This window comes from Elephantulus edwardii, unplaced genomic scaffold (genome assembly GCF_000299155.1).
Source record: "Elephantulus edwardii isolate Elephantulus edwardi_28Jun2011 unplaced genomic scaffold, EleEdw1.0 scaffold00121, whole genome shotgun sequence".
Lineage (NCBI taxonomy): Eukaryota > Metazoa > Chordata > Mammalia > Macroscelidea > Macroscelididae > Elephantulus > Elephantulus edwardii.
The window spans coordinates 534,975-601,417 of NW_006399871.1; the positions used below are offsets into that span (position 1 = coordinate 534,975).

Here is a 66,443-nt window from a genome sequence, read left to right on the forward strand (position 1 = left end):
CCCTGGCCCATGTTTTCCACCTCTGTGGTCCTGGCTGGCCAGTAAGTACTTAGGTAGACCCATGTATATATAACTTCGATGTAGCTAAGGGTCTCTCCCTCTCTCCCAGGAATCATGCCAGGCCATCAAGGAATATGTGGATGCCACTCTGGGGCCTTTCATCCTGAACACGACCAATGCGGCTCTCCTCTGCAGTCATGCCCTGTGCTCAGGCCATGGTCGATGTGTCCGCCGCTCCAGTCACCCTGAGGCTCTCCTCATCCTCAACCCAGCTAGTTTCTCCATCCAGCACAAACCTGGGAGTGGGCCCCTGACCCTGCAGGGTGTCCTGTCACTTGAGGATCGGGCTCAGATGGCTGTGGAGTTCACATGTAACTGTTACCGTGGTTGGTATGGAGCATGGTGTGAGCAGCAGGTTAAGGTGACTAGTCACTTATAAGAACACACATATTAGCCATCTAATAATGCACTCCAGACCTGGCTAGAGCTTTCTAAGGATAGACACACTCACATAAGGCATGCTCATAGTCACACATGCACCCACCCATTCACCAGCATGGGTCACCCAGCACATGAGTGCATGCCCATAGGCCAGGATAGTAATCATATGGGGTTAGAGCTACAGACAGACAGTGTCCACTCCATGTCCACAGGCATTGACCCTGCAGGGTCATAGCCATCTCCTTCAGAGACACCAAACCAGTCTTTACACTGCCGTCACCACAAAAGCTAACATTCACTGAGCATCCATCTTCTTTATCTCAAGCTTTGTGCTGAGTATTTAGTGCTGATGAGCTTATCAAATCCTTAAACTTTTAGGAAACTGAGGCACATACAGGGAGAAAAGTACTTTGCCCCAATCGCAGAAATCAAGAGAAGCTCAAATTCAAACCTAGGCTCCAGAGGTGAAGCCCCCGAACCTCTACTGAGTGTCGATGATTACTGCTGTTAAGTGCCTGGAGTCTATGAAGACTCCTAGAGACTCTATGAACGGGATCTATCGTGTGCCATCCTCATCAACACCAGTCCCGTACAGTCCCTCAAGTAAAGCAGACAACTTCTTACAACTTCTAGAGTTGTTTATGAGCACCTAAAGTTTGCAGAACTCCGGGTGATCTAGTAGGTCGAGAGTTCTGCTGCTAACCCAAAGGTGGGACCCTCTCAGGCGGTTCCAATCCACCATCGACTCTGCGTAAGAAAGACAGGCAATCTTCTCCCGTGTCATTTACAGCCTCTCCAACACCCACTGGAGTGGTCAGCCATAAGTCAGTTCCAACTCCACGGCGAACACTTTGAGTTTTAATGAATTTAAAATACGCAAGAGCGGGCGCTAGACGGCAGAGGACAGTCACTATTCTTTTGGGGAGACGCTGTTTCCAGGGCAGGATTCACATTTCAGGAGGAAACCTCACCTCACCGTTTCCATGCCAGCAGGAGGAGGAAGACTTGGGGTGGAAGGTGGGTGTGGGAGCGAGAGGGCCGCGGTGCGCCCCGGGGATTCGCCCTAAAAAACCCTAGAGGGGCAGGATTTGTCTGCACCCAAAACGAGGCGGGGAGGGGCTGAGCCGGGAAGGGGATGAGACAGGAACAGGACGGACCCAGGGATGGCCTCCGTGGAGCTGAAGAGAGGCGGGACCGCAGCTCACGGAACCGGAGACGACACTTGTAAGGTAAAGGACAGGAAAGAGGTGGAGCGTCCGCTCGCCACTAACGCTGACTCAGCAGGGGCGGGGCAAAGGCGGAGCCAGGGCTTACACTGAGTCTGCGCGGAGCCAGAGTGATGGGGCGTACAACGGAGGGCGGGGTCTGCGCTCCTCGGGGCCACTCGCCACTGAGGCTGACTCAGCAGGGGCGGGGCAAAGGCGGAGCCAGGGCTTACACTGAGTCTGCGCGGAGCCAGCGTGGTGACGCGCACAACGGAGGGCGGGGTCTGCGCTCCTCGGGGCCACTCACCACTGAGGCTGACTCAGCAGGGGCGGGGCAAAGGCGGAGCCAAGGCTTACACTGAGTCTGCGCGGAGCCAGCGTGGTGACGCGCGGAACCGGGCACGGGGATAGGGGCGTGTTTGCCTCACCTGACTGAGACTCTAAAGACCTGGCGGCGACCTGCAGATCACGACAGCCGCGGTGTGCCTACTGGACCCCTGAGGGCTAAGGACGGACAGCCAGAGCGAGACCCTGAGCTGTGCAGAGCGAGGTCCTGAGCATCCCGGAGTCCGGCGTCACTATGTTAGTACCGCCCCCTCCCCGGACTCGGGCTAGCTGTCCGAGCCGTCTGTGCGATTCACAGGTGGTGATGTCACCCCGCAAGTCTCCCGCACCCCCCGTTGGTGGTTACCTTCCAGAATCCGCTGGGCCACACCCACCTACCCCACACTGTCAAACTCCCCAAGCACTCCTCCACTCCCCAGAAACTCCACTTCCCGGGACCCACTCGCAGGGAAGGGAAGACATAAGCCCTGGAGAGACTATACAGTTCCCTTCTAAGGGGCCCAGGAGCCAGTCCTGCCCTAGCCCACAGGAGGAGGGATTATTGGCACTGAAGGGGTTAAGCCCACTGGGGAAGTCTGGGTCCCTGGCCTGGGGGCGGATCCTTGGGGCTTCCTCTCTGGACTTAGGGGTACCAGCGGTTCTACAGAGGAGGCTGTGCAGGTGAGGGTCCTCAGGCCTCTGAGTGAGATGTGTGAGGGGAGGGAGATACCTGTTACTGACTAGCCTTGAATTGGCCTCAACTTCGGGGGTTGTTCCTGGGGACTGGGAGAGGGGAGCCAAGACCCATCCTTCTGGAGCAGGTAAGTGGGGGGAGGCAGTTTTCCTACACTCCCACAAGTCCTGCAGCAGAGCTTGTCTTGCCAGCAGCTGTAGAAAGAACAAGGTGGGCAAGCAGTGGGGTGTGAGCGTGGAAGGTCTGGGTCTACCAGTTCAGCGGCAGTTAGGCACCCCTGTGAATGTAGGAAGGAAGCTGTAGTTCTTATCTATGTTAGCTATGAAACTCGGGCCATTGGGGAACCTGGCCTGCAGGGCCTCACAGCCTGGAGACCACAGACTAGGCCTTGTGTTTGTTCTGGAGTCAGTGTAGCACTTAAAAGGTAGGTCAGCGTTATAAATAAGGCACAGTTGAGGAAGGGATCTCAGATTCTGTATGTTAGGCAAGGAAGACGAAGGGATCTCAGATTCTGTATGTTAGGCAAGGAAGACAGTCTTAGGAGCGAACAAGTGAGCCTGCAGGTAGGTGAGTGGAGCCCTAGGTTTGGCTCAGCATTGGGCATAGTCCAAGTGGTTAAAAAAGCCTGGGAACTGAAGAAAGCTGGAGTGCAAGGAGATAGAAGAGACAAGATCATTGGGAAAGGGGCAGCCATGTTCCCCCCTAAGGAAACACTGAGTGAGTTTAAGCAAGGAGGTCATAGCATTGAGTCTGTATAGTCCATCCATCTGATAGCTGGCCAGCTTTAGGACCAATGAAGGAGGCTGAATTCACTGTCCTCACACAGTGAAGTCATGTTATTGTGTACCATTGAGTCAGAACTGACTGACCATTCAGCATGTTTTCAGAGATAGACAATCAGACAGGAGGAGACTGCCCATATTCCTCCTGTGGAGCAGCTAGTGGACTTGAACTGTGTACCTTTGCATTGGTAGTGCAGTTCCTTACCACTAGCCAGAGTAGTCTAGGGCTAGGACTCCTAGATTCCCTTCTTTTAGCAGCTCACTGTTGCCCTCATCCTCCATCCTGGATAAGGAAGGACACCTTGAACTGTCCTCTTTCCTGCGTCAGCTTTCCAACATAAAGGGAGTGGGTCTCTTCTAGGTCACCTATACAATCAGGTGAGTGAGGACAAGGGATAACTCCCCACTCCCTACTTTAAGAATGCACTCTCCCTCCTTACACGCTTAATACTTCACTATCCCAACCCTTGCCTGCCTTCCAGGCCTGGCTCAGCATAGGCTGTTGTCCACAGGAGACTCCTTGTGGTCTGAAGAGATGCCACTGCCTGGAAACCATGGCCTTAACTCCCAGCCTGGTCCTGAGCCGCCTGCTGCCTGGCTTGGCTAAGCTTGGCTCTTACGTTTTGGCAAGAGTTAACTCTGAATCCCAGCCTATCCAAGCTGACCCTAACCCCAGATCCTGCATACTGGATGGAACTGATCCTGGGTGCCAGACCAGCTGAACTGACTTTGGACTCCACACACCAACCAGAGCCCTCTGCTAGCTGAATTGACATTTAAGTCCTAGAAGTCATCCAGAGATGACCCTCAGTCCTGGTGCAGCTGATAGGATTCCAGATCCGGTACATCAGCTAGAGGAAACCCCAGGCCCCAGCCTGGCCAGGTTGACCCTGGAACCTGTGCATTGCCGGCCTGAGCTCCTGGACGCCTGTGCTGACCTCATCAATGAGCAGTGGCCCCGAAGCCGAGCGTCCCGCCTACACTCCTTGGGCCAGTCCTCTGATGCCTTCCCTCTCTGCCTGATGCTGCTTAGTCCTGGCCTCACGCCCAAGGCAGCCCCCATCGTGGTGGGGCATGCTCGCCTGTCACGGGTGCTGGATCGTCCTGAGAGCCTCCTCGTGGAGACAGTGGTAGTGGCCCGGGCCCTGAGGGGCCGTGGCTTTGGCCGCCAACTTATGGAAGGCCTGGAGACTTTTGCCAAGGCCCGGGGCTTTTCCCGACTACACCTCACTACCCATGATCAGATGCACTTCTATGCCCACTTGGGCTACCAGCTGAGTGAGCCCGTGCAGGGCCTTGTCTTTACCAGCCGACAGCTGCCTGCCACCCTGCTCAATGCCTTCCCCAGGACCTCCTATCCCCCAAACCCCTGCAAAACCCCCAACCTGACAGCCCAAGCTGCCTCCTCAAGAGTCCCCAGGGGACCTCCATTGCCACCACCACCACCCCTGCCTGAGCCCCAGACCATCCTCCCTCCACCTCCACCCCCACCCCCACTCCCACCAGGCTCCTCTTCACCAACCCTACTGGAGACACAATATCGAGATGTGAAGGGCTGTCCCATCTTCTGGATGGAGAAGGACATCTGAGCGCAACCAGGGCAAGGCAGCATCTTTCTGGATCAGTGGATAGCCCAAGACAGTATCAGCCCCTAGTCCCTGAGACAGGTGTAGCCTGCCAGGTGGGGTCCTCAGGGCTCCAGCTCAGCCACCTGTGTGGCTGAATAAAGACTTGTTGGGTGTGTATGTGATTGTTCATTTGGTGGTTTTTACCCTCGTCTCACAACCTTGTCTCAGGACCCTGGTTCTCCCAAACCCGCCCTGGCCCTGCGGGGCTGGTGCTGGAACATCTCTTTGCCCCTCCCACCCTGCCAGGCTCAGATCACAAGAACCAAGTGGCTGTTCCTTTCCCCATTCACTCACTGAGCATTTGCTGCATGGACTGGGCACAGAGAACAGACAAGATGGATAGGATGTCAACCCCAAAGAACGGACAGAGAGCAGGCAGGATGCATGCTGGGATGGGGGAGGTACAGAGGTGGGAGCTCAGAACCCATCAGAGGCCCTCTGTACTTGTGGATCGACCCAGGAGACCTCCCCGGGGGGGCTGCTGTCATAGCCGATATCTGAGTACTAAGAGCCAGCAAGGAGGTGAGGGCTGAGTGTTCTTGGGGAAAGAAATGAGCAGAAGAGAGAAGGGGACTTCTGAGGGTGCAGAGGTAGAGGTACTGTGGTAGGGGTGGAGAACACAGGAGGCCTAGACCAGCTTGGGATCTTGTCCTGAGAGGGACTCGTCTCTTGGGGACCAGGATGTCCTCAACAACTCAAATACTCTTGAGTTTGGGCTGGGGCACTGCCCCTGCTATATGAAATATGTAACTATGAGCATGGTCTCTTAAGCTCACCTCCCTTCTTCCCTGCAGGTTTCCATCCCTGGGGTATGATCATGAAGCTAGACCTGGCCCTGGTGCTGGTGCTAGGGCTGGCCCTGTCCTTGGGGTGTGGCCAGCCTCCGCCGCAGGCCCCCAAGCGCCCCTTCTTGGTATTGTGGAACGTGCCCTCAGCACATTGTAAGGATCGCTTTGGTGTGCACCTGCCACTTGAGGCCCTGGACATCACAGCCAACTATGGCCAGCACTTCAAAGGCCAAAACATCACCATCTTCTACAAGAACCGGCTTGGCCTTTATCCCTACTTTGGGCCCAGGGGTACCATTCATCATGGGGGCATCCCCCAGCTTGTGCCCCTTGGCCACCACTTGGCACGGGCTGCCTGTCAAATCCGATACAGTCTGGGACCTAACTTTGCTGGTCTGGCTGTACTGGACTGGGAGGAGTGGTATCCACTCTGGGCTGGGAACTACGGCCGACGGCGGGCTTATCAGGCAGCCTCATGGGCTTGGGCACGGCGCGCATTCCCTCACCTGGATCCCCAGGAGCAGCTCCAAGAGGCCCGTACTGGCTTTGAGCAGGCAGCCCGTGTGCTGATAGAGGACACACTGTTGCTGGGCAGGGCACTGCAGCCCCGTGGACTGTGGGGCTTCTATCGCTTCCCAGCCTGCAGCAATAGCTGGCACAGCACGGCCTCCAACTACACCGGTCGCTGCCACACAGCCACCCTTGCCCAAAACAACCAGTTGCATTGGCTCTGGGCTGCCTCTAGTGCCCTCTTCCCCAGCATCTACCTGCCCCCCAGGCTACCACCTGCCTACTACCAGGTCTTTGTCAAACACCGCCTGGAAGAGGCCTTCCGCGTGGCTCGTATTGGGCACTTGTATCCTATGCCGGTCCTAGCCTATTCCCGCCTCACACACCGGAGCTCAGGGAGGTTCCTATCCCAGGTGAGTGAAAACTGAGGCCTAGGAGTTTGAAAGGAGCCCTGACAGGGTAGCATGTAACATATTAGGCTATTAAAGTCAGGAATTCAAAACCACAAGCCACTCTCCAGAGAGACAGGGCAAACAAACACCTCCTGTAAAGATTTACAACTTAGAAATCTAATAGAGTCATGAGTAGAAATCAACTCAGGGGCAGTAGGTAAGAGGAGGGGTCTGAATGGGCCCTGAATTAGAACAGCTGAGGAGACCTTGCCCAGGATGATTCAAAGATGAGGCTCTTTTCTCGGGCACATGATGAAGGAGGTCTAGCTCTGTCCTGGAGCATCTTGCTTCTTCAGATTGTTGGTCTAAATGGAGACATTCTCTGAGTCAGGGACGTGAGAGGCCACTTAAAAACTCAGTGCCAAGTGGTCTTACCCTAGAGGTGGGGGATCAGATAATAGTAATGAACCAAAATTTCTTAAAAGTGGAGGAACCTGGCTGAGCAACTTTCCATCTCCAGGATGACCTTGTGAAGACCATGGGTGTTAGTGCAGCCCTAGGGGCAGCTGGCGTGGTGCTCTGGGGAGACCTGAGTTTGTCCAGCTCTGAAGTGAGTATTGCTCCCTCCGGCTTCCCACACAGCCCATACTGGGGTTCCAGGACTGGGGAGAGGCTAGTGTTGGCACCATGAGCAGAGCATTGCCAAATCCCTTCCTCTCCCCTCAGGAAAAATGCTTGCATCTCCACAATTACCTAGTGGATACTTTGGGCCCCTATGTGATCAATGTGACCAGGGCTGCCATGGCCTGCAGTCATCAGCAGTGCCATGACCATGGGCGCTGTGCACGGCGAGACCCGGGACAGCTGGAGGCCTTCTTGCACCTGCAGCCGGATGGTATTCCTGGAACTTGGGAGTCCTTCAGGTGCCACTGTTACCCAGGCTGGACTGGACCTACCTGCACAGAGCCCAGGCCTGAGCCTAAGGGAGACAGCAGGAAGCCAGGAGTCAATTGCTCCTAACCTGCCATTCCCCTTGTCCTTGTGGTCACTTGTCTTGCTCCCTGGTGGGAAGATGATGGCTCATATCTGACAGTTTATTCTTTCCATGCACAAACCCCACTCCACCCCCCCCCCCATCCCTGGGGATTGGAAAGGACCAGAGAAAATGTTTCTCCCATTTAAAAAATGTGACCCTAGCCAGCATGAGCCAAGGTTCCAACTGATTAGGGCTGAGGTCATCAGAGGTCCATCCAGGGGCAAATGAACCCCAAGAAAATCTTGGTTAAGCTCTAGATTTGCTAATCTGTTTTCTATACTCTGCTTTCATCATAAACCCACTTTGCTTTTCACTGAAGTTTAGTTGTCTTCATTTTTCTACCCTCCCCCACGTCCTCTCATGGTTACCTGATTAAAGTGGTCCTGTTAGCCCTGTCTAGGCTGCACTAAAGCCAATGTCTAGTGAAGCTGGTACTTCAGGGGGGGCCGCAGGTAAGGGAGACAGAGTCCCTCCTGGAGGACAACTTCAGAGTCAACGACCAGGTACGTGTGCAGCCGGCTGATGCAGAGCATTGTGGGTGCATAATCCAGCTAGAGAGTCGTCAATTTACTAGTCCCCCGAACAGACTACGGTTCCCACAATACTTTGCGCCCCGGCGGCCGGCGGGCATCCACGCGCGCAGCCTCCTGGAAATGGTAGTTTCGGCCGCATGGATGACGAGCTGAGCCTGGTGGCCAGGAACTCGCCTTCCCGGCAACCCGTTTGGCAGGGCGGGGCGCCTAGCGAAGATGGTGGAGCGCGCGGCGTGTGCCTCCAGTCGCTTGCCCAAGTCTCAGCGCCGCGCACTGGCCGGTGTCTTGCTGGTCCGGAGTCCCCACCCGCCAGGTCCCTGACCCCGCGCCCCCCGTGTCCGGTCCTCAGTATGCCTCGCGCCCGCAAGGGAAACACGCCTCGCAAGGGCGGTCAGCGCCGTGGAGGGGGTGAGTAGGGGGCGCGAGGTTTGGGCAGAGACCCTGTGTGTGACCCCGTCGTGACTCTGAGGGTCCTGCGGTAGGTATCCCCGCCGCTTCCAGCCCACTGCCTCCTTTTGGAATGCCCTGGCTGCCTGCACGTGCCACAGGGATCTGCGGCCACGTGTGCGCCCAACTTCAGAGCGTGCTGGTGCCTGTCCGGAGCCGCTCGCCTGGCGGGTTGCAGTTCGACAGGCACTTCCTGGCTCATTTTTCCATTGCCCCTCCACTCCGGGTGCCCGCTAGAAAGGGAGGGAGCTGACCTCCATGCCAAGCCCTAGGCTTTCCCGGACTGGGCGAGGAAGTTGGCCGGAGGCCCAGGAAACCCGACCAAGAACCAAAGGAGAAGGGGAGAATCGAGGGAGAGGGAGGGTCAGTGGGAAGCCGGAGGAGTCCAGCCTAGGTGGGCCCGGAGCCCACACCCTGAAACCCTGGGCAGCCTTATCAGCATCAACCAGGAGTATGACTTTGTGTAGTAAACACATATGTTTACAGTGCAGGAACGGGACCCCTGTAGTACACAGCTTAGGGACGGCCGTTGCCCTAATGGGACTTGAGAAAGGGGACGTCTGAGTGGGTAGTGTCATAAGCCCGAATTGGTACTGGGACATGCACACCAAGTGGCCTCTGCCTCAGAGGGACTTTAGAGACTTCCCCAGGGAGGAGCTTCTGAGTCCAAGAAGGTGGAAAAGAGCACCGGATTGAGGGAGTTAAGCAAATGTCAGGCCGTTTTAGCCAGCAGAGTGATGATTGAGGAGGTGAGCAGAGACCAGTGTCGAGCTGGACTTTGTCCATCAGGTGGCATGAGTAGTATTTCCCAAGTACAGGCAAGGACTGTCAGCCTCAGCCTGGCCAGAGTCCCTACACACGAGTGCTCTGATGGAGCACATGAGCCCTGCTGATCACTCACACCCTGTGTTCACTCATCTCTAGAAGTTCACACAGTTGAGGGTTACATCACTTTCTGCCTTTCCTCCTAGGGTTGGGAAGACCTTGTGTATCACGTCAGTCAGTGTTGAAAGCCAAAGTGGACCAAAGAGAGTGTAGAGGATAGTGTACTTGAACACTAGGTCCCTGTCATCTACTAGCAGCTGGGCTGCTGCTTCTAAGCCCAGTAGATAGTGAGATTGTTGGCCCATAGAAGAAACATAGCAAGTAACTTGTGTCTCTGCTCACACCACCAAAAAGAGATGCTTTTGCACCTCTTTTGTAGTTGGAGAAACTGAATCAGACTACCCGGCTTAATAATACACCTGTTAAGATGTGGGGCCAGGATTGGAAACCTGCGTCTGTTTGACTGTAGAATCTAAGCCTCTCACCGTCACCCTGTCCACTTTGTGATCATAATCCAGGCTGGTGACTGATCTCCCTTAGGATCTACCTGCTGATACAGTCCCACTTCATGCTAGGTCAAAGGCCTTGGTGGCAGTTGCACAACTTCTTATGCCTTTTCCTGTCTCTCTGCCTCTTCCTTAAAAAAATGCTCTGATCTCAGGAGGACACTGTTCACTAAACCTGACAGGGTGTTTGTAGGCTGGGCTTGATACCAACAGATAGACCTTCATTCCTGGCTCCTGCTTCCTGGTTCCTTATGTTAGCCCTAGCTCCATTGCAGCCTGCCTCCACCTCTTATCTCCAAGAGGTGCCGTTTTCTGTCCTCTTGGGTCATGGGCCTCTGATAAGGTGCCTCTAGTCTTCCCTTATCAATAGATGCAGGCCAAGCACCCCATTTCCCCTTCCTCAGGTGCCCGGAGCAGTGCCCAGGCCGACTCAGGTTCCAGTGAGGATGAGGCAGCCAGTGAGGCCCGCAGTACTGCTAGTGACTGCCCCAGCCTCCTCAGCATCACCGCAGAGGACGGCCTTGGTGAGAGTTGGTGGAAGCAGCAAGGGCTCCGCGGGCAAGGGGTTGGCGGGCAAGGGCAGCACAGGATTGACCAGCTGGCTTTGCAGGGGGGGAAGCTGTGGATGAGCAGGCCCAGCAGGAAGACCTTGAGGATAAGCTGAAGGAATATGTGGACTGCCTCACAGACAGGAGGTAACCCCGCAAACTCCTACATCCATATCCCTGCTTAGCCTGTGACAGTCGTGGCCCAGGGAGAGCTGGCCTTCCTTTTCTGCCCCCTAGTGCCAAGACCCGGCAAGGTGCCCTAGAGAGCTTGCGCCTAGCCTTGGCATCCCGTTTGTTGCCCGACTTCTTGTTGGAGCGCCGCCTCACTCTGGCCGATGCCCTGGAAAAGTGCCTCAAGAAAGGTTGGGAGCGCATATGGGAGACCTGAACTGGTTGGGTGCTGACCCCTGACCATGGCTGCACAGGCTAACGGGAAAGCATTCTCTAGGGAAGGGTGAGGAGCAAGCCCTGGCTGCCGCCGTGCTGGGTCTGCTCTGCGTGCAGCTGGGCCCCGGACCCAAAGGTGAGGAGCTGTTCCAAAGCCTGCAGCCCCTGCTGGTGTCAGTGCTCAGCGACAGCACAGCTAGCCCTGCCGCCCGGCTCCACGTGAGTGTTCCGTGCCAGGCAGCACCCCCTCTACGCCCCATCCTTAAGCAGAGTGATGGGTTCCACTTACTTCAGGCTCTCCTACTCTGAGGGGCTCTGAGGCTCCTGACTAGGGACCCAGGTTTACCCCCTGTGTCCTGACTTAGCTCTCCTCCCAACAGTGCGCCTCTGCTCTCGGCTTGGGCTGTTATGTGGCTGCTGCTGATGTCCAGGTGAGTAACCTGGGAGGGGGCGGGTGGGGCGGATGGCACGTGCACCACTGTGCTGCCTCTGAGCCACTCCCCTATCTTCCTGTGTCCCTAGGACCTGGTCTCTTGTCTTTCTTGTTTGGAGGGTGTTTTTAGCCGGGCCTGTGCCAGTCATGGCTCGACAACCCCTGTGGCCCCCGCTAGCCTGCATGGGCTGCTTTGTGCCACCCTGCAGGCATGGGCATTGCTGCTCACCATCTGCCCCAGTGCACACATCAGCCACATCCTTGACAGGTAGGGGCACCAGAAGGGCGATGGGAAGGGTGAGGAGACACCCCACACACCACCTGCACATGAAGCTTAGCCGCCCCCTTTCCCAGGCAGCTTCCTCGACTACCCCAGCTCTTGTCCAGTGACAGTGTGAACCTGCGGATTGCTGCTGGCGAGACCATCGCTTTGCTCTTTGAGCTCGCCCGTGACCTTGAGGTGCAGGAGATGAGTGCGGACTAGTGCCTGCTGATGCCACCTGCCCCTCCCAGGCTGGATGCAGGAGACACCACAGAGAACAGGGTGGCCTTAGCTTAGTGTGGAAGGGAGGGAGTCCTAACCCAGTTGCCTGTACTAGATGCTATGGTGGGGACCCTAGGCAGGGGTGTCTGTCCGGGCAAATGCCAAGGAGCAACTTAGTGGGAGAGGGAAAAAAGAGCGTTCTTAGTGAAGGGGGTGTGGGGGCCTGTGTTGAGAGCAGAGCTCAAGCTCCTACTCAGTGTTCTCTATCACCCTCTGCCCTCTGCAGGAAGACTTTGTTTACGAGGACATGGAGACCCTCTGCAGCGCTCTGCGCACCTTAGCCACCGACAGCAACAAGTACCGTGCCAAGGCTGACCGCCGGCGCCAGCGCTCGACCTTCCGAGCTGTGCTGCACTTTGTTGAGGTGAGAGAGAATACGTGCACCTGAGTGGGAGGGCACCCCCAGAATCCCAGTCACAGCAGCCATGCTCCATCTACCCTATAGGGCGGTGAGTGTGAGGAAGAGACGGTCCGCTTTGGCCTTGAGGTGCTCTACGTGGACAGCTGGGCCCGGCGCCGGGTCTACGCAGCCTTCAAGGATGTGCTCGGTTCTGGCATGCACCATCACCTCCAGGTAGGGGAGAGGTAGCAGGGGGCCCAGAAGGGCTGCTTCTGACTAGCCAGATCTCACTGCTCTTTTCCTTTCTAGAACAATGAGCTGCTCCGTGACATCTTTGGTCTAGGCCCCGTGCTGGTGCTGGATGCCACTGCCCTAAAGGCCTGCAAGATTTCCCGCTTTGAGAAGGTTGGCATCCTTGGACACCTTTATCTTTCCTCCATTTCCCCTTCCCAGGAGACTGGGGTCAGCAGGGACCAGAGGAGGAATCCTGGAGCCCCGGGCTCCCCCTTCCCAACTTACCAGATGGTCACCCTCTGTCCCCACAGCATCTGTACAACGCTGCTGCCTTCAAAGCCCGGACTAAGGCTCGCAGCCGGGTGCGGGACAAACGGGCAGACGTCCTGTGAGGCAGGACCCGCTGAAGAGGACCCACTCTCTTGCTCATGTTTTTAACAGAAGACAGTGTGACATCTGGTCCCTGCCAGTAATTGTCGCTTTATTTTTTTAATGACAAAACCAAAAATAGACATGGGGATAGGAGGGCTGGTGTCCAAGCTGCTTAGGACCCTGGCCCTTTGCCCTGTGCTCAGCCCCATTTCCTCTTCCTGCCCTGTCTCAGCCTGGCCAGATGTGTCTGTCCTGGGGCTGTGGGTTGGGCAGCGTCGCGCTTGGGGACTGCTCCTTTATCTCCCTTCTTAGGCCTTAACCCACTTATTAGGAGGGGATATAAAACATCTAGTCAGTGAGCACAGCAGGTGGGGGCAGTGAGGCTCCCTGGGATGAATTTCTGTGCTAACTTTTTAAGATTATTTGGGATCATTAAACAGAATGCTCAGTCTTCTGTGGCCTGATTTCTGGGTGTTTCTGCTTGCCCCCCCCCAGGATGCTTCTCCTTACCTCACCTTTGCCTTTCTCCATGTGGCTTCCCCCCTCCTCTGGGCCCTGCCTGTCTTGGGAACTGAAGCTGGACCCCCCACTAGGAGGCCTGGCAGAGTCCGGTGACAAGAGTGGTGTAGATAGGCAGCTATTTCTGGACTTCTTGAACCTGCTGTATGGGGATGGCCAGAGGCTGCCGACAGGCTACAGGAGAAGTTAGGAGGCTGATACCCCCTCCCCTGACCTTGGACCACCCGAGCAGAGTCTTGGCACCAGCAAGTGGAGCTACATGTGGCCTTCAGAGAGCAGGAGAGGCTGGCAACTCTAGGGTCCAATTCTGCTCTTGGACAAAAACTTCACCAAGGAAGTAATGCATATATGGCCAGCAGCAGGAGAGGCGGGCCTAGCCAGTGGCCACTTTATTTCCCTCTCTACACAGCCCCAGGCCCCAGGTCCAGACTGCCTCAACTGGGTGCTCGGGCCTCGCTTGAGTTGAGCCTCCGCAGCTGGCTGAGGCTGGCGAGCCGGAGTTTGAGTAGCGTCTCCTCTTGCGTCCGTAATGTGTGCGCCAGGACACGCAGCGATTCACTCTGCAGTACTGCAGAGAGCAGGCAAGGGAGGTGGGTGGGCTGTCCTACCACCCTTTGCTCCACCCAGCCCCAGTGCTAAAGACTCCTGGACACCACCCTACATCCCAGCCTCCCCACCGCTGCATATCTTACTCTGTGGCCATGCCCTCCACCCACACAGAAGGGCCTTCTGATCCCACTGCCTTGCCCATGGTTGCATCCACACCCTACACCGACCATACCACTCAGGTAGACAGCCAGGACAGCAAGCGCCAGACAGGTGAATACCAGCAGTGTGAGCAGCAGCAGGAAGCCCCCCCGGCTGTGCAGAGGGCCACAGCCAGCCTGGGCACACAGTGATGGGGGCAACACCCCTAGCAGTTCATCCCACGGGCGTGTCTCTTCAGCCAGGTAGGGGTGCAGTGAGCCTGTGGGGCAGGTGGGGTGTCAGGAGGGTGGTGGGAGTAACCTCTCCTGTTCCCCAGCCTGTCTCCCACACCCCGCCCTCTCACCTCCGCTGTGCAGGTCACTGATGGATTCCACCTGATGCAGGTGCACCTCCTGCACATGGTTGGGGGCCAGTGGCGGCCTGCTTCTTGGGCTCAGCACGGGTGCCACAGTATCTGCAGGAGCAGGGCAGGACAGCCTCAGCCAACTGGTCAGTCCCTCCCTGGTCTCAGCCGGAGAGGCATGGGTTCTCAGAGATGCAAACAGTGGTGCGTGTGGCTGCGACTCAACCCAAAACTGACACAGGCCTAATCCTTGGTCTGACCCCCTTGGCTTGTTTGTGTGCACATTGCCAAAAGGTGGGCTAGCCTTGCTTCTGTTTCTGCCTGAGCCCCTCAAAGACTTTGGGGATTGCTCTACTTTCTGGTTCCTACTCAAGCTTTTCAGCCTCGTAGGACTTCAGTACATGGAATTCAGTCCTGATCCTCCGCCCAGCACAGTAGCCTCCCCACTCCTCAGCACCTTTCTGGCCTCGGTTCTGCATTCTCTAACATTAGTACGATGCTGCTGTTGTGTGCATCCATCCCACTGTTTTCACTCAGCAGCAGGGCAGGGATCCATCTTTGTAATCTGCTTCACGTACCGCTGAGGTCTCCCCACAGGCACTCTATTGAGACTGTCTGGACATTGAGGTTTCTAATTCTTTTTGCAAATAACCCCCTAGAAGGACATCTCATCATTGAATAGGAAAGTTTCCCCAATTTTCTGACAGTTATTAAAGACAAATTCCTGGAAAGAGAATACTAGATCAGAGAGCCTGGGTCTTTTTAAAACTATTATCAAATTACCTTCCAGAATGGCTGTCCAAGCAAGTACCACTGACTGCAGCCCCATTGAAATAATATATATAATCCCGTGTATATAGATAAAACTGTGCTTGCTAATTTGAGAGACGAGAAAGGTTTTTTCTTGACTGATTCAACTTCTTTCTCTGGGGACCTTGGCCCTTAAATGCGTGCCTCCTTGTATAGGACTTATCCATTCACACCCTCCGAGGTCTCTCTTTTGTCTCTGAGGTCTGTGTATTTGTGATATTATCCTTACAACCATCCCTCCCCTCCCCTAAACGGTTTCTGTTGTGATCTCTAAATATTTGATTCTATTTTCTTCTATTCCTTGACTTGGTTATTTTAATTATATTTTAGTCCCTTAAGAAGACCTTCATTTTCCCAGCTGGGAGCTAGATAACTCGGGGGGGGGGGGCGGGAAGAGGTGATCACTTTGTAATGGGAGGCAAAGGTAAAAGTGGTAGAGGAACTTTTTTGGTCTGTCAGTCAGAATGGTAACGTGACCTTCATGATTTGCCTGAAAATGTCCCCTTGAACAAGTAAAGCAGAAACAGGTGGTGTCCAAGTAGGTGGGCTGGAGGTCATATTAAATCCCGTCTTTATACTTTGCCATGGTTTTCTCACACTTACTAAATGAACATGGATTCTGCCCATGGAAAATCACAGTAAATACTATTGCTAAGACCCCCCAAAAGGAGGCAGGGGCCAGCCCCCTCCCTTCCAGTGTACAGTGCTGAGAATGGAGAATGATGTGTCAGGGGGAGTTGGCTGAGCCGGGCTTTGAGCCAGGAGCCGGCCCTGGCAGCTGTTCCTGCATCCTCTGCTTTCTGAAGCTAGATGCTCACCTGGATGCTTGCTGCTGAGCCTTGCTGAGCCTCAGTACGTCCTGCATGCAGTGCAGCGGTCAGGTAAGTGTGACTAGCAAGGTCTTGAGTACTTGCATCAGTTTACTCAAGTCTGATCTTTAGCCACTGGGGACACGGAAGCCCACGTTTTCTACTGAGTTCTCTGCCAGTTACCTCCCTCCAGGCCCAGCTTCTTCCCTAAAGGAAGAGTTGCACTGGTCAAACCACTACACACCCCATTTAGCACAACTTGTAGTTAGCTCACACCCACTGGGCAGGCAGCTCCCTTCTACCCTCCTCTATCTCCAGGCAGGGCCTGAGGTGAGGTGTTTCCAGCAGGCCTCTCCATACACACAAAGGAGGTGTTCCAGGCAGACCTCTCCATAGAGAGAGCAGGACCCTTCACTCAGGCTTGGATCAGATGCTCATGACCAGCCAAAGTGGGCCAGGAGGCAATTCTCCAGGGTTCATAGGGTCCTAGGTCTGGGATCTTGCCCTCCCCTCATATTACCCTCTCCTACCTTCTTGGACTTCCTCAGGCATGGTGGATAGCAGGCAGCCAGGGGACCAGTGACAGTGCCCAGTAGCAGAACTAGACAGGCAGCAGTGGCTCCTCTAAAAGCCAGGGGAAGGCTTGGCCACCTCCCATTCTGGGCCTAAAATAAGTCTGAGCTCAGCCTACTGGGCTATATTTAGAGGGGCTAGCTCTGAGCCCTGGAAAGGGGCAGAGTGACCTACATGGGCCAGCCTGGACTTTCTGCTCAAGGGCATGCCTCCATGAATGCATGTCTTCAGTGTCCTACTTGGGAACCCTATCACCCAAGACATGCATGAGACCCTGGGTCTCTAGACCAGCCTCCAACAACACTCTGCATAGCAGACACCAGTGTCCTTCCACTCATGTAGACCTCCTCCCAGCAAACAGGCAGAGCTCTGTGATATGAGGAATCAGGGCTCAGAATGTGCAGAACAGGCAATCCACCCACCCCTGTACAGGAATCTCTGCTAGATGCTTTGTCAACAAACAGTCATTGCCAAATTTATGACCGTAAGTGAAGGATTGCCCCAATCCAACCTCAATTTCTTTGTAGAATAACAGAGGACTAAATTACTGAGAAGCGATGACATCAGTTTGAGGACAAAAGTGCATGTGATTCAGGTCATGGTCTTTTAGTCACTTGGTATGCATCTGAAAGCTAGTCAATGACTAAGGAAGTCAGAAGAATTGATGACTTTGAATTGTGGTGTTGGAGAAGAATGTTAACTATCCTGTGGACTGCCAAAAGAATAAACAGATGCTTTAGAAAAGGGGCAGCCAGCATGCTTCTTGGAGGCAAAGATGTTGAGGGATTGTCTGACATATGCTAGGAGAGGTTTTTCCTTGGAGGACATCAAAGCAGAGGAGGACTCTCAACCAGGTGGACTGACGCAGTAACTGCAGCAATGGGCTTGAGGGTGTCAGAGATTGTGAGGATGGCACAGGAGTTCAGTTCTGTTGTTTATAGGGTTACTATGAGTCATACTCAACAGCAACAATGGTTCTGAAGGGAGCGCTTGATGGTAAGCAGTTGTTCTGCCAATCCAAAGGCAGGCAGCTTGAACTCACCAGCTGCTCCATGGGAGAAATATGGATAATCTCTGTGGATATCTTGCCTCTGAAAATCCACTAGAGGGTCAGCTATGAGTTGGTTCTGACTCAATGGCACATAACAACAGCCGTTCTTATGTGGGATCCAAGTGAAAATAAAGATGCAACCACATGTCTTGAATTACTGTGTTGCTCAAAGGCTCCTCTTCTGTACAAGTGCACCTGGGCCACAGACGTTTGTCAGGATAAAGTCATCTGCTTATCCTTGGAGCCTGAAGAGATGGTCCAGCTGTGGTCCCTTTTATTTACCCCTTTTTGCCATTCGACCCAGGCCCTTCTTTCTTCATGGGGGCAAAGTAAGCCCATCATCTCTCTTCTAAAATATCCCAGATTTCACTCCGTTGACTATATTCGTGCTCCTCAAAAAGGTCATGCTTTTTTCCACCTCAGGGCCTCTGAACTGCTGCTGCTGTTTCTTCCTGGAATGTTCTTCCTCCAGATATCCTGTGGCTGACTTAGTGGCATTCAACTCAGATCACACTCTCAGTAAGGCCTTCTGCACACGCTCTTTTCCACATCACCCAGTTTTATTTCTCACATAGCACTCGGCCCTCAAATTAGTCAGCATGTCCTGTGCGTGTTGGTAACCCCAACCAATTTAGGCTCAGACAGGACAAACTGAGGTCCTGAGCCTGCTGGGAAGGTGCTCAACCACACGCCAAGTTCTAGAACTAGTGGCTGCTCGTGTAGCCGGTCCAACATCGGCTGATAACGTGTTTATTGCGTAGCTTAGTACAGTCGGCCTGCCCCGCCCCCACCCCAGCAGCCCGGCCTGTTCACAGCTTCCTGCTCATTCATTGCCCAAGGAGGGGTCCCTCCTCCATGGTGGATGGGGACTCTTGGCTCTGGGCAGCTCCCTGGCTCTGGAGGTTTCTCCAGAGCCCCACTTCTCTACCTCTTCTCAACTGATGGACCTCCGCGCCCAGCTTGGGCCGCCCCTCATGGGGCTACATTCAAGGGTTATCTGTTAATAAATAAGCCGGTGCGGCTGCCCCTCAACCAGAGCCTGTCAGCTGGTGCTGCCTCTGCCAGGGTATGCCGTGGTGTGCCTGGTCCCAACTCGTGTCTCCCCATTCCAGGGTCTGTCCTGCCCTGTCCCACCCGTCATCTCCTGGCCTGGTCACCAGTGCGTTGCACTGCGTGGGCCCCGCTCAGCACGCGACTCCGCGGCGTAGGTGCGCCTATTGCGGCCCTTCCTGCGCAGCTCCGGGGTTGGCGGGCGAGGCGCGGGAGGCGGGCGACACATGCGCAGGGAATTTGCGCCACCGCCGCCGCCTGGCTCCACCAGCTGCAGGAAGTCCCGGTACCAGAGCTTGGGGCCCTGCGGCGCAGCGGGCACCGGGTCCTCAACACGGGCCAGCCGCTCAGCCTGCACAGCGCTCAGCACGTGCAGCGCCAGGCGGCGCAGCGGCTGCGAAAAGCCTTGCTCGACGGCGGCGCACAGGTACGCGCCCGAGTCCGCGCGCCGCAGTCCGCGCAGCAGCAACCCCTGCGCCGTGTGTTCAGCACGTCCTTCCGCTGGCACCTGCGGGAGGAACCATCGGGAGGCGGGGCAGTCAGGCCTTGGGAGAGCGCTCCTCAGCCCCAGGCAAAGGACAGGGATGCTACGGAGTATCAGAGGAGACGTGGGCAAAGGGACGAGTGAAGGCGCACACTTGCCAGGGCTTAGAGGTCTGCAGGAGTGGGCCGGACAACCTGAGGGCGGGCCAATAGGTGGATTGGGGCGGGGCTTCTTTCAGGGTGTGTGTGTGTGTGTGTGTGTGTGTGTGTGTGTGTGTGTGTGTGTAAGGAGCCCAAATTGGGTGGGATAGAGTTTTTGGATCTGAGGTGCAGTTAAGGGACCAAACTGAGAGGTGTGGATAAGGGGCCTGGTGGGGTGAGGCTCCATGTAGAGGCGAAGGGTAGGCCTGGACCTTCTTAGCCTTGTCAGACAGCTCCTGGATATGGACCTGAGGCAGAGACCTGGTGGGAAGGGGCGGGGCGAGGCTCACCAAGGCTCGGGCCTGCGCCCCTGCAGGCTGGAAGGTCCAATTAACGCGTGCCTGTAGAGAGCGGGGTTCACATTCCAAAAAGACGCTGCCACCCTCCACACCAAACACCTTCCGCTCCAGTAGTGTGGGGCGCGAGGGGTCTGGAGGAGACGGGAGTGTCAGATTAGACAGAGGGAAACAAGGCGTTTTTGGGGTGGGGCATGAAGTGGGGAAGGCAGCTCGCGCACTCACCGCCAGAGCACAGCGTGCTAGGGTCACCATTCCTTACGTCTTGCCGCCTGAACCGCCTAGAAGGAACGTTGAAGCCTCTGTGAAGGGACTGTGTTCCACCCAGGGGGTGAGGGACCCTCGGGTTCCCTCCCAGCGACTGCCCCAGCCCGCCCACCTCTTGGCACTGGTCTGGAAGCGAGTGCAGGCAGACCCATCCCAGGCACAGTAGGGGTCACGTGCCAGGCAGCATTCAGCGCACACACGGCCATGGGCAGAGCAGCGGTGCAGGGCGATCTGGGCCACTGCGCTCCTCGAGCCTATGTACAGCTGGTGCTGGGAGACAGAAGAGATTCCAGACTGGGAGGGCGGCCACAGGCCCATCTCCCACTGGTCAGAGACCCCTTCTCCAGGGGACTCATTCTCACTGAGGTCTCATTCAGGTCACAAAGTCTAGCCAGGGCTGAACCTATATAGGAACCAGAGGTTGCAAACTACCAAGGAGAATATGGGGGGGGGCGCCACTTTGGACATACAAGAGGGCCTCCCACCCCTTCACTGTATAGTCGCTTACCCGCTTGGAGGAGATCTGCATGCTGGTGACAGCAGCTGAGTCCTAAGAGGGAAGAATGGTACAAGTGACAGGGCACAGCGGGGTGAGGGGAGCTCGAGCAACGGAGGAGATAGCCTCACCTCAAATATGTGCAGCTCCTCCAGGAGCAGCCCCTCCGAGCTAGGCCGGCTGCCCTTGGGGACGGAGATTACCTTTAGCACTGTTCCAATGTCTGTAGGGAGGAGAAGGTGTGAGAAGAGGCCTCTAACCTCCACTGAGGATATGGATTGGAACAATCAGAAATGAGAAAGGTGATGGGAGCACAGCCCAGGCAAAGGGGGACTGAGAAGGGAGGAGAGCTACTGCCAGACCAAGGAGCCTGTATAGGGTCCTGGGGATGGTCGGTTGGGGACAGAGGGCTCACCTGTGCCAATGAAGAGGACGTCATAGTGTCCATCTGCAGCTGCTACTCGGTCAGCCACGATCTGGGTGAAAGTGTACCCAGCGCCCACTTGCAAGAAGAGAGGGCGACCCCCCATGGGCAGAATAGAATTGTACATGAGGGGATGGTTCCGGGCAAACTGGATGACATCATCAGGAAAGTCCTTGGTGGAACTGAAAGTGCCAAAGGTCTTGCTGGGGCACTGGGGAAGGACGAGCCGAAGTGTGAGTGTGGGAGATTGGGAGGCATCCCTCCCTCCACTGTGGCTTCAGATCTGAGAGGAGAGGCCCAGGTTTGACCCAGGGAATCTGAAGGAGAAAGCACCACCTCCCAGGAGAAGCCCGGTCAGATGACTTTTCCTGACCATAACAAAAAAGAAAACATAATTCACCAAGACACTCCCGACCCAAGACTGAAGTCTCCAGCCCTGAGGCTTTGAAGTGGATTGTGGACAGAGTTTCTAGGCGACCCACCATTCCAGGCCTTGGGTAGGGAACACGGCCCTGGTAAGACACCCACTGGTGTGTGGGCCCCTCTTTATGTGCAAAGGGTCCCAGGAAAGCCCTGCGCACGTCGTTCATGCTGTAAACACACACAGCGGAGCCCTGGAAGACGTTGCTGCAGACAAAAACAAGGGAGGAATGAGAGAGACCCTTGGGCGGCCAGCTGGCCCCTCTCTGTGTCTCCTCCTCTCCAATCCTAACCTGGAGGTGGAGAACACAGCATAGAGCAGTGGGTTCTGGCGGTCTCTCGAGGGCAGCAGGAACACGTCCTCTGTGGGGAAAGAGGGTGGTTAGGGGAAGAGGTCCCGGGGTGCGCCCCTGCCCCACTCCCCCTCCGGGCACTCACGGAGCTGGTCGAAATGGGTGTCACCCTCGACTCCGGGCACGGAGCATACCAGCCGCGCCTTCAGGAAGGTCGTCCACTTGTTGACCAGGCTGCGCTGACCGCCTACGTCGTTCTGCGAGAGAGAAGAGAAACGGTGAGGAATAGCGAGGGGTGGGACCCTGGAGGGCTAAATAAACGGCGCAGGGTCCTCCCAATATGGCCCGAGGACGCCTTACCCGGCAGATCTGACCGACGCGGGACACCGAGCGGCGTCCCAGTGCGGGAGCCGCCTCCACTGCCAATTCACGGAAGAAAAAGTAGATCTTGTCGTCGTCTGGGTTCTCGTTCTCCGGGATCCAAAAAACCTTTACGAACTTGGGCTCTGGCCGCAGCAGGAAGCATGCAGTCAGTACAGTCCTGGTCCAGCCAACTACCACCCTTCCCCCCGCTCGTGGCCCAAGCGCGTCCCCCCCTCTTCAGCGCTGATCATAGTCTTGGGGTATCACACAAGGTCAGCTGGGGGATCGAGCCCCTCTGTGCAGACTGAAAACCATAAAGCAGGTGCGCCAAGCACGGAGTGGCCACAAGAGGGCAGCAGAGACCATAGCTATATGGGAACCGGGCAATGACCCTCGGGAGACTTGGAACCTGCCCCTCACAGTTAACTCAGGACAGAGGACCAGCAACGAGGGAGATGGTTTCTCGACACTGGTGATTCCTCCTTCCTAACAAGTAGCAGATACTCCACCCCTGCCTCCATCCGGCCCCCTGGTCCTATTGGATGTAGAATAAACTACCTGGTCACCCTTAACCAACGTTCTCTTCGTGTGTTCTTGTCTCAGGGTCTTAACTGTTGTCTCAGCTCTCTGAATGCTCTTCCCTTAAGCCGGCTCACTCTCTTGCTTTGGGAATTAGATGTCTCTTCAACAGAGTGGCCTCCTTGCCACCTCCACCCAGTCTCCTTTCCTTTTCCCTCTTTGCTGTTCTCTTTTTGGCCTTAATGCCTTGGGAGTGGTCTCATCAAGCCTTCTCCAGTCTATGAAAGTCTATGAGTGGGCACCTGTCTTGTCTGCCATTTGTGTGCCCCCAGTGCCTGGCACATAGTAGGTACTCAAAGAGACCTGGCTCCGCCCACTGCTCACTCACTTCATGAGCCTTGGTTGATATCCTCCCAGTGTAGGGGGATGAGGGCCCCTTCTTTCCTGGCCCACCAGCCTCTCACCGTTGAGCCATCGGGAATCGTGTGGCTCGGTGCGGAGACTCGGCCGTCGGCCCAGGCTGCGGAAGATGGTAAAGTCCCGGCCCATGAGGTCTGCGGCCACCCCCGAGTACAGCTCCTCCCCTGTGGACAGGGCAGAGGCTGCTCAGCTGGGCTGAGGGGTACATGGGGTGGGAGGGCCTAGGCAGCTCCTGGCTTCCAGGGGAATCATAAGGCTACAAGGGAAACCTCCAGGTCTTTGGGGGTGGGGGTTGTCTTGGGACTTTATGAAGTTCTGGAATCTCTTAGGGTCCCAAGACCCTAAGAGGGTCCCTCTGTTGGGGGTCCCAGCCTTGTGGACTCACCCACCAGCACGGAGGCGCCCCGATGCCTGGGGTCATAAGGACTCTTCCCCTTGCCATCCTCTAGGCTCCGAAGGTCCAATTGAAGCATGGGATCCTGGGAGACAGGGGGAGAGTTGTTACCGGCAGACGCCCTTCTTCACCTCTTGTCCTCCTCCTCTGCCTAGAGCCGGCCTTACCTCCAGCCAGTGGCCCACCTCCACATACACACAGGCCGGGTGGAAGGCTCCTGTGCCACAGGCCAGCAAGTGGGTGTGGTTGTAGACATGAAGCAACTTCACGAAGTTCATGCACTCAGTCTACGGGCAGACATCTGCAATGAGGCCTCCTCCCCACGGAGCTCAAGTGGCAACCCCACCCCTGCCCTCTTCTGCACCAGCCCCAGCTGAGACAAGTGTAGGTCACAGGGACCAGGGATTCTTGGTGACCAGTCAAGCCCACACTTAACTACGGTGAATACCTGGGGAACCATAAGCCTGCGCAGCACCCACCCCCATGACTCAGAGGCCTCCAAGGAGAATAATGTAAGCCCCCACCCTGACTCATCACCTCGAGACCTCAGCCACCTGACCCCCCTGCCCTCGCCCTGGCCAGAACAGGCCAGCCTCTGTCTTAGCCCTGCCCGTCTATAGAGTGAGGGGCTGGCCCTCCCCAGCCCAGCCCAGCAGCCAGCACTCACACTGATGTCCTTCCCTGCCCAGTTGCACTCCTCTCGCCATTCCACGGGGGCCGGCCAGGCCAGCTATGGGGTGGAAGGAGCACAATCAGGGTCTCTCTCCTTAGGTCCCACCACCCCAGGTCCCTACAGGCAATCAAGTGGGGTCCCCAAATTCTATCCCTGGATGGCATTGAGGCTGGGGGAACCTGGCACCTTTTTGGGCCGCTTGCTGATATTGTCCAGGCTGAGGGAGGCCACATGGTTCTCAGCACCCACAAATAGCCGTCCGCGCTCCTCGTCCACCAGCAGCGTCTCGTAACAGCAGGCTCGCTCCAGCCGGAAGGTCCGGAGACCATGCTGAGCCTGGAGCTCTGCAGGGTGGGTGCATCACTGAGGACGCAGAGTCCTGCTGCAAGCCCCCCTGCCCTGCCAAGACCTGCAAGGATCGCTCTCTCACAGGCCAGGTTTGTACATGAGACCTGGCTCACATACATGTGAGTTTACACATGCGTGAGTTTACACACGCAAAGACAGGCCCACCCAGGTGCGTGTACTTAGCTGCTGGGGTGGGTGGTGCAGCCCCCAGGAAGGGGAAGCAAGTTGAGCTTGGGCATGCATCGACAAGCCAGGTCTCCGGCGGGCACACTGGGAGGCCAAGCTTGTGGAAGCCAGGGCTCTGGGGGAGGCTAGGCATGTAGGGACAGTCAGAACCCCTACCCTCAAATGAGGGGATCCTCTCTGCCACTCCACCAGTAGCCCAAGTGCAGGACAACTGCCTGCCAGTTACCATTGCACAGGAACCACCCTGCCAAGCAGCATGGAGTGAGAAAGGGGCACCAGTGGTCCCCACACCTCCACTTCTTTGTGGCTCTGTGGCAGGGACAGAGCCTGAGGGGGTAAGGGATGGATCAGAGGCACAGCCTGTTGCTATGGGGACAGGAGGGGTCTTTCTGGGAAAGCATGAGGAGAATGTGGGCAGAAAGGTTGGTGGCTGAGATCAAGACAAGGTTAACTGGAGATGACCTCAGTGTCACCACATCAGCCTGGACCCCGGGTCTTGGAGACAGACACACAAAAGGGATAACACAGCAAACACACCACATATACTCTAAGGCGTCCCTTTCCTGAGCAAGCTGAGTCCAGCCCTCCCACCTGCCAGGTGCACCTACCTTGGAAGGAGAGCCGTAGGCGTGGGGTGCTGGGGGCAGCACCCCCAAGCAGGGCCACCGAGAGCAGGGCCAAACCCGGGATCATGGCGGCAGCGGTGGCCCGCCCCATCCCGGTGGCGGCTCAAGGCTCTCAGGGTTCAGCGGGCGCGTGTGGAGGAGCCTTGAGCCGCCCTGGATTCTGCCCCGGGATCTGGAAGGGAAGGAGTCAGGCAATGAGGGCGGCAATGAGGGCGGAGGCGAGGGGGGAGTCCCCAGGGATCATATTACAGCCCCTAGGGGCACGCGGCTGGGGGGTCGCATTCCACTTCCGAGACTCCCTTAGGAGGGTGCACTGCCCGGTCACAATCAGACACACCCACACTGGGCACACCCTCCAGGTCAGAGGTCACCCCTACACTGGCAGGAGCCCGCCCCATCACGTCATGTTCTCCCTCTGTCACCCCTCCCGTATACACATGCACAAACATTAAATCCCAAACACTGCGTGCCCACTTCATCCCAGCCTAGGACTAGGGACTAGGGAGGGGGACACACACAGACATGAAGCCCATAAGAGAAGGGGCAGAACACCAACAAGAGCTGATTGGCGTGGTCATTGCAAAGGCAGCAAACACAATGAGAAAACCACCTCGTTGTAAGAGTGACAGTGACAGGAGGGGGTCCGGTCTCTGCCTCTGGGAGGACACTTCGCATCCCTAGGTCCAGAGACACACAGAGGCACCTTTGGGTTTCAGGCCGGGTGCATGTGAATGCGACTGTTTCTCTGTGTGTTTTTGTGTATTTGTATGTGCACGTGTATGTAGTGTGTGCATACATGTGTGTGTCTGTGGGGGGTAGTGTGTGCTAGGTAAACGAATACATGTGCACAAATAGGAATGCAGATTCATATGTATGATGCATGCCTATCTAGGCAGCATGTCTGTGATATGTGTATGCATGTGGGATGCATGTATGTATATATATGCCACACAGGTGTACATGCATGTATATGCAAGTCTGTAGGTATGCTGGTGAGCAAATACAGCTGCAACAGCATCAACCACTCCCTTCGACTCTGAGACATGGGTGAAACCCATTTTTTTAGAGAGAAAGACCTGGTTACCCAGGAGACCACAAGCCTGGCTCCCCCTGGGGCTGGGCAAGAGCCACAGCCTCATCCAGCCACACCAGCCCTGCGCCTGACCTCTCCCTCTCTGTGGCCCAGAGGGAGTGGAAGGGGCTGATCACACACACATAGAGATTCTGTGAGGTCAGACCAGACAGAGAGCAATCAAGTGGGAGAGCCAAGGGCCCGAGGCAGCCTCTCATCTCCGCTGAACTGCCTCTCCCTCCCCTCTCAGAAACTCCAGTCTTCCCACCTCATCCCCTCTCCTTCCTTAACCTCTCAAAAGGTTTCGGCACCTCAAAGCTCCTTTACTCTCTGAGCTGAACCCTTCCTTGGCCCCTCAGATGGTTAGAATGCCTGTCCTCCTTCTCAAAAGCTGGTGAACAGGTGCAGGGCACAGGAGCCCTGGGGTGGAGCAAAGCCTTGGGTAGGGCCACCAATCGGGTTTGGCGGCTGGGCAGGTCGTAAGGTCGTGATCCTGCCGTGTACTGGGGTCTTGTTCACCCAAAGACTCCTCACTTCCCTCACTCCCTCCACAGACACTTGCTGCCTCTTCCCATTCCAGCCTGTGAGGTCTGCTGTGCAAGAAACACCCAGCCTCCTTCCCACATACTCCAAGAACTCCGGCATTGATGCCTGCCCACCCCAGCGGCTGCCTACCCGAGGGAAGGGGAGTCACCTAGGGCCCACAGAACACCCTCCAACGGCTCCTTTAAGAAGTAGCCCCCACCCCCATCGGGCCCAGCTGCCACCGTTCCACAGGCCATAAAGTTTACGGGTAGATCAGGTGACTGGGGCAGGCAGCCCCGGACAGGCTAGAGACAGCAGAGCAGAGCGGGTACTCAGAGAGCATTGGGGAGAGATGACCCCTCCTCCCCTGCCAGGCCCCAAGGAAGGGTGGCCAGGCAGGGTCTCCAAAGAAGGATGGCCAATCAAAAGGAGGAAGAAGTAACAGAGACGCCCTCCCCACCCCACACCCCCTCCCCAGCTCTAGGTGGCTCTGCCCAGCAGGAATGAGCTCAGCCTCAGGGTTCCTCACCTGTCCCTCTGCAGCTGGGGGCAGGGGGCGTGGGGTACAGCTGCTATCACAGCTCCTAGGAGCCAGCTGCGGTGGGATTGGAGGGCTGGAGGTTGCAGAGGTGGTGGTTCTCAATTGGAGAGCTCATGTCCCCCAGGGCCTGGGCTCTAGTTCTTCCTCACCACTTAGACTAATTCTCAGTACTTCTGCCACCCAGCCCCTACTTACAGCGGTGACAGCCGCAGGGAGGGTGGGGGATGGAGACTAGGGAAGGGAGGGCTCAAGGGGCAGGCGCAGGAGGCTCAGAAAAGCTGGCTTCTGCACTGCTCTGGGGTGGGCCCCTCCAGAGATGCCTATCCCTGGCCGAAGGTGAGAGGAGCTGCCCACACCAGCACAGAGCCACAGACTCGAGGGGCCCTTATGGGAGGGAAGCTGGTGTTTTGAAGCTGGTTCTGGTGGATGCACCACATACTTCTTTGGAGGGGTTGACTTGATGAGGGCAGAGGCCCTCAGATCCACCTAGCTGAACATTGAAAGGGCTTCAACCAACCCCTTGATTTCCCCAAAATATATCCTGCTGTCACCTTCTTAGGGGTGATGGTCAGCAACCCTCAGGGGTCAGAAAGGCTATGTGGGCATCTCCAAAGAGCAGTTCTGTTGTCCGCCCCCGGGTGTCACTGAGTCAAAGAGATGCAGAAATCAAAGTTCCCTCAGCCAGGGCAGTGCTTGCCCCACCATCCCTCCTCCTCCGGAGCCACAGGACCTGGTGTTTCTGGGTTGGCACAGCTGCCTGGCTCCAGGGAGCAGGCAAAAGGCCAGCAAAAGGACCAGAGCCCTTAAGGAGGAGTGGTAGAGGGCTACACCCCTGCATGGGCAGGGGCTTGCAGGATGCGCCTCTCCTTCCTCAAGGGCTAGCTGTTTCTTGGACCTGGGCAGCTTCGCCCAGCCTCGTGCTAGCAAACAAAATTCTTCGGCTGTTTACAATTTTCCACCCAAGGAGCCAAGATCAGCAAGTGCCTTCTGAGGCTTCCACCCACCTCCGCCGTACCCCCTGCTCACCCCCCAAATGCCTCCAATTCTGCAGGTCCAGGATACCAACCTCTCTTTCATCCCTAAGTCTATACTAGCAAATGGGGGTAGGACCCCTCCATTTTTCCCAAATCCTGGGGCTCAAACCCCAGCTGGGTCTCCTCTGGTCTACCTGAGCTCCTCATACTGTTCTTCCTCCTCCTTATGTATGTCTCCTCCCCTAAGCACAGGTAGGAGGATGCCCAAGGGTAGGTGTTCAAGTTTTCCCTGTCCCTAGAAAGGTCTCTGTATCCCCAGGCCCAGACCCAGGTCCTGACACTCATGCCATGACACAACACTGCAGGAGCAAAGGTCACAGTGGGGCTAAGGATCCTGGGCCTGGGTCTCAAAAGAATGGGACAAATCTCAGATGCAGTCCCCACTCCTGCCTGCACCCTGCCCAAGGGCCACCCCAGGGCATCTTTTCCCTGAGCATCGGTGGGCAGAGGCCTGCCTGGGTTCGTGTCCTGAGGTTGCCTGTCAGTGGCACAGCCTGCCAAGACCTTGGTTTCTCTTTTTTGAAAGAATTGAGATGCTGTGCCAGGCCCCAGCTCCTGCCCCCATAGCCTTCATCACCAGATGGCCTGCTCCCCACACCCTGCCTGGACTCTGGGTGGTGCAGCTGGGTTAGAATACCCATTTGAGGGAGGCTGCGCCAGCCCTCTCAGTGCCCAGCCAGGGCTGGATGGAGCCTTTTGGCCTCGTGTACACACCTTCTTTAACCATTAAGGCTGGTGGCTCCAAAATCACATTTCCCTGCTCTGGCCACGTGGGCACCAGGACATTCTGTCCGGAGGACTTAGGCGTGTGAGGGGGTGGGGATCAGGGCCCTAGGGAGGTCCCAGTCACCCCCAGGTCTCACCTGACGTCTAACTTCCCTGGGTCTCCACTACCCACTCTGTGGATGGTAGGACATTCTGTATTTGTCAGGGCACTTCCCCCACCCAGTCCTTTGCCTGGTCTCCATGTCCCCTGGGTCCCCCTGGCCCACCTTTTTGGAAAGATCAGCCCCTCTCCTCCTTGCCTGCTCCCCTTCCCTTCTGAGGGCCATGTCAGAGCTGAGGTGGAGGGGTTGAGGGAGGGGCCACTGGGAACCCTGGGCCTCTGGCTTCGACCCTCCCCCCAACCTGCTCCGCCCCTGCCCTCCGCCTCCTGCACATTCCTCCCGGGCTGAGGTCAGCCCCTTTGGGAGGGGGGAGCCCCCACCACAGCAGCCACATCACAGCTCTTCACTCACTCCTGTTTTCTTCATTGCCCAGCAGGGTGGGGTTGAGGAGAGGGGGCTGCGGGCGAGGGCGGGGCCTCCATTTCCAGAGGCAGCCGGGGAGGTGGGGGGGGGGGGGGGGGGGTGCAGGGAAGGCTGCAAAAGGGGATTGGGGCCGTTCTCTGTGCTCATTAATATGCATTAACCCACAGGCTGAATTCCCTTCTTCTGCTGGGGAAGGGTCTCCTGCCGTGCCCGGTGAAGCTCCCAGTGCCTTCCGTAGTGGTGGAGGGAGTGGGCACCTGCCCCAGACATCAGCCCCCTCAGTAGCTCAGAGAGGGGCAGGGCTGACTCCTGACAGTGCTGCTCTGCGGACTGTCCCTCTCAGCCTTCCCTAGAAGCTGCTTCAGTGGGCACTCCTGCTGCCTCCTCAGCTCTGGGCAGCCTGGGCATCCAGGCCTACTTCCTGGGAGGCCCTTCACTCTGCCTTCTTCCATCCTGACTCAAGGTCCAACCCTGTCCCCTGCCCTAGGCTGTGTTCCTAAGGCTGTCCATCCCCACCTCTCCCCTACTCCTCACCCTGTCATCCCTAACACAGCACTGAAGCCTGGAGCTTGACTAGCATTCACACCAGCCCTCCACAGTATTCCAGCTTCCCGTTTCTGAGGTGCATCAACTCTGCCTTTTCTAGTGCTTCACTTGCGTTGTACTCTGTAGCTGGAAGGCCCTCTCCCTGCCACCTGCTGGACTTTCTCAAACCAATCTGAGTGCAAGTACAAGTCACTCTGCAGGGCTGTGGGTTCTCCCCTGTGGAGAGCAGCTAGATATCATGCCCTGGGGATTCCTGCTATCCTGCTGGGGACAGGTACACAGAATAGGAGGCAGGGAAGAGCAGGCCCTGCAGGAAGACTTTCAACCTTCTGGGGTCTATTAAGCTCGTGGAGACTGAAGGGGAAGGGAGAACTCAGGCCTCTGCTTGACCCTGCTCCAGTACCTCCCCACTTCCATTCCCAGTGAGGTTTGACAGAGAGGTGATGGGAAGGACTGTCAAACTATGGTTTTTCTCTCCACCAGAATACTTATGGCTTCTTCTCTCCTGCACAAGGAGAAACCAAGGCAGATAGGAACACTAGCTTTGCTCTCAGAAACAGTTATCCATGACCTTGACCCTTGGGCATTGGTGCTATCATGTGACTGAGGAACTGAATGGCTAGCAGGCAGGAACACATATGCTGTCACACACAATTGTATATAAACTCCATCAGGGTAAAGGCCCTCTCTGGGTGGGTAATAGGGACTGCCTTCCATTACAGGAACCTGAGGAAGTTTTGGAAGAAAGCAAGACCCCATGTCAGGAATAAGAGTCCCTAAGATCTCTTTTAGGGCAATAGAGACAGGGACTGTTTCCTATAGGCCTGGACTCAAACCTCAACACGGAGGAGTAGTAGGTACAGTCCTGGCCCTGGCCTCCCTGACCCCAGAGTTGCTAGGCCCTGACTGGCCATGCCTGACTAAGCGGCTGGAGTCAGTGTTTTCCAGTTTTGGTGGTGGACTTGGCCCTTTGGCCTGGAGGAAAAAGAATGACTCCTAGCTAGGGCCCCTGAAAGGGTTGGGGGTGGGTTTTTGTATCCTAAGAGGAATATAGGGAGGTATTCCCTTAGCCTACAGTTTCACCAATTCGTCATCATTGTGCACCTGACATCTAGTCTTTCATTCATCTACTGAAGAGGGGTCTGAACTGGGAGAGCCGGAAAAAGGGCTGCCTGCTTGGCTTCTCCCCAAAGGGCTTCTCAACACCATCCCCACTTCTGGTTTTTGTTAGAACCTGTCTCTTTTTCTCTCTCAAGCTGTTTCTGCACCCCTAAAATGAGTTGAAAATATCAAGGCTGCCACCACATCAGTAGTCTGAGCAACTCTGTAGAGTGGGCTGGCCCTCTGAGAGGCTCAGTCTCAGGGCAGTCCTCACGGAGCAGCGAGAGGTCACCCCAAACTGCAGCAAGAGGTCACTCCATCCTGAGAGCTTGAGGTTTGTTTTGGGATCAGAAGCAAGTGTCCTCTGGCTCTGCTGTCTGAAAGGTCCAGAACCTGAAAGCTGCAGCTGCCCAGGTGTAGGAAGAGGAAAGTGGCCTATTCAGATTGGAAGAGCTCTTGGGGACACAGGGCCTGGGAGCCTTCCATCCTTAGATCCCTTCACACAGCTGTCGTCAGACTAAGCATGGCTGAGTTCCAGCCCAGGATAACTCCAGGCAGTGGGGGATCCCCAGGAGCTCATGGAGTCCCTCCAGTTAGGGGTACAAGGCACCTGGGCAGTCCTTCCCTACTTGCCCCTCTGTGTGGTTGGGAATTTCCCAACCACCAAAGACAAGGCAGAATTGAGAGGCCGCCCCCGCCAGGGCTGTAACAATGGAGCCTTATGCCCTAAATCTGAGTGTGGGGGTTGGAGGGCCAAGGGCAGGTGGGGGGGGGCTAGCTGTCTGCTTTTGCACCCAGGGAAACCCTGTTTGCCAGGACCCCACCCAGATCCCCTGCCCAGCCTGGCACAAGGTGGATACTGGCCAGAGCTTTTCATGGCCCACCCAGGGAGGGTGGCAGTGGGTGCACCAGGCAGACAATGCCAAGCCCTCAATGGTCCCTCTGTGCAGTGCTCCCTCCCAGGATGGAAGGAAGGAACTATCTCGGGCTCTCGCTTCCTGCTGGGCGGGCATCAAGGCTCAGGAGCTCCCTCCAGCACATCTGGGGCTCCTAGGGGGTCCAGAGCTGAGCTGACTTAAGGCGGGGCTCTTGAGTGGGGCTCAGGATCCTGTTCTCATGCCAGTAGGCCCTCGGAGGCACGGATAGCAGGAAGGGCCCGAGGAACTGGGGCGGGCACTGGGCTGGGGGGCGTTGATCTCCTTCCGATGGTTGCCGGCCACAGCCTCTCATCTCCTGCCAACATTGGGGCTGAGGCCTCAGGGGACCAGCAGGTGTGCGGGGGCGGGGTCCCAGGTCCCTGGTCCCGGCCCCACCCCTCCGCCATCCTGCCCTCCTCGCCTCTGCGGCGCCGACCCTGGCACGCCCCCGGTGCAGGCAGCTTTGTCCAGCCGCGGGCGCAGAGCCGCCGCCGCCCCACAAAGCTGCCTTTGTGCCCCGCGGCCTCTAAGGGACCCGGTGACGTCAGCCTTCGTGACCTGCCCGGGGAGGCGACGAGCAGGCCGCTGCGCCCCCTGGCGGCCGGACATCGAGGAGCAGGCCTTGGGGCCCCTTCCCAGTCTGGAAGTATTTCACTGCGCAAACTTGCAATTATTGTTATTCCACGTCCGCTGCCCATGGATTATGAATTGTCTTTGGCATTCAGTGTCCACCCCACCAGTAACTCCGCGTTCTTAGAACCTTAGCGCTCCAGAATACTCTCTAAGGCTGAAGTGAGGCTATTAAGTCTTGACACTTATCCACCCTTCACGTCCCATAATCTCACTCCCAGCCTGGTGTCTGACAAAACAAACATGCTTCAGGCAACATCTCAGATGGGGCAATGGGAGGATGTGCCAGGAGCTACAGTGTCACCTCAAACAATTCATGTCTCTGGGTCTAAAAATGTGTTCCTTCTACACTAGATGGTCTCAAGTGACGCAGTATTCCTTAAAAGAACAGCCTCGTAAGAAAGATGGATGTAAAAAAAAAAATTTTTTTTAAAAAGAACAGAAAAGAAAGATGGATGTCTAACTGCCCAAGTCAGGTCTGAAGACTATTCCAGAAACAGGACTGCAGAGATACTAGGTAATAGGCACATACCACCACCACCACTCCGAACCCCCCCGTGGTAGATACACACACACACACATCACATAAGCTGCCTAGCTTAAGTGAGAAAACGGAAGCTACAAGCATTGGGCTCAAGTACAGTCTGGAGCTGGGTACCAGAGGCCCTGTCACAGGTGAGGATTCCAGGACAGGACAGCTTGGCACATTGTAGCAGTCTCTGCCAAGGGGAGTGAAGAACACCCAAAAGTTCTTGGTAAGTTTTTTCTTTCTACATTTTATTATTTCAAACCAGGTGAACAATTCCATAAAACGTGAAAAAAGCAAGGAAGTGTTCAATGCTGAAGGGCCCGGGCCTAGGGTGAGGGCAGAAGGGGCCTGGCCCCTCAGCAGGCAGCGGCGGTTCCTAGGTTAGCGCTAAGGAGCTACATTTAGGTTAATGGAGCCAGGGCCCAGGGCCGCTGGGTGGGGCCCTCAGTGATGTTGGCAGTTGTCTGGAACAGCCCTTGGAACCCAATTCTGTGGAGGGCAGGGCAGGGGTGCTGTCCTCACAGGGGGACAGCCAGCAGAGGGATGGGTGTAAACACGCAGACACACTCAAGGCACGGAATCACTGGAGGGTCAGGGAGTGGGTGGGGGTGCTGGTCAGGACCTGACAGTTTTAAATAGTTTTTCTCTAAAAAGTTTTTTTTTCCTTTCCTTTCTTTTTTTAAAAAGCTACGAGAATGAGCAGGTGGACTGTGGTCTCCAGGAATGGTGGCGTCTCACAATTCTTGTGCTTTTTCCTTTGGGGCCTCCAAGCAGTTGGGGTTGGGAGGGAGGGGTAGGAGGCTCCCTGTAAACATCTGGACTTGGGCTGGGATGGGGGGCTGGTGTTGGGCAAAGCCAGGGGTCCCAGACTGGAGAAGTGGGTGCCCTTCCAGCCACAGGCCTTGGGAGACTCAAGCGTGTGCTCCAACTCCACCGCCCCCCATCACAGAATAAGACAATGGTTAAAAACCAGAACAAATGTCCAGGAAGGGGATATCATTCCTGGTACCTCAGACAAAGGCGGGCATCAAACAAGGTGGCCTGTGGCCACCCCTCCCCCAAGTCTTTGGAGCTGAGGGAGGGGGGTGAAGGGAGCCAAGAACAGAGAGTAAAGAAGGGAGAAGCGGCTGGGGGGCACAGGTGGGGAGCATGGTCCTCTTGCCCCCATCTTCTTTGGGGGGTTATGGAGAGCAGAGTCGGCAGTGGCCCTGGAGGTACCTGGAGGTAGGGGGATAGTCAGGACATGGGTGGGCCTCTTCTCCCACCTCACAGTCTGTCTAGACAATGACCCTCTCCTTTTTCCCCACCCACTGGTTACCAGGGACACAGTCGCTACCCAGGAGCCAGTTCTGTTGCTGGGTTACATGGAGGCGGGGAGTCTAGCCCTTGCAGAGCCATGCCCACCTCCACCAGGGCCAGTGGGGTGAGGCTCAGCCAAGGACCCTCAGACAGGCTGAGGAAAAGAAGTTTGAGATAAGCACAGAGCTGATCTCATTGAGGGGCAGACGGGTGAGCCCCTGTTCTGTCGGATGGGAGTGGAGTTCCTCGGAGCAAGGCTGGAGAAACCCTCTAGTCCTGCTCCAGGGATCAGCCACGCCCTTCTGTGGGGCCACAGGGCAGAATGAGGCCAGGTCTACCTCTACCACCTCCTCACTCTGGGCTCCCACTGTGTCCTTGCTCCAGGTTCACCACCCCACGTCCGGTTCTCTCCTAGCTGCTGGGCTCACCATCCTGCCAGGCCTCACTGCCCCTTAGAAGAGGCCGCAGTCCTTCAGGTTGTTCTTGATGATGACGTCGGTGACGGCATCAAACACAAACTGCACGTTCTTGGTGTCGGTGGCACACGTGAAGTGCGTGTAGATCTCCTTGGTGTCCTTGCGTTTGTTCAGGTCCTCAAACTTGCTCTGGATGTAGCTGGCTGCCTCGTCGTACTTGTTGGCCCCTGCGCGATGAGAAATGGCAAGGCTTTGTGCCACGTGTGGGGCTGGCAGGCCTCTGTTCCACGTGTACAGCAAAGGTCTATGTGTGTGAACTGACAAACACAAAATGTGAGCTTATGTGTGCCCAAGACGAACAGGGTGAGTGCACACGTGGGTCAGTGTGTGAGAAGGAGGATGCCCATGCGCATGATGCAACGTATAGGGTCCATGCTAGGCAAGCAAAAGAAAGCAGAAGTAATACGCCCTAAGCGCATGAATGACGTTGTCCCCCCAGAGACCAATCTGTGAGAGCAACTTGCAGTGACCCATCTGTCCCGCTGGGGGCACCTGCGAGCCACCTAGTCAATGTCTTGTGTGACAGGCACCGCCCCTCCCCAGAGGTCCCGTCCCCACACCTGTGTACTCTGGGAAGCAGATGGTCAGGGGGCTGTGTGTGATCTTCTCCTCAAACAGGTCCTTCTTGTTGAGGAAGAGGATGATGGACGTGTCCGTGAACCACTTGTTGTTGCAGATGCTGTCAAACAGCTTCATGCTTTCATGCATGCGGTTCTGAGGGCAGGGCAGGATGGTGAGCGCCAGCCACTGCCCCACCTGGCCCCCGCCACATCCCGTCCCGAGTCCCCTCACCATCTCCTCATCTTCAGCCAGCACCAGGTCATAGGCGCTCAAGGCCACGCAGAAGATGATGGCAGTGACGCCCTCAAAGCAGTGGATCCACTTTTTCCGCTCAGAGCGCTGACCCCCCACGTCAAACATCCTGTGGACAAAGGGCTGCCTTAGCTCCATGACCCATTTAGAACCCCTGACCCATTTTACAGGTGGAGAGATTGAGGACAGAGTAGAATTGTCCCTGCTGAGCCCTGGGTTCTGGGCTAGGCTATGCCTGGGCCCACAAGAAAAGGGGGCCTGGTCAGCAGGGCAGGCTGTAATCAAGCCAGGTCACAGCATGGCTGCTGATTCCCTGGGTGGTGAGGACATACTGTCCCCGAATGAGCTGCTGGCACCCACACAGCCCTGAAAAACCTGAGTGATGTTAAGGGGTCTGGGACAAGCTCCTCACTCTGAACAGCCACCAGCAGGTCCTAGACTGAAGGTCTCTCCTTCTGTCACCTTAAAGGATGACAGGCCCTGTCCCTCGACCTTCTGACATGCTCACTCACTTGAAGTGTAGGTCCTTGAAGGTGAAGTGCGTTTCCACGATGCCTGTGGTCTTCACTCGGGTCCGCAACACGTCCTGCTGTGTGGGGATGTAGTCGCTTTGTGCAATGCGCTCCAGGTCGTTCAGGTAGCTGGGGTGGAGGTGGGGAGCAGGTGGGGCGCAGTGGGTGAGCCAGGCCGCCTCAACAAGGCTCCTTCCTTGCTACCCTTCCACTTCCCAGAAACGGTCCTTGCTTTCGCAGTACCTCCACCAGAGTCAGAAGAGGAAACCTGGGCTCATCTGTCCCTTCCTTGGGAAGGGGCCTGGGAGGTGTGGCTCAACTGCCCCTGGCTATGGAAGGGGCCTGGGAGGTGTGGCTGTGTCCAGGCAGTTGGCCAGGCTGGCCTCGGACAGAATCCAGGGTGGCAGAGCTACAGGCAAGGGGAGTGTTGGGGGTAGGGTACAAATCAGTCTTCAGTGAGGGATTTGGGATGCTAATCGGTGCAATTACAGCACCCACTGCAGAGCAGCCGGGCACAGTCCCTTGATGTGGCACTGGACAAGCTGGGGCCTGCCAGGCCCAGTCGGCTCCCGGCCCAGCCAAATAAAATTTGGGCTCCTTAGGGAGGACACCGACACCTGCTTGGCGAGGGTCCCTGGGGCCCCTCATTACAGCTCCCTTCATTAGTATCAGTGCTGCCCGTACTGGGCCCTGGGACCAGCTGTACTGCCTCCCTCGGGATCACTGGTGGTTGGGCTGAGGTCTCCCAGCAGGTGGCCAGTGCCAAGTTCTCAATCAGGGGGCAGGGCTACTGAGGCCAGCCCTCAACTCCCTCCAGCAGCCAAGCCGAGGCAGGCCAGAGGGAAATGACCTCAGAGACGCAGGGACAGAAGAGAAAAACAGGAAGGGCCATGGGGGACTGTGACGCATGTGTCGTGACCTGCATAAAGTGTCCACCCCCTAAGTGGCCAGTGGATGCCACACCAGCAATCCCCTTTTTGCTAGCTGGCAGGCCTCCCTTAGGGGCTCCTGCCCATCACAGTCTTCCAGAACTGCTGTGAGGAGGGACTGGAATAGCCCTGCTCCCTGCAGGATTCTAATCTGTTGCCTGCTTGCGAGAGATTTCAACTCAGTTCGTTGCTACCAAGTCAGAACCAACTCATGGCTCACCCTCCGGCAAGTTTTCAGCTCTGGTGGCCTAGTGGGAAGAAGCTGTGCTGCCAACCAAAAGGTAGCAGGTTCAAATCCACCAGCTGCACCATAGGAGAAAGATGGGCAATATCCTCCTACGTAATTTACCGCCTCTGATGGGTTAGCTATGAGTTGGTTCTGACTTGACAGTTCAACAAATTGCACAGGAGACTGTCCATCTTTCCCTGAGAGTAGCTAGTGGATTTGAACCACCTGTCTTTGGGTTGGCGGTGGAAGCATAAACTTTATCAGGAAGACAGAATCCCCAGTGTGTGAACAGTGTTGAACACACAGTGAGTGAGTACTTAAAAGGGAAATGAAGAAGCAGCATGGTGGTGGTGTAGCAAGCGGTCTGGTGGTAGCAACGGCTGATGGGACCTGACTTCCAGGACCTGGTGACTGAGGCTCTGTGACAACAGGGAGGGACAGTGCTAAGACTTGGCAGGCATGTGACTAACTCATCAGTGCTCTCAGAAAGGCACTCAGGCCACATAGGAGGGCGAGAAGGCTCAGCCCAGCTCTGTAGGGTTTGTTTCATGTGACTGGGCAGGGCTCAGGAATCATGGCCAGGCAAGGGTGAGGCCTGCTACCCATCCAACTTCACCAGCATCTAGCCTGTCTCAGGGTGGGCTCAGGCTTGAACGGACAGAAGGAGCAAGAAGGGCCTTTCTTTTTTTTTTTTTTTAAGAAGGGCCTTTCGAGTCAAGAGACCTGAGCAGAGGTAGGAGAGGGATGTTATAAAATAGGAATGGCAGTTTTACTGGGAGGCACTGTCCGCAGCCAGTGTATGCCCCTCACAGCCCTGCAGCCACCCACCAGCCTGTCCTGTCCCCATGGGGTCTTCAGCACCCTGCTCCAGGCCTGGCCACAGAAGGCGCTATGAGAAAAGAGTTCAGAATGTAACTCTGTGGGTTGGGCCCAAAAGGTCCAGGCCTGTCACACCTTTGGGAGTCCGAGGAACCCCTGCCATTTCCCTCTTGAGTTCTGGGCTTGGTCCAGAGCCACTGAAGTCCATGGGCTCCAATCTGTATGCACATCTGTCACCTCCTATCCAACATCTCCCTCTACCTGTGTGTGACCCTCTCTCCCCAGGATGGGTGGTACCCCTGCACAGGAATCCCTTTGCCTGTGGCTAACTGTTGTCAGAGTTCAGCTAAGGCAGTCTCTCCTCTGGGCCACTGCCAATCCCCTAGATGCTCTCTCCCTCACTGTCACACCTGAGGACATCGCTGCTCTAGTCATTACTGAGTCCCTGGGGCTCTGCACAGGGTCTGGTACACAAGCAGAAGGAAATGACCTTTACAATGACTATCTCTAAGGACAGTTAAGATTCACTTGGTTTGGAAGGGACGTGCAATACAAACCATCCTGCATATCAATCCTCCTGGCCTTTCAATACCCTCACCTCCACAACCAAAAAATACCAAAGCTGTTGTTGACAGTCATCAACTTCATATAAATAAGGAGGATCTTTTTAGGAGTGCTAAGTCTAGCCTCTCCCCATCGTCCCACCCTACTCAGCCCCCTGGACACTCACTAAGCAGCCGAGTCGTTGAGCTGGTACTCCCGAGAGCGGCCGAAGCAGGCCTGCACACCATGGTCAGCCCAAAGTCTCCGGATGATGCCGGACAGGTCCTCCGGGAGCGTGCCATGCTCCTCGGCTGCGCAGGACAGAGCAAACAGCTGCCTGGCGTCGTCCTATGCACAGCAGGTGGGGGTCAGCCAGGTAGAGAACACACTGCCACCCCCTCCATGAGACACCTCTGGAATGGGGCCTAGGTTAGAAGATTTATTCCCAAGTCCCTCAAAGTAAGACTTGCCATGAAGACTTTTAGAAGGTGGAAGGGGACAGGAGGCATCCACATACCGCTCGGGAGGGATCAGCAAAGTCAATCTGCAGGTTGCCCATGGCCTTGACAATGGCCATGATGGACTGGATGGTGTTGCTGTAGACAACCGCCCGGTACTGCCGGCACTCCTCCTCCGAGTAGCCATCCTCATGGATGATCCTGGTAACCAGGAGTTGGGAGTTAGGGATGCACGTTGCCTGGGGCTGCTGGGGGCTGCTTTACAGAGGGGGATTCTTGGCCCTGATCCACAGGGACCTGAGGGTGGATGACAACCTCTCAGAAGGTGCTGGGCCCCACCAAGACTGGCTGGGCCGGCATTGGAGGCAGCAAGAACAGAGGAAATCAAAGTCTGGGGGATGACTCCCATGTTACGGCACTTACTTCATCTGCTTGACAATGGTACTCTTCCCGGACTCGCCAGCACCTGGAACAGAGGGCACAGTTGGTCAGGGAGCAGAATGAGCCAGGGCCACCAGTGGTCCAGGCTCCTATAACAATGGAGGCACAACTCACCCTCCCCATCAACCGCACAGTGAGATGAAGACAGCGGGGTTGTGGGCAGTGGGGCTACCAGTGGTGCAGCGAGCTGGGTACTGTGGTCAATACAACCTGGATCACCTGCACCCTGTGACAAACTCTTCCTAGGTCTTTGCCTGTCATGAGCTCTGCCATCCACTATGGCTCCCCACTACCCTGGTTGAGTTCAGGGACCTTGGCAGGAGACTTGAAGCCAGATCCACAGGAGCCACCTGCTGTCCTCACATATGTAGGCTCGCCGCACTGTGTGGCTGGTGTTTGCCTGGGGCACAGAGCTGCCCCGTGTACTCCAGCAGCCCCTCTCCTCCCTGCCTGCATTCCAGGCTGAAGCACAGCATCACAGTCTTTCCTCTAGGCCACAGCCTAGGTCTGCCTGGAGCAGATGGAGGGAGACCAGGACTTGGGAGACATGTGACGTTTCTCTCTCACACACACACACACACACACACACACACCACACACACACATACACACCCATCATCCTTGGCTGGCAGAGCCCCCACCCCATCTATTTCCCTGACCTGTTCTCTACCATGCTACCATTCTCTCCTGTGATTGTCACAGCAGCTCTACAATTAAGAAGTGTTTCTGCACCCACTTTTATCGAAGAGGACACTGAGGCTCAGGATTCAGAAGTGTAAGGGGACATGTGGGACCTGATGTCTCGGCCAGCTAGCTTGTTTCAAACTGTGGCTCAGATCCTACAAAACAAATGCCCTAGGTGTAAAAAAGAAAATTTCCAGGTCCTATCCAAGACATAGCCAGATCTCAAGGAAACTCAAGGAGGCTGTACAAGGAAGCATGAAGATCAAAAGAAACCAGTCATCTCTCTAAAGGGCAGGTAGCAGGGCGGGGGCAAGGCCTCACTTTTCTCTCTTTCACGACTTACTTCCTGTCCTGAGCTCCAGATTGAAGGACCTTACCTGGGTCCAGTAAGCCTTACTTACCTTAGCCAGTGCCCTGGCTGTTTCCCCCACTGTCCTATCACTGCCAGTCACATTAGCGGTAGGTACTGCCTCTTACCACCTACAGGCCTTGCCCAGGCTGTTCTCTTTGCTGGGCGTGCCTGCCCCCTTCATGTGTGTCCCTCTGAGCAGCTCAACCCTCACTAATGAGTTTGTCCTGAGTGGCTCGACAGGGAGCCTACAGGTGTACTATGCTTGGGGACTCTGGCCCCACTCCAGTACTCCTTAGAGCTAGTCTGCACACCGTCAGAGGATGAAGTAGCTAACATGACCAGCAACAACTGCAGGCGCAGGGAAGAGAAAAGGCAGTCAAAGTTGTGAACAGCACCCGCTAAGGGCTAGAACTTTTCTGCACCTATCACATCTGGTGGCTCAGTGTTAAGAAGTTGTGCTGCCAACTTAAAGGTACATGGTTCAGATCCACCAGCTGCTTCACAGGAGAAAAACTGGGCAATCTCCTCCCATGCAATTTATTGCCTCTGAAAACCCTCTGGAGGGTCGATGGTACTCAACAACAGCAATCACGGGAGGTCACTTCTATTCACACCACCATCTAACAAATGAGGAAGCTGAGGCATGAAGAGATCGAGCTTACACACTGGAAGCCGCCTCTGTGAGAAGCCCACCTGCCTGATCTGCGTGCCTCGTGCTGGGGCTTGGTCAGTCCTTGGCCCCAGCAGCACCTGCCATCGGCCTCACTCCCTGCTTTCCTGGGCGGCCTCCAGTCCCTGTCTGCAGTGTCCTCCAAACATCACCAGGTAGCTGGAATGATTGAGCTTCTGGCTTTCCAAGATACCAGAAAGTGTGCGTGGCACAAATGTGCCAATTCCAGGCAGGCCCTGAACAGGGACCGGTTAGGCCAGTGATCCCCTTGGTGTGTCCAGTGCCGGTGGCATATGAGGCACCAGGACCAGTGTGTGCCCCTGGGCATGAACTGGTCAGATGGCAGCATATCTTCCCTCCTCACTGGGCCCGACAGTGCAGAGGAATAGTCAAATGCCCTCATGCTAACTTTCCTGCCTGCTTCTCAGGGACATGGGGAGGTGACCCAGGAAAGCCTGACAGTCAGGTCACTGGGCTCATCAGCCAGGCCCAAAATACACATCAGGCCAGGGCAGGAGGGACAAGCAGAGGTTGTTGTTATTACCTACTCACTTTCCTATCTCGTATTTCCACAGAGAAGGAAGAAAGGAACGTACAGAGGAACTGAGGAAAAACCACGTTTAAGTCTCAGGCAGGGAAGAAAGTACTAAGGATGTGAGGTGCTACGTCAGATCATATCATCCTCAGCCAGACTTCAGAGAGGACAGCTGCCCAGGACACAGGGCAGCTGAGATCTAGGGTGAGTCTGCCCTCTCTTGGGTGGTTCTGGGATCCTTGCTCACCAGAGACTTCAGTTTCCCAGCCTGGCCAGTGGAGGTGGAGAGGATACCTGGCACTTTGGCCACCAAAGGTAGGTAGTGTGGGCATGGAGATATTGTCACAAACCTACTTTGCATATAATTTTCCTATGGCAGCAGACCTGGCAGGTCCTGAGACAGGCAGCACCCAGGCAAGACAGGATGGGCCAAGACATTTGCTTTATGTAATGAAGGTTCTGTTCCTGCTAAGCCTCAGTCTCCTCTCCTAAGGACCCTAAAATTCCAAGAGCGATGCAAACCCATGTTTATTGCTGCTTTGTTCACAACAGAAAAGAGTTGGAAACAGCCCAAGTAGCCATCAACAAACGAATGGATAGAGAGGCTATCCATTCCACACAACTGAATATTATGTAGCACTGAAAAACAAAGAACTCATGAAATATTATACAAAATGGGTGAAATATGATGAGTGAAATATCTCAGTCACAAAAAGACAAATATTGTATAATACGACTGTTATACAACAGGACTGACATGGGGGTTGGGGGAAAACTAAGAAAAGAGGGGATAAATAATATACACGACATTGAAATACACGAGGGAGAGAACTGTATAAAAGGAACATCTGATTAGGTATTATTGGCATGACAAGAGTCCAGAATAAGAGTTGCAAAGTAAAGGAGAGGGAACTGTATAACAATGAAAGAACCTTTTTCTCAAAGAGAAAAGCAAACTGGGGGGGGAGGGGAGGCAGGGAGGAAAATGTATAACAATGAATGAATGGAAATAAAAAAAAATATGCTCAAACCTGCTAATACCAAGTAAAGCATACATTTTCTTTTAAAAAAAAACAATTTTTTTAAATTATTTTTTTATGTGTGTGTGTGTACCGTCAAATTGGATCTGAGTGGTACAGGAGGAGTTGCCCCTCCTTCTCCGGCAGAGCATCTGGTGGATTCAAACCACATATCTCTGGGATTTCGGTGCAGCTTCTTGCCACTTGGCCACCAGAGCTCCCCTAAAGCACACATTTTCTAAAGAAAAAACAAAATTCCAAGAGCTAAGAGGACAGACTTGGCCTGGAGAAAGTGCAACCAGCTGCTCCTCAGAGGCCTGGAGGGTGAAACCTTGTCTCACGTACATTATGCCTGTTGTGAGGAGGGGCCAGTCCTTGGAAACAGGTATCATGCTTGGAAAAGTGGAGGAAAGAGAAGCAGGAAGAAAAAGAGAGGAAGACCCCCAACAAGATGCCCTGACACAGAGACTGTAACAAAGGGCTCAAGTACATTACAGATAACGAGGACGGCACAAAAGATTCAGATCCACCTCTCCCAGGGTCGCTATGAGTCATAGTCAACTCAACGGCATCTAACAACAAGAGGACATGGTCTCAGCACAGGTGACCACAGAGAGAGCACTATTTGACAGGTGGGCACACCAAGGCCATAGTGCGTTCAGCACTGGGTTCAAGCAGGCAGGAGGAAGATAAAGGTGTGGTGCTGGTGGCCAGGCAGGAAGCAGGCCTAGCCAAGCTTGGAACACCAGGGCAGAGTCGGGGGTATGGTCCCAGGCGGCTATGTCAGAGCGGCAGTCAGGGCACAGAGCTGGGCAGGGCCTTGGTGTCACACACTCAGGTAAGACGGGTGGGGCAGCAACCTCACTGCTCACGCCTCCAGCTGGGCTCCTCTTCCTTCCACGAGGCCCCACCTAGATCAGCTGGCAGTGGCTCAGGGTTCATTCACACCCTGCTGTTCCTGGGCACCCAGCTCCACTGGCTGGCTCCAGATTGTCACAAGAGCACTGCGTAGACATAATCCACCAACAAGAGGCAGTAGGAGTGAGCCTCCTGCCCACAGAGGCTCTCCCCAGGAGCTCCAGCGTTGGCCTCAGCACTACCACAGAGCCACACCTCTCCCTGTCCAGGAAGAAATCTCTGTAGCTCTTGTCCTGAAGCGCAGCTGCTGGACCCACGGCGGGCAGGCAGGAATCGCTGTGATCTGTTGGGTGGCAGCTGCTGCTCTGTGTTAAAACATCTGCTTCCACCTCAGGAGCACTGAGCCCCAGCAGTGGAGGGAACAGATGGGGAGACGCAAGCCAGGACCGCTTGCCATCTGAACAAGACCAGCGAGGACACTACAGAAAGAGACAAGGGGGCCGCAGGTTCTGTTGTTCATCTTACTCCTGACCCCAGCATTCAAGTCACTGCTGCCCATCTCTGAGATCTTCTTCTAGGCTTGGTCTTGCTACAAGACCCTGGCACACTGCTGTTTGCTCTGCTCTGCTCTGTAGAGGCTTCCAGACCAGAGGCTCAGTGAGCCCCAAGTGGTCAGTCAGCCCACCATTACTTTCAGATGCCACACCTTTGGGAGAGCCAGCCCCGCCAGAGCCATAGTGCTTACCCAGACCCTCTTTGAGATCTCCAAGAGCTTCAGCCTCCTCCTGGTACCCACCCTGACATGTCAGCTATGAAACAGGACACCATTGTTTTCAACTTTTGGAAGAAGTCACTCACTCATCACTCAATCACTGCCTTCCAGGCAGATTCCGCTCATAGCTGACCCTCCAGTGAGTTTTGGGGTTTTTTTCCCAGTGAGGTTTTTTTAGAGGCTGTACATCACCCAGGAGGAGACTGCTCATGTTTCCCCCATAGAACAACTAGTGGATTCAAACCGCCAACCTTTGAGTTGGTAGTGCAACTCTCTACCCACCAGGCCACCAGAGCACCCTTCTAAGAGAAGGGTGAGGATTAAACACAACCTTCTTCTCTCTGGGCCCAAGCACATGATGATAAATATTCAGATAAAAGTTATTTTATCTCATGATTTTTCTACTTTCAAAGAACACAGGCTCTCACTTCCTGCAGCCCAGAGGGCAATGCTGTGCTGGTCACCGCCAACCACAGCCTGCGGAGTGGGCCGCTGCAGTCATCTTGTTTAAAGTAGACCTTCTGAAGGCTTTTGGATGAAGAACGATGAACAGGGGCTAGCAGGTTGACTCAGCAGTGTAGTTCCCTGCCGGGTCTGGGGTCAGGAGTCAGGGCCACCGAGTCCTCTGCTGGCTTTTTGCCTTGTGTTTGTGACTTTCCTTCCACACAGCTCTGAGTGGTCAGGGCCACTGTCCCATCCAGGAGCCTCACCACAGACATTGCTCGCTGACTGCATACACTCAAAAGGCTGGGCAGGCTGGGTAAAAACCCTCCCAGTGAGTGTCCCCAATGGGTTCCCTACAGCACATGGGGCTGGGAGAGCAGCCAGCTGATGTGGCAGGCCTGAGGGCAGAGACTCATGAGCGGTGTGGCTGAGACCACAGTGGGGGGCCACCCACTGTCGTTCATGAGACTTGGGCAGCAGCCCAGCTCAAACCCACAGCACCAGGCCTCCCACCCTGCCACAGAGCCGGGGTCCACCCTAGTGGGGCATATGGGGAAGCCCCCCCATACAGAGGCCTCCTGGATGCTACCTCCCACTCCCATCCCCGGAAGGTGCCACGTCTCCAGCCTGCAGTTCTCTGTTCCCATTACCCTGGGCTCCTCCCCTGCAGCCCCAAAGTTCCAGGGCCCTGTCACCACCAGGGGGAGCCCAGCTGTTAGAGTCACAGAGTGGGGGCTGGGCAGCAAGGCAGAGCAGTTTTGTTTCCTCAAAGCAGCTAGGAGTGGCCGGACATGGTGGCTGGACCCTCACCCACCGACGTCCTGAGCCTGGGAAGCCCGTGGGCCTCCCAGACCCCTAAACGAGAACAATGGGGAAGAAGGGGGAAGCACCCCGCAAAACAAAGGCCTCCAGGCCCCGCCCCTGGCGTCTCTTCCTTCCTCCAGGTGCGGTGCTGCCCTGGCCCTCCAAGCTTAATAGCTGACTCCTTCCAAGGAAGCTCTGCTTAAACATGGTTGGGGGAGACAGCAGATACCCAGACCCGACAGCCCACTTGTATAGCACCAGGTGTTGCAATAAACCCTGCACCTCCTCTCCCTGTTCCCAGTTGCCTCCACTTGTGGGGTCTTTAGTTACTTCCAGGGGGTCCCCAAGACCTTGACCTCAAGGCAGCCTTCATCTGAACTAGCAAGTAGGGCCCAGTCGCAGCCAGAGATTTCTGTGGAAGGGAAACTGAGACCTGGGGTCCTTGGCCAGACATGGAGGGGCTTACCGAGGGCAGGGCTGTGTCTCCCTCAGAGGGACCCTGCTCCAGTGTAGAGGGGAAAGGGAAGCACCAGGTGATGAAGGACAGGGTACGGGAGACATACATCCTAAGACCCTCAGGCTATACAGGTTTTCCCCACTCCAACGCCTAGCTTGCTCGCTTGCTCTCTCTCTCTCACCTACACACACCACACACAAGAAGCCAGCAGTTCAGGTCTAGACACACACACACACACACACACACACACACACACACACACACACAAAACCCCCAAAAAACAGCGGGCCACCCACACACACACACACACACACCCTCCCCGCCTCCAGACCCAGAAGTCAAAAGGTGCTGGAGCTGGGGGTCAGGTCAAGCATCTGGAAAGTTTGTCATTTGAGGAATCCCTTTGCTGTTCTCAGGCCCGGAATAACCCCTACCTCCCTTCTGAAGTGCCGTGGAAGACCCCTGGTAAAGTGCTCAGTGTTTCAGCCATTGTTCCTATCACTGAAGAGTAGCCCTCAAGGGAGTGTGCCAAAGCCAAGGCCCGCCCTGGGCAACACTCACTTGGGTCCTCACTCTTACTCCAAACTGCTCCAGGGCCCAGGTCAAGCAGGCAGGTGTCCATGTGCCCACAGGGCCATGCTGAGAATCATGACATCAACAGTTCCAGCTCTGGGCACAGGGGAGGAAGTGGGCAGCCTGAGGACACATAGTGAGAGAGGTGGGCAATCAGGCCCTCTGGGAATTGAAATCTAGGTTGTGGCCATGAGGAAGGATGTATGGTGTCTGTGATCTAATGGATCTAATGCTTCCTCAAGGCTGCTCTGGCTGTCTCTCTCAGGCCCCTTAGCCTTCGAGGGCCGGGCCTGGCCTGACAACAAAGGAAACTCCTGGGAACCTCAGTGAGGAAAGGAAAGATCATAAAACTTAAGATTCTGAGACCAAGGAGGAGCATGAGGAACTGGCCTCACCACCTACCATGTTACCAGCACAGCCACACTCTGCCTCCATACACACCAGCACGCTCCCACCATGGCAAAACACCCTTCTTTCCACTCGTCTGAGCTACTCTTGGACTCGTGATATGTCTCATGGGTCTCCATCTTGGGACTCTGATGGCCTCTGGGGCTTCCTCAAGCCCAGTCTCCTGGCCTAAGTACTCCAGGTCTGGCACCAGGGCCAAGTGAGGGGTTTGGGAAGAAAAAAGCATGATGTCAGGGGAAAGTAAAGTGTGCTACAATGTCTATGACATAAGCTTCAATGTGAGGTGAAGCTAGGGGAGAACAGGAAGTAATAACAGAATGGTAACTCGTCAGGTGAGGTTACTCTGTGGCCGAATGGCAGATTTCTAGCTTTCAGAAGATTTGTGTGCAGACTTTGCTCTGGGGTCTTATCCTGCAGGGTGGACAGCTTCCTTCAGTCTCCTAAAAGAGGATCCAGAGCCCCTATAGGCCAGACCACTAGGCATACCAGCACCCCAAACATCTGTCCCAGCTTCTGTTTACAGTCTTTTTTTAAAAAAATATTTATTTATTATTATTATTTTTGTATGTGTACCGTCAAATCGGATATGACTGGTACTGGAGGAGATTGTCCCTCCTTTGCGGGAAGGGGATCTGCTGGATTCAAACTGTGCACCTCTGGGATTGCAGCGCAGCTTCTTGCCACTAGGCCACCAGAGCTCCCGGTTTGCAGTCTTAACTGGTCAATTCCTGCCTGTCATTCATGAACTCTGAGAGGACCAGGTATCGAGGTCACTACCTGGATCCTAGTGTCTCTACTTATCAGGTAAGATAAACAATGCCCCTGAGCCTCAGTTTTTCCATCAGTGATAAGAAATATTAGGTAGTCCTAGCTACACCGGGTTCAAGAAGGCAAGGCTATGCCAGCTGAGTCCAGTCAAGTTTAGTCTTGTAGACAGTCAAGACTAAATCAAAGGCAAAGAGGAAACTGAGGCCCAGTGTGAGTACCTCCAGGCCCAGTGGCTAGGAGAACCTAGGGGAACCCTCACATTGAGCCAAGGGCCCCTCTGCCTACCTAGAGGCAGGGGAAACCCAGCGTGAGCTAATCCCAGGGCTACTGCTCCATTTCCGGGCATTCATCTCAGCCTGCGGCCGGCCTTCCGGCCTGGGAGGGCAATGGCCACGCAGGAATCTAAGAGCAGTCCTCTGCCTTCCTGCTCACCCTCCCACTGACGTCCCTCTCCCAGCCACCACTTCCTGTGGCCAAAGGAGGAGCCTGGAATCTTTTTTGGAAGCACTACCTTCTCTGGGATGCTGGGCCCAGTGGTTACTGGGGTAGAACAAGGAACAGAGCTGCCTAGACTGATCTTAACCCAGGGACCACCAGCAGGGCAGTCACAGGGGTAGGGAGGTGAGCCTGGGCAGGTGAGGTGCTAGACCTTCCAGCTCACTGAGCCTGGGGGGGAGGCCTCGGCTCTTTCTCCCCATGCTATGTGGCTGTCTGGCCTCTTCCCCTTTTGGGCTCCTCCTCCCCAGCTGCTTCCTCCTTTTCCCCTGCTGTGGACACCACTTCCCTGAGAGGCTCAGGCCCAGCCCTGCCGTGTAGAACCCACTGCCCTTCTCCTGCCCAGCACACAGTAGGTGCTGCCATTGAAAATCCTCTGTATTTCTGAGGCGACAGCAGCCTCGGTAACCCTGGCATGCCTCAAGCAAGGAGGACATCTTTTCTTCAACAAGGCGAGTGATAATCTCACGTTCAGGCCTTGGCTCAAACTAAACTGGGATTCCCTCCCAAGTCTATCCTTGACTGCACCCAGAAGGCCAAGCTTGAAGGCCAGGAACAGCAAATGTTAGATTAGTACCAGAGATTCTTCCTCCCAAACCGCCAGGCATGGCCACAGCCCCAGAAGCAGGGGCAGAGCAATGGTGAGGCTGGGGTTTAGTAAAGACAAGAGCTCTGAATTTGAGGGACTGGGCGGGGCAGGGTAGAGGGGCCCCACCCTGCACCTGCGGCTGAGGGAGAGGCTGTCTAAGAACATCGGGCAGGTACCGGGCTACCATTAAAAGGCGTTCCCTTAGGCACCATGCAGGGCATTCTTAGGACACGGAGCCACAGGCTAGAGCCCTGGTCAGAACCTGTCCAACCTGGTTAGAGCCCTTCACACTGAACCTTATTATGTTCCCCATCTCACTGAACCCCTAGGTTGGGAAGATGAAACAGGTACTCCATTCCACCAGTGGTGCTATCCTCACAGCACATGGGGTTCAGGAGGCAACACCCTGGCTATAATAAGATCGTCTTGTCTTCTGTTGAGGTCCAGTGGGGGAGACACTCAGTAGCTAAGAACTCAAGTGAAGCATCCCTGTTCCTGCCAAGAGAATGAGTGGCTTTCAAAGACAGAGGCTGAGAAAGGCACACCCAGAGCAGGGCCACCAGCTGGGTGTATGGGACAAGTATGCCTACCTGTGGCCCATGTGGCCCAAGGGCCAAGCCCCACAGTGGGGAGGGTTCACTGGGACGTGGTCAGAACCCACCCCCAGCACTGCCTGCTGCAGCCACGTTTTGGCCAGACAGTGTTGTCACCACCCTAATAGACTACCTGGCTCAAACACAGTGGCTGGTGCAAAGATGCCTGAGGACGCAGCATGGTGGCCCTATGTCCCCAGCTGCCTTGATTACCACCTCCAGGCCCAGTGGCTGCTCATTCCCTCAAGAGGCTTTGTTTTTTCCCTGCTCTGCCCTGTCTTGGAGTTCCTCATCCCTCAGGTGCCCGCAGCTGAGTTCACCGTCACTTCCTCTGTGAAGCCACCTGATTTCACCATGTTTCCCTGTCCCAGGGTGTTTCTTGCAGGGCCTACACTAACAGTAGGATGTTTCTTAGTATTGAGGCCACAGTAGGGTAAGGAGGTGGGGAGGGGATAGGGTGGGGCTGAGTCCAGAGGGAACGGGCAGGGCCTCAGGCACAGGGGCTCAGAAATGGGTTGGACCCCTCCCACTACCACTCACCCCCTGCTGTGGGAGGCCTGGTCCTGTTTGCTCTGAAAGACAAAGCCTTGCCCAGCTGGGGGAGGGGTGGGAAGAAGAGGCTCAGAGGCCCAAGCTGCCCTGCCCCCCATTCAAGTGCTAATGAGCTCCAGCTGGGATTGGGAAAAGGGTGGGGAGAATACAGAGGCACCCCCTCCTCCCTGTACCAGCCAACCTGGCACCCAGCGCTCCCCCAGACCCTCAACCACAGGTCCCTACTAAGTGTCTCAACTCCTAGAAATGAGGCCGAAGGTCCCCATGACAGTCTGTCACGATGGCTGATTCCAACTAACTATATGCCTGTCTTCCCACTTGCTTTGGGTAGCTGTTTGAGGGCTCTCATGACACCCACACTGCGTCCAGGCCACCTCTAGGCAGGGGAGGTACTCTGCTCAACTCTCAGCTGTGCAGGTGTCAGCATCCAGCCCCTCACCCGTTTCACAACTCCAGGATTCAGTGGGAAGGGAAGGTTCTTCAAGTACAAAGTCCTCATAACTGGTGGCTGTGGGCGGGCGCCTGGCCCTGGCTATGGATGGAGGGCAGAACTCTTGCCAGCCATTCACCTGACGCTGGCTCTCAGCGCCAAGGCACGAGCTGGAGCTGAGATTCAACAAGTCACCAAAGGCTGGTCCAAAGGTGAGTCCTCTCCCTTCAGACTTGGGAATTTAGATCAGGTCTTCCAGCCTCAAGGTCTTAAGAGTACCCCCCAGATAGCTGTACACACTGTCCCTTCCCACTGGGCACAATATGTGCCCAGTGGCTGGGCTGTGGGGTCTGCACACAGCAGGGGCCAGTAACTGCTGGCTTCCTTGGCTAGTAGCCCTTCCCAGCTATCTCCAGGAAGGTCAGATCTTAAGCAGCAGCCCAAAAGTGATCTTTTTCCATGCGAGTTAAGCCAACATTATGGATGTGTTCAATAGCTTCAGTCCTCACAGACACACTTAATAGAATAGGCACGAAAAGTATGAGTAGGAGTTCTGGTGACCTAATTTCTTATTATTATTGTTGTTATTATTATTCTTGTATGTGTATGTACCATCAAATAGGATCTGACTGGTACAGGAGGAGATTGCCCCTCTTTCTCCAGTAGAGCATCTGGTGGATTTGAACCGTGAGCATCTGGGATTGCAGTGCAGCTTCTTGCCACTAGGCCACCAGAGCTCTCTTGGTGGCCTAATTTCTAGGGAGTTGCTCTGTTAGCCCAAAGGCTGTGCCTCTCCAGCACTTTGAATCCACCTGTGGGAGAAAGGTGGGTGAGCTCCACCTGTATGATTTATAGCCTCTGAAAATCTGCTAGAGGATCAGTTGAGTCGGTTCCAGCTCAACAGCATTAAGTTTGAATTTTTAAGTACAGAATGCTAACTAGGCCCTTTGAGAGGCCACAAAACTCCCTCCTTTTTTTTTTCTTTTTTAGTAAGAGAGCCTTTTGAGCCTTTGCTATGCACCATCTAGGGCCAGGTCAGGCCCAGAACCTTATTGGGCTGCAGTGACCACCCACAGCAGTGATCTGGCCTGGACTCTAGGCTGAGGGCAGGGCCAGTCGAGACATGGGTCTATGAACAGACTCCAGAGCCAAACACGAACCAAGACAACCCAGGAATCCCAGCCTCCCAGATGCCTTTCCTGTGGGGAGCGAGTTCTTCATCCCCAGGTAGATTGGCCTGCGGTGGGCTGGCAGTAGGCAGACTTGCATAGGGTCTAGGAAGCCTGTGAGATAATGGGTCTTAGCAGGTATATACAAAACAGCTAGCCCAGTCAGCTCAGGCTTTATGGAGGAACAGAAAAGGATTCCCCAAACAGCTTCAAATGGAAAGAAGAATGCAACACCATTCTTCCATCTGAGTAGGTAGAACCCCTGCCATGAGTTAATGCCCAGTAGCAGGCTTCATACTGGTCAGCTAGAGTTCTGCGAAGGATGGTTAAGGGCAACCAAGAAGAAACAGCCTGAGGAATTTTCTTCTCAGTCTGCCTCGCAATCCTGATCATTAGCCCTACACCAGAGCCCCTGACAATTTCTGGTGGTGTAGTGAGCGATGTATTGGACTCCTAGCTGAAAATGTCATCAGTTCTAATCCACCAACATCCCTGAGGGAGAGAGACAAGCAGTTTGCACCCATAAAGATTTACAGCCTCAGAAATCCAATGGAGAGTCACTAGAGTTAGAGTCAATTCCGAGGGCAATGGGGCTTTAGTGGGTGAGTCCTTGTCACCTGTCCACATATACAAGACTGTGTGTGGCTCACACTGCCTGCTTCTTACTCCTCCATCTCCCCATCTCCAAGTTCAGAAGATACTTCCTTTGTCCAACCAACAGAGAAGAAGCACTCAAAAAGTGTCAGGCTCTGTGTTGAGCTGAGATGGTACAGAAATGAACAGGACTCAGACCTGTCCTTGCAATTTCAGTGGGGGCAGCTGTACGCTAGGCAGATCCCAGGCTCTGATGCAGGAAGCACTCAAAGCTAGTGCCTCAGGTGGTGCTGCACTCAGCCTCAGAGGAGGTGAGAGCAAGGCTGGCCGGTTTTAAAGAACAATCAAATAGGCACAAGCTAGAATACAGGGAAAACATGCTAAGTGAAGGGAGGAGCAGGTGCAAAGGCCCAGAGACTAAAGCCAACCTTTGTTATTTACACCCTGAAGCCTTCATGGTGGGTAATTTATCTCCTTTTCTCATTGAGGCAGCCCACAAAGCCCACCCTCAAGTCTGACACACCTACACTACTCCTGCTGCAGTTTTCTTTCTCAGCCCCAAATCCCCAAATTCCACCTGGGTCTTGCTGGTCAGTCAAGCTGAGCTCAGTAAGGGTGGGGGCGTCCCTAGAATAGGGTTCAAAACAGCTCCCCTGCTCAAGCTGCCAAGGAAAGCCCTCTTGCCAGTGTGCACCAAGCCTGCCTCTGTCCCGATGACAGGGACCGCACATGCCTGCTGGCAGATCTGCCCAAGAAAGGAGGGAGCCAGTATGCAGGTGGGGCAACAGGCGTGGCTCTGGCTGAGAGGTAGGGCTGGCAGGAGCCCAGCCTAAGTCCCGTTGCCTGGACAGTCTCTTCCGCTACGTGGGACAGGTGCCCAGAAGCCTGAACTTGTCACAGCTGGGCGCTCAATACTATCGTGTACCTGTATGGGAACGTCTCAGTGGTGACCCCTCCCCAGACAGTTATGGCGAGTTAGGTCCTCAATGTCAGGCAGTTTGGTCTCCAACCCCTTGCAATGCACCTTCTGCAGGTTCCTAGGGTCCTGACCATGTACCTTCAACAAAAACCGTCATGTGACTGTTCTCCCTGACCTGGGTCCAGGCATTTCTATGTTGTTCCTTGGGCTCAAGTCCAAGAAAAAAAAAGACAGGCTCCCCAGGGTGAAAACTGCTAATCTGGTCCCTGAACCCCAAACTGCAGTTATTTATCCCTGTGTGTATGGAGTTTCCTGGCACCTCTGGCCCGCATCAAAGCATAGCTGGCCATCAAGGGTCACAGGCTTCCTGATGCAGGACACTTCTAGGGCCAAGACACAAGAGAAAAAGCCAGGAGACCCGGGTCTAACTCTGGCCCCTGTCCCTCCCGGCCCCATGACCCAGCCCTACATCTCCTCAGTCGCCATAATGACCACAATCAACCTGGGAAGAGGCTGGCTAGAGGTCCTGGACTGGACACTGGGAGGCAGTGGTACAAGAAGCACCCTCCCCAGGTCCAACGGGCAGCAGAGACGGGCATTTCACCGCGTCAACACTTGCTCACTGCAGCCACCCCCTCACTGCGGCCGCACTCACAGCAGCAGAGACAGGAAGAGGCAAGCGCCCAACGCAAAGCAGCCCAGGAGGCTGGGCCGCCGCCCCTTCCCGCCCCTTCTCTTCCTCCCGCAGCAGCGGCAACAGAGCGGATGCCATTTTGAAACCTCCGGGGCTGTGCCCCCGAGGCCCAACCCTCAGGGACAGTCAACAGATGGGCCTGTGATAGACAGTGGCACTGTTCTCGGTCAGTCGCTGCCTGAAAACCCCAGCTTTTCAGAGCCCCAAGGCAGCTCTGGGACTAAGGGGCCACACCCCCCCACAGACTCACTATGCACCCTAGAATGCACTACAGAGGCCTTTTTGACCCCCACCCTGAAACTACTGGGTCCCACACCTGCTCCCCATGGAAGGCTGGACAGGGACGTGCACTGAGCCCGTGTCTATGCAAAAGGCCCGCTCAGATGCTGGAGACATCTGGGGCCTCCCCTTAGTTCGGCCCCAACTCCTTATTCATCTGGCCCACCACTTTCCCCTCACAGGACCCCAAGAGCCAATAAGCCCACTCCCCAGAAGGCGAGATCCAGCCTTTCAGCCCAGATGATGTTGGCCTGCCTGCTCGCAGGGGCAGCAATATGTCGGCTGTCTCACCACTTCCACTTCCCCCCATCCCTGGAGCAGCCTCCATCTTTTCAGACCTTGGAGCCCATCAACTCCCCTACCCCACCTCTACTTTACAGACTCTGAGTTCTCCCTCCCCAGTTTCTCTTGGGTTTGGCAAATTGAAAACATACAAGCCTCCTGAGAGACTTGAGGCCTGACCTCCTCTTCAGCCTGGCCCAAGGGGCCTCAATCCAGCCCACTGGGACTGCCCAATCTAGCCTGGGTTGTCCCCAGTTCTTGGGCCCCCTCCTCCTAGCCCAGCCCACCAGTGCAGGAGGGGTGAGGGATGAAGGATCTGGGGAAGGCCACCAAGTGGGAGGGGATTTAGGGGAGGAATAACAGAGCACTAGCAGGGGTGCCAACAGAAGGGGAACTGAGGGTCTGAGAACAGGGGCCTCTGCACATTTAGGGGATCTGGCTGGCCAGAAGGCCCATGAGCAGTCACTTAAGAGGTTCCCTGGGGGCGGGGGGGGGGGTGTTGGAGGGCATAGGTGAAGGATATAGATCTAGAGTAGGAAAGGGACCCAGAGGAAATAGAGGGATTGAGCGAGGGCCAGAGAAAGCCTGCGGATGCTCACGTCCAGTTCTGTGGGGTGCAGGTGGGGAGTGAGGACAGGTGGAACCTGAGGGTGGGGTAGAGTGGGGTTCTAGGAAGGATGGAAGGACAAGACCGGGCCTCTGAGAGTCTTTCTGACAGCCCAAGAGGCTGTTAAGAAAGGGTGAATAGTTAGAAGGGTTCTGGGCAGCTGATGTTTGAGGGACTGTTGGCTAGTTCTGGGATTTGGGGATCTGGGTTAAGTTAGGTGATCTGATCTAAAACCTGGGCGACACCTCTTAAGTCTAGCCAGACTCAAGAGTTTCGGACCCCTATTTTGGAATCTGGGCTTAGGGTTCTAGGCCGGGCCTGGGGGTTCGAAGCCTTTGTCTGGGAGTTTGAAGCCCATGCCTGGGGATCTGGGCGGGAATCGGGGGTCCCAGCGAGAGATGCGGCCTCACCTAGCAGCAGCAACTTCACCTCCCTCGCCGCCTTCTCGCCATCCTCTCGCAGATTCTTGTCGATCATCTTGGAGCGCTCAGCCGCCGCCTTGTCCTCGGCGCTCACGGTGCACCCCATCCCGCCGTCCGCCCGGCCTGGCCGTCCACCCGGCCCCCACACGGCCCCGGCCCGGCTCGGCCCCGCCCGCCCGACTCCGCTCCCGCCACCGGCCCTCTGCGGGCAGCTCTCGGGTCGGCAGTTTCGAGCGTCTGCGGGCGGCGCCTTCCCGGCCGCGGCGCACCGACGGCGGGGCGGGCCGGGGGTGGGGCCCGGACGAGTCGGGCCCGGGACTGGGCTGGGGCGGGGCGGAAGGCGGGGCCATCCGAGATCTCAGGTCAATGATTGGCTGTTTTGGTTCGAGGCGGAGCAAAAGCTAGGCTCTGCTCAGGCACCGGCCTGGGCTGGAGGCGGAGCCACTCCGGAGACCTGAAGGTAGAACCAGCCGTGCCCAGCATTGGGCTGCGGGCTAGCGGCGGGCGGGGCCCCGATTGGATTCGGAGTGAAGAGACTAGAGTTCCGCCGACCTGACGGCTGGGGCGGAACTCCTAGCCGGAGGGTGGGGATCTGGTGCACCTCGCGGGCTGGTTAGGAACCAGCTTTTGAACTTCTGCGAGGTGGGTAAGCGGAGTGGAGGAGGCGTGACTTCCTCCCTTGTTAAAGTTAATGAACCGAATAAACTTGTTTAGGGATCTAACCCTGGAGCCTTACTGAATTGTGGTTTTCTCAATCTTAAAGCAGGCTTACCTCCTTCTCACTTTAGGATGCAGAGGGGAAATAAAAAAAGGGAAATGAAGTGGATTGCCTTTAGGCCTTTGTCTTGGCTATCTCCCTCTGCTGGGATTCCTTCTTCAACTTACTTAGAGAATAGACCGAGGGCATAGATTGTAGGAGAGATAGACGAGCAAGAGTGGAAGGTGAAAGCCTACCACTGGAGAGTGGAGACAGAAAATGTGGTCAAATTTGAGGTGAATCGAAGAGAGGTAGAGGCTGACAGTGCAGGGATTGTGAGAAGAGCTATGCTAGTTCCCTGGATCTTCCAGCACTTACCTTTCTACTAACTTGGCTGCTCATTTCCAGCCATGGGCTTCTCACAGGAAGCACAGCAGTTGTCCCATCCCCAGCTTTTGCCCCAAAGGCTGCACCTTTTCCACCTTCATCGGATCCCCAGGGTTTGGGCATGACTCTGCTTAGTATACCATTCACTTCAGAGACTCAGAACCCACCTGGACATCTCTAACCTGACTTCTCATCTGATTGCCAGTCCATGTCCATCATTATTCAGAAACCTCCCCTAGACATCTCAGTCGCTTCAAATCTATGATGTCTTCCTCTTGATCTGCTGGGAGTTGTCCTCCTGCAGACAGCCATCCTAGACTCCAGCCTTGGATGTGGCAACCAGAGCTCAAGGGAGAGAACTGCCACTGTACTTCTGAAAATAGATATGGCCACCATCATGACCTATCCCTCGTCTATAGGCACAACCCTAAGGCCTTTCCTTTCATGGCCTATCCTCTGGGGATGGTGGCTGCAACTCTATGGCCTGTCACCATTCACTTTGAGCAAGGAAAGGTGGGAACAGATATGTTTCTAGGTGAACATTTCAGTCTTTCTGATTCTGCAACAACAGAGGAGGAGCCCATAGCCCCCGGCCTACATTATTTGAAAGGTCAGTCAGGGTTCCCCAGGAAGATGTCCTGTATGGCCCAGTGTCATGACTCTGAAGTACCTGGATACAGAGACAGAGAATGTCCTTGAAGTGAAGTGGGAGAGCTGGCCACCACAAGTCCCCCTATTCTTCACCAACACCATCCTTCCCACTACTCTGGCATATACCTTGTTTCACCTCCCAGTTTTCAGACTGTCCCTTCTCCAAGTGCCTATGCATCACTGTCTGAATCTCTCCCTTGTTCCAGGAATTATTGCCTTGTGGGCCTTCCAATAGTCCACTCCCCCACTCCCTCCTGCCTGGAGTCAAAGCTAAGGCAGGCCCTGCCACAGGCAAGTAACAAACACAGCCCACCCAGGGACATGCTCTAATATAAACCCCGACACAGACCCAGTCAGAATTCTGCCCTATACATTCACTCACAAGCCTAGCCTCCCATATGCCTCTAATATCAGAACATCCTGTAAAAATGGGCCGTGCACACAGCCAAGAATACAGCCTATCTAAGCACAGACTACAAACAGCTCCAAGGCGGGCCTCTTCCCTGCTGACTTGTCCCTCAAAGCCTATCCTCTCTCCTCAGGCCTCCCCAGCCTGCTCCTAGCAACAGCCAACAGCTTTCATAGTTGCTGGGCAACAGGGAGAACCTGTCAGCCCCTTAGAGGCCCAGCTCTCCAGAGGTGGGCGAGACACAGACCCCAATCAATAGAAGCAGGGCTGGGTGGAGCTACTGGGATGAAAGGTCTTGTGGCTATGCTGGTTCCCTGGATCTTCCAGCACCTTCCTACCAACTTGGCTGCTCATTTCCAGCCATGGGCTTCTCACAGGAAGCACAGCAGTTGTCCAATCCCCAGCTTTTGCCCCTATGGCTGCACCTTTTCCACCTTCATTGGATCCCCAGGGTTTAGGCGTGACTCTGCTTAGTATACCATTCACTTCAGAGACTCAGAACCCACCTGGACATCTCACCTGACTTATCTGATTTCCAGTCCATGTCCATCATTATTCAGAAGCCTCCCCTAGACATCTCGGTCACTTCAAATCCATGTTGTCTAGATTTAGATGTATCTCATCCTCCACTGACCCCCTGCTCCTGAGTCCTAGATTCTTTCATAGCCTAAGGGAGAGAAGTCACCAGCCAGAGCTCTTCTCCTAATCCCTACACTCTGTCAGCCTCTCCCTCTCTTCAGTTCACCTCAAATTTAATCCCATGTTCTGTCTCCATTCTCCCATGGTAGACTTTCACTCTCCCCCCTTGTTCATCTATCTCTCCTACAATCTATTTTTCACATGGCAGCAAGTGGAAACAAATTACAAAATTCCTCCCTTGCTCCCAAACCTTCTATGACTCCCCAATGCCCTGAGGCTAAAGCCTCATATGTTCCTTTAGACCACTTAAGAGATGGGTAGAGTGGCAACTGGCAGCAAGAACCCTAGGGACCTGCCAAATATGTGACTTTGAACAAAAACTTCCTATGTCTTAAGTTTTCTCACCAGCAAAATGGGGCTAACAGTAATGCCTACCCACCACATAGGCCTGAGGTTAGGGTTAAGGGATAAAATGCTGAGAAGGGAGCTCTCTAGTGGCCTAGTGCTAAGGAGATGTGCTACCGATCCAAAGGCACACGGTCCTGCAGGAAAGATGGGCAATCTTCTCCTACATGATTTATTGCATCTGAAAACCCACAGCTGCGTCTGCTATGAGTCACTTCTAACTTCGTAGTATATAATAATAACAACAAAGTACTGAGAACGTGCCTTATTGTTGTTGTTATATGCCATCGAGTCGTCTGTGACTCATAGCGACCCTGTGTACAGCAGCCCTAAACTCCACCCTATCCTGTGCCCATCTCACCATCTCTGACACGACACACCTACCCCCATTACCCCAGTCACTGAATCAATCCATCTCATCGAGAGTCTTCCTCTCCTGCACTGTCCCTCCACCCTTCCAAGCATGACGTCCCTCTCCAAGGACTGGTCCCTCCTTGCAACATGTCCAAATTATGTCAGACGAAGCGTTAGAATCTTTGCCTCCAAGGAGCAGCCCGGCTTCACCCTCTCCAGGACAAACCTGTTCATTTTCTTAGCAGTCCATAGTATATTCAATACTCTTCTCCAACACCATAGCTCAAAGGCATCAATTCTCCTTCTATCATCCCTAGTCATTGTTCAGCTCTCTGATGCATAACAAGTGATTGCAAAGACCATGGCATGTATCAGGTGCACCTTATGTACAATAGGAGAACATTCTTTTTTTTTTCTTTTCTTTTTTTTTCAGCAGGAGAACATTCTTAACACATGGGAATTTTTCAATAGGAATGAGCAGTTATTAGAGTGAATTGTGTAAGGCCCCTACCATTTTTTGTAAGGCTCTCTCTACCCATTGATTGGTCTTCCTCATTTCAACAAACACATCAGCACTCCAGCCATCTGTCTAGCCTTTCTCCCTCATCTTCTTCTCCCTCCCCCTCCTTCCTTCCTCCTCTCCATCTTTTATTCCTTGCCTGTGAGAAGGCCTTTCTGACTCCCATTGTCCTGGGATTTTCCCCTTCCTAGTCCTATCCTTTTGATGCCTTTGAATTGTGGTGTTGGTGAAGCGTGCTGGACATCCCATGCACAGCCAAAAGAACAAACAAACCTGGTGTGGAGGAAGTGCAGCCGGAATGCTCCTTAGAAGCAAGATGATGAAACATCATCACACACATTTAGGGCATATTGTCAGGAGGGGGCATCATGCTGAGAAAAGTAAAAGGAACAGAGTAAAAGAGCACAACCTTCAGGGGGATGGATTGACACTGTCTGTAACAATGGGTTTAAGAATATCAGAGACGCTAAGAATGGGGCAGGATAGGGTAAGGTTCAGATCTGCTATCCTTAGGGATGCTATGAGTTGTGATTGACAACAACAAAAGTCATATCCCAGGGAGCTCTGGTGGCCTAGTGGCAGGAAGCTGAACTGTAATCCCAGAGGCACACCGTTCAAATCCACCAGATGCTCTGCTGGAGAAGTAAGGACAACCTCCTCCTGTACCAGTGAGATCCGATTTGACGGTACACACACACACACACACACACACACACACACACACACAAATTAAAAAATAATTATTCTTAAAAATCATTATTTTATTTTTTGTGTATGTACTGTCAAATCAGATCTGACTGGTACAGGAGGAGGTTGCCCCTCCTTCTCCAGCAGAGCATCTGGTGGATTTGAACGGTGTGCCTCTGGGATTACAGTTCAGCTTCCTGCCTCTAGGCCACCAATAATAAAATTTTTTAAAACATTTTTTAAAAAGGCATATCCTATCAACGTGGCGCGGAGACTCTCCCAACTAGATCCCTGACTCAAAGCCCTTTTATGCAAAACACTTCTACTGGAGGATGGCAGATAAATATGTCACATTGAAAGATTATACGAACTCTCCTCCATCCTTCCAGGGATTGCCATCCTGGAACTGGGAGAGATGTGAAATCTAGTTTTACTGAGCTCTGGCCACATAGCCGCAGGGGGTTGCACTGCTAACTCCAAGGTCATGCCTCTCTGGTGGTGTGAATCCATTAGCCCCTCTGTGAGACAAAGATGGGCAGTCTCCTCTGGTGCAATGTACAGCCTCTGAAAACTCTCTGCTGCGAGTCAGTTCTGCCCTGATGGCAGTGAGTAAGTCTGGATAGGTTAGGGACCTCTGATGGTGAAGTCTGTAGTGAATTGTGATGCTAACCAAGAAGCCGAAAATCTGTCAGTTCACATCCAGAAGCAGCTCTGAAAGGGAAAGAGGAGTAATTTCCTCCGGTTAAAATTTATAGCTTCCAAAATCGGATGGAAGCTCAAGAGGAGTCAGAACAGTGAATTTTAGTATTTAATGGACCTCAAAAAACTTATTGCTGTCTGATCAGAGCTAAGTCAGTGCTGGCCCTTCAGCAGTTTTTCTGGGGCTGTAAATCTCATGGGGGGAAGATTTCCCCTCTTTCTCCCTTGGAGCTGTGGATGTACGTACCAGAATCACCGGAGATGTGCAGCCTTTGGATTGGCATTGCAACCCTTCATGGACTATACCACCAGATCATCCTAGCCTGACAGATAGTTTAGTGTAGGAAAATAAGACATTAAGGGATTGTTTTGGTTGAAGGTTTAAAGGTTATCTCAGGGCAATAGTTTTTCTGCATTCTTCAGAGTCTGGGTTCCAAGAAGCTTCTTGGAGAATGTTCAAAGGAGAAGCATCAGAAAGACTAGGGGGTCTGCTTTCCTGAAGATTTCCACCTAGGAAACCTTATGAAGGGGGTTTCCCACACTCTGCACTGTCATTATGAGTCAGAATCGACTCGATGGCGTGCAACAACAGAGGGAGATGAGGAAGATTGGATAAAGTGCATACACACACACACACACACACACGTAAAGAGATGGAACTGAGAGAGGGGTTTGGAGAAGGGTCAACAAGAAAACAACACTTGGAGCTGGAGAAACTCCTTCCATTGCAGCTGAGTCAAGCGAGGCCCAGAAGGAGCTGGGATCTGTCCACAGTCACCAGGGAGGGATCATGCCGGCACGCTGGTCCCTTCGTACCTCTAACCCTAACCCTAACCCTACCTCGGAACACAGGAGTCATTCAAGAAGATACAGTTTCTGTAGGAGGGGGTTTTTGCTGTTTGACTAGACTTTCATGGTCACTAGAAGAGGTATGATAAGTCCTTGTTTCTGCTGACTGGGCACCACCTAGACTAGACTATAAAGGACAGTGATGAGACGTCTGTCACAGCGGAGGGTGGTGGCTCAGCTGGAGAGGAGAAGTGTCACCAGGGGACAGCCAGGACAGCCACAGGGCTCACCGCAGGCCACAGAGTCAGAAGTGAATTTGTCCTGAGTTCCTATAGTATGCAGACCCCAGCAGGGTGAGAGTTAAAGACCACCCCCTTCAAAGAACTGAGTACCCCACCCCCAGCCCACAGGCTCCAGGAAGAAGCTGCCAGCACTTCCTCAAAGGCAGTTTCAGGTGGGTGTGTCCGCCCCTGTGCCTCCTGTCTAGAGTCCAGGGACAGGCCAGATCCAACAGGGATGCCCAGAGCCTGTGCTCCTTTCCATGGAGGTTGTCATGGCTCATTGCTTCGAGGGGGTCCCTGGCCTATAACTACCCTCACTGGCAGGGCCTATCATGGCAGCTTCTGCCCGCAGACGTCACTGACAAAGGAGCTCACTCCTTCCCTGACCCAGGCTCCACCTCCTGAAATATTATGTCCCCTTTCCTTTTTAGCTCAGCAGCAGTTCTGAGGTTGGAGTCAGCGATCCTGTCCTCTCTTCCCCCTCCCTGCAAGGCTTCTGTTCCCTAAAGAGGGCCAGTCCCAGCACTGGAGGCCCTCAGGGTCCACAGGCCCCAGAGCAGGTCTAGTCTGTCCTGACCACTCAGCCTCCTCACAGGCTGCAACTTGGGGAATCAGGCCCCAGCACTTTTTAACTAGAAGTTTCCGAACGGACAAAAAGGCCTCCCCTGTGCTGTCTGTTCAACCATGGTTTCCTGTGAACCTATTATGTGCTGAGAACCCTGGAGAGAGGCAGCTGGGACTCTCTAGTCAGGAAGACTTGAGAGCTACTATCACATGGGGAAGAGGAATTGTGTGAGGAGTCCTTGAAATCACAAGGAGGAACCACCAGTGCGGTAGGAGAAGAGTGACAGGCCCAGGGAACAAGCGCAAAGGTCTCTTAGAGAGAGGAAGATGTGGATGTTCCTAGAACAGAAGAGTCCTAAATATCTCATGAACTGTCTGCCAGAAAGAGCAGGCAAGTCTGTCTGGGAAGTTCAGCCAGGGTGCTCCTTAGAGGCAAGGATGGTGAAACTTCGACTCACATACTTAGGGCATGTTGTCCTTGGAAAAGGACCTCATGTTAGGAAAGGAAGAGGGTCAGACCCTCAAGGAGATGGATTAGCTGTAACAATGGGCTTGAGCATATTAGAGCTGGAGAGGGTGGCGCGGGATAAGGCAGGCTTCATGGGGTCGATGTGAGTTATAGTGAATGTGGTGGCACCTGACAACAACAGAAGAGAGGCCAGCTTAGCCAGGAGAGTGAGAGCAAGAGGGACAGTGCTGTGGGATGGGACCAAGGCAGTTGGCAGGATGGCTAGACAGGGCCTTGTACGTTCTAATGAGTCTAGACTTCATCCTGGAACTGTGAGGCACCTTGGGCAAGTGGAGCAGGCAGAGAGGTCCCCAAGTCCTCAGGAGATGCTAAAGCAGGGCTTAAGGGTGAGTCTACAGTCTGTCTGCCCTGCCAATATAACTCTGGTCTTGTGTGTGTGTGTTAGGGGGTGACACTGCTCAGGATCCTGTTAGAGAACCAGGGCTTTGGGGGAAGGTTCCAGCAGAGCCTCCCTCTGTGTTCTCCAAGAACTCATGATCTAACATGCCACTGTAACAGCTCCATCCACGGCCTCCAAAGGCCACTTCCCATAGGAACCCCAGGATCCTTCGAGGGCCAGGCAATCAATAATCAACTTCATCCCCAGGAGCCACTGTTTTGCTCATGTTGTTGCCAAGCACTCCCTGCCGTGCTGTCCAACGACTGAGGCTCATGGCCTCTCCTGCGGCTTGTTATGGCCTTCATTAGCAGTGCTTCCTGGAATTTAATTTAATGAAGGTACAAAAACAGCTCTAATGAAGGTGATGGAACAGTAAGCAGCCCGGTGAGGTGCAAAGCAAGGTCCTCAAGGCCCAGCCACCTGAGCTCAGGGGCTTCCTAAAGATAGTGATTAGGGGAATAAAGGTTAGAGGAAGAAGGGGGGGACCTGTCCTGGGAAAGAAGTTGGTCACTGATGCCTGGGAGCACAGAACGTTGCTCTGTAAGGAGCAAACGCTAGCCAGAGACTGTTTCAGGCTGGTGGAGAAAAAGCTTCTGAGATGCTATCAGTCAGTGCAAAGGCCCTGAGATGAGGGCCAGCATGATGGACTGCAGCAACAGACCAGACTGTGGGATTCTGATGAGGTGGAGGCAGCAGCGACCAGATAATAAGGCCCATGAGGTCAAGGTTTCCATTTTATTCCAAGTGTGATGGAAACAATAGGAGGCTCCTCAAAAATTCAAACTTACTGCCGGCCCTCCAGTGGATTTTGGAGACTACAAATTGCACAGGAAGAGACTCTCCATCTTCCTCCCTCTCGCTTCTTAGCTTGCTTTTTTAATCTCTTTTATACTTCAAAAGAGACTGATTAAAAGCATAGTCTATACTAATCCTCTCTTATCATCACAAGGACAATTTATTCCCAAATGGGATTAGAATTGCAAGCACAGACGTTAGGATTTACAACACATATTTTGTTGTTATGTGCTTTAAGGTGAGTATGACTCACAGTGACCCTATGGACAGATTTGAACTCTGTCCTATCCTGCAACATCCTCCTAATCTCTGACACTCTTTAGCCACTGCTGTAGTCACTATGACAATCCACCTTGTTGAGGGTCTTCCTCTCTTTAACTCACCCTCCACCCTTCCAAGCATGATGTCCCTTTGCAAGGAATAGTCTCTCTTCGCAACATGTCCAAAGTATGAGAGATGTTTTACCATCTTTGCTTTCAAGGAGCATACTGCCTGCACTTTTTCCAAGACACTTTTGTTTGTTCTTTTGGCATTTCAAGGGAGAGTCAGCACTCTTCTCCAACATCACAACTCAAAGGCATCGATTCTTCTGTCATTCTTATTGTTCACCTCTCAAATGCATAGCAAGTGATTGAAAAGACCATGGCCTAAATCAGGTGCATCTGAGTCTTCAACCTGACATCATTGTTCCTCAATCCTTTGGAGAGGTCCCTGATAGATTTGCCCAATACAATTAATCTTCTGGTTTCTTTTTATTTTATTTTATTTTATTATTTTTGTGTGCATGTACCGTCAAATCAGATCTGACTGGTACAGGAGGAGATTGCCCCTCCTTCCCCGGCAGAGCATCTGGTGGATTCGAACCGTGCACCTCTGAGACTGTAGTTGCAGCTTCTTGCCACTAGGCCACCTGAGCTCCCCCAATCTTCTGGTTTCTTGATGGCTGGTATCAAGGGTATTGATTATGGATCCAAGCAAGCTGAAATGATTGACAATTTCAATCCCTTTTCCATCTATCACGATGTTGCCAATCAGCCCAGTGTTGAGGATTTTTGTCTTCATGATGTTGATGTAATCCATATTGAAGACTGTAGACTTTGTTTGATCTTCTGCAGCAAGCATTTCAAATCCTCCTCACTTTCAGAAAGTAAAATTGTGCCATCTACATAATGCAGGCTGTTGATGAGTCTTCCTCTTATCTTGATGTCACATTTTTCTTCATAAAGTTCAGTTTCTCAAGTAATTTACTCAGCATACAAATTAAATAGATATGGAGAAAAGGAGACACATATTATGAGCCTTTGGTCCTTGAAATTCATGTCCTTGTCTTGTGCCAAATTCCCTCCAACACATCATCTCAAAAATCTTAAATCAACTCCAGTTCAAAAATCTCACCTTCTGAGTCATCTAAATCAATATGGGTGAGATATTAGGCATATTTCATTCTAGGGGAAAATTCCTTTTCACCTGACAATCTACGAAAGAGTATAGGTTACCTTGTTTCAAAAATACATGGTAAAATGGCACAAGTTATACATTGTCATTATAAATGGGAGAAACAGGAGGAACATAAGGTATGATTGGCATTAAGCAAATCCAAAACCCCAGCAAAATAATTTAAATTAGCTCTCAAGGCTCAAAAAGAATCTCTGAGACTGTCTATTCTTAGTCTAGGAGGCAGTGACCTTGGAGGCAATGACCCTGCCCTCCAGACTCTAGGTTTTGGCCCTGCTGTCTGCATTTTAAGTGAAGGCCTCTCAGCTCGGGACTTCAGCTTGGCTTTC

At 54.5% G+C, this 66,443-nt stretch overlaps 7 protein-coding genes across 8 annotated transcripts in view; 4 read left to right on the plus strand and 3 right to left on the minus strand.

The window, feature by feature from the left end:
- Positions 1–439, plus strand: part of HYAL1 (hyaluronoglucosaminidase 1) — a 1,812-nt gene extending 1,373 nt beyond the window's left edge. Inside the window, exon 3 of the mRNA XM_006893007.1 lies at positions 110–439. Coding sequence (XP_006893069.1) covers positions 110–439 — 330 coding nt within the window. The remainder of the gene's footprint in view (positions 1–109) is intronic.
- A 1,165-nt stretch (positions 440–1,604) lies between these two features.
- NAT6 (N-acetyltransferase 6 (GCN5-related)) lies at positions 1,605–5,035 on the plus strand. The gene is made up of 3 exons (XM_006893008.1): positions 1,605–1,670; positions 4,080–4,198; positions 4,234–5,035. Exons 1-3 carry the CDS (start codon positions 1,605–1,607, stop codon positions 5,033–5,035), a joined length of 987 nt encoding a protein of 328 aa, XP_006893070.1.
- Positions 5,036–5,891: 856 nt separating this feature from the next.
- Positions 5,892–7,784, plus strand: HYAL3 (hyaluronoglucosaminidase 3). The gene is made up of 3 exons (XM_006893009.1): positions 5,892–6,785; positions 7,285–7,374; positions 7,491–7,784. Exons 1-3 carry the CDS (start codon positions 5,892–5,894, stop codon positions 7,782–7,784), a joined length of 1,278 nt encoding a protein of 425 aa, XP_006893071.1.
- Positions 7,785–8,440: 656 nt separating this feature from the next.
- IFRD2 (interferon-related developmental regulator 2) lies at positions 8,441–12,989 on the plus strand. The gene is made up of 12 exons (XM_006892874.1): positions 8,441–8,741; positions 10,516–10,635; positions 10,722–10,806; positions 10,897–11,021; positions 11,108–11,265; positions 11,427–11,477; positions 11,569–11,747; positions 11,834–11,939; positions 12,250–12,387; positions 12,469–12,597; positions 12,673–12,768; positions 12,909–12,989. Exons 1-12 carry the CDS (start codon positions 8,471–8,473, stop codon positions 12,987–12,989), a joined length of 1,539 nt encoding a protein of 512 aa, XP_006892936.1. The 5' UTR covers positions 8,441–8,470.
- Positions 12,990–13,922: 933 nt separating this feature from the next.
- Positions 13,923–16,710, minus strand: LSMEM2 (leucine-rich single-pass membrane protein 2). The gene is made up of 4 exons (XM_006892875.1): positions 16,689–16,710; positions 14,540–14,650; positions 14,270–14,455; positions 13,923–14,056 (listed from the first exon to the last, which is right to left on the minus strand). Exons 1-4 carry the CDS (start codon positions 16,708–16,710, stop codon positions 13,923–13,925), a joined length of 453 nt encoding a protein of 150 aa, XP_006892937.1.
- Positions 16,711–18,935: 2,225 nt separating this feature from the next.
- SEMA3B (sema domain, immunoglobulin domain (Ig), short basic domain, secreted, (semaphorin) 3B) lies at positions 18,936–25,571 on the minus strand. Its single transcript, XM_006892876.1, has 17 exons — positions 25,224–25,571; positions 24,268–24,425; positions 24,076–24,138; positions 23,576–23,695; positions 23,400–23,493; positions 23,059–23,178; positions 22,073–22,218; positions 21,858–21,969; positions 21,713–21,782; positions 21,482–21,626; positions 20,991–21,210; positions 20,707–20,798; positions 20,588–20,629; positions 20,192–20,349; positions 20,038–20,093; positions 19,807–19,946; positions 18,936–19,340 (listed from the first exon to the last, which is right to left on the minus strand). Exons 1-17 carry the CDS (start codon positions 25,330–25,332, stop codon positions 18,936–18,938), a joined length of 2,250 nt encoding a protein of 749 aa, XP_006892938.1. The 5' UTR covers positions 25,333–25,571.
- Positions 25,572–33,617: 8,046 nt separating this feature from the next.
- GNAI2 (guanine nucleotide binding protein (G protein), alpha inhibiting activity polypeptide 2) lies at positions 33,618–56,160 on the minus strand. Of its 2 annotated transcripts, XM_006892877.1 has the most exons (9): positions 55,863–56,154; positions 39,888–39,930; positions 39,524–39,665; positions 39,194–39,354; positions 36,487–36,615; positions 35,954–36,083; positions 35,722–35,875; positions 35,114–35,328; positions 34,056–34,594 (listed from the first exon to the last, which is right to left on the minus strand). In XM_006892877.1, exons 1-8 carry the CDS (start codon positions 55,978–55,980, stop codon positions 35,138–35,140), a joined length of 1,068 nt encoding a protein of 355 aa, XP_006892939.1. In that variant the 5' UTR covers positions 55,981–56,154; the 3' UTR covers positions 34,056–34,594; positions 35,114–35,137. The 2 variants fall into 2 exon arrangements, with proteins under 2 accessions (XP_006892940.1, XP_006892939.1); XM_006892878.1 differs by lacking the exon at positions 39,888–39,930 and having other exon boundaries at positions 33,618–34,594; positions 55,863–56,160.
- Between the last annotated feature and the right edge of the window lie 10,283 nt (positions 56,161–66,443).

What these genes read in the sequence shown, in the direction of transcription:
- GNAI2 (XM_006892877.1), bottom strand. Translation starts at nt 55,980, where the DNA reads ATGGGGTGCACCGTGAGCGCCGAGGACAAGGCGGCGGCTGAGCGCTCC. An exon ending in TTCAAGGACCTACACTTCAA is followed by an intron (nt 36,084 to 36,486) that starts GTGAGTGAGCAT and finishes CTTTGTCCACAG; the next exon opens with GATGTTTGACGTGGGGGGTC. An exon ending in TGGCTGAAGATGAGGAGATG is followed by an intron (nt 35,876 to 35,953) that starts GTGAGGGGACTC and finishes CCCTGCCCTCAG; the next exon opens with AACCGCATGCATGAAAGCAT.
- NAT6 (XM_006893008.1), top strand. Translation starts at nt 1,605, where the DNA reads ATGGCCTCCGTGGAGCTGAAGAGAGGCGGGACCGCAGCTCACGGAACC. An exon ending in CCGGAGACGACACTTGTAAG is followed by an intron (nt 1,671 to 4,079) that starts GTAAAGGACAGG and finishes TTTTGGCAAGAG; the next exon opens with TTAACTCTGAATCCCAGCCT. An exon ending in GACTCCACACACCAACCAGA is followed by an intron (nt 4,199 to 4,233) that starts GCCCTCTGCTAG and finishes TTTAAGTCCTAG; the next exon opens with AAGTCATCCAGAGATGACCC.
- SEMA3B (XM_006892876.1), bottom strand. Translation starts at nt 25,332, where the DNA reads ATGGGGCGGGCCACCGCTGCCGCCATGATCCCGGGTTTGGCCCTGCTC. An exon ending in TCAGCAAGCGGCCCAAAAAG is followed by an intron (nt 24,139 to 24,267) that starts GTGCCAGGTTCC and finishes TCCACCCCATAG; the next exon opens with CTGGCCTGGCCGGCCCCCGT. An exon ending in CGATTCCCGATGGCTCAACG is followed by an intron (nt 22,219 to 23,058) that starts GTGAGAGGCTGG and finishes TGCTGCGGCCAG; the next exon opens with AGCCCAAGTTCGTAAAGGTT.
- HYAL3 (XM_006893009.1), top strand. Translation starts at nt 5,892, where the DNA reads ATGAAGCTAGACCTGGCCCTGGTGCTGGTGCTAGGGCTGGCCCTGTCC. An exon ending in CAGGGAGGTTCCTATCCCAG is followed by an intron (nt 6,786 to 7,284) that starts GTGAGTGAAAAC and finishes TTCCATCTCCAG; the next exon opens with GATGACCTTGTGAAGACCAT. An exon ending in TGAGTTTGTCCAGCTCTGAA is followed by an intron (nt 7,375 to 7,490) that starts GTGAGTATTGCT and finishes CTCTCCCCTCAG; the next exon opens with GAAAAATGCTTGCATCTCCA.
- IFRD2 (XM_006892874.1), top strand. Translation starts at nt 8,471, where the DNA reads ATGGATGACGAGCTGAGCCTGGTGGCCAGGAACTCGCCTTCCCGGCAA. An exon ending in CTGTGCTGCACTTTGTTGAG is followed by an intron (nt 12,388 to 12,468) that starts GTGAGAGAGAAT and finishes TCTACCCTATAG; the next exon opens with GGCGGTGAGTGTGAGGAAGA. An exon ending in AGATTTCCCGCTTTGAGAAG is followed by an intron (nt 12,769 to 12,908) that starts GTTGGCATCCTT and finishes CTGTCCCCACAG; the next exon opens with CATCTGTACAACGCTGCTGC.
- LSMEM2 (XM_006892875.1), bottom strand. Translation starts at nt 16,710, where the DNA reads ATGCCTGAGGAAGTCCAAGAAG. An exon ending in CAGTGACCTGCACAGCGGAG is followed by an intron (nt 14,456 to 14,539) that starts GTGAGAGGGCGG and finishes CCTGCCCCACAG; the next exon opens with GCTCACTGCACCCCTACCTG. An exon ending in CCTGGCTGTCTACCTGAGTG is followed by an intron (nt 14,057 to 14,269) that starts GTATGGTCGGTG and finishes TGCTCTCTGCAG; the next exon opens with TACTGCAGAGTGAATCGCTG.